The sequence below is a fragment of the Coregonus clupeaformis genome, unplaced genomic scaffold (assembly GCF_020615455.1).
Source record: "Coregonus clupeaformis isolate EN_2021a unplaced genomic scaffold, ASM2061545v1 scaf0516, whole genome shotgun sequence".
Taxonomy (NCBI): domain Eukaryota; kingdom Metazoa; phylum Chordata; class Actinopteri; order Salmoniformes; family Salmonidae; genus Coregonus; species Coregonus clupeaformis.
The window spans coordinates 111556-183644 of NW_025533971.1; the positions used below are offsets into that span (position 1 = coordinate 111556).

The window sequence follows — 72089 nt, forward strand, 5'->3', positions numbered from 1 at the left end:
AGGTTTTAAATTCATACTTATTACGAATCTGCACTAGTTTGAAAATACTATTATTATTTAATGAAAGAAATGAAAAAATATCACTTTTTGTCTGGAAATAAAATAAACGTTTCTCTCAACTGCGATACCCACTCCAGTCAGTAGATGGCGATGTGTGTCTTTCAGGCGATGCTTCTAGTGTGACGTATAATCTAGTGGACGGAACGTTTCTTCAAAAACGACGAGTCAGCCACCTCGGTAGTTTGCTAGCCAACATGGTCGAAACGTTCAAGCTGATCAGACTGTTTCAGTGTATATTTGCCTCTGAATTTTAAACATACTAATGTCTTATAACTAGTTTCGGCATTTAATGTCATATTTACGTTTAGTCAGGTAACGGTAGCTGGCTTCATAAATTAGCCTATCACTAGTCTAGTCGCTAACTTGCTAGCTAGCTAACATCGCCGACCATGAGCTCGCCAAGCTACTCTCCTCCTGCTAAAGAAGAGGAGGTCTGCTGGACGGAGAAAGAGGGTCTGTGGCTGAACGTTGTCGTGAAAGAGGAGGAGGAAGAGGAGGATGTCACAGTAACAAAAGAAGAGGAGGGTGGTGAGACTGTTACAGTGAAAGATGAAGAGAATAAAGACGAGGCTTTTTTTGGAGTGAAGGAGGGAGAGGTAACTGTCACGTTGAAGGAGGAGGAGGAGGGGGAAGAAGAAGAGGAGGAGGAGGAGACGGAAGATCTGATTAACAACAGTAAGTAACGTTACTGTATTGGAAGGAGCAGTTGTTGAACTGATGCGTGTTTTTTTTTAAATGATGTTCTGAGCTTAAATATGTCGTTTTTAAATGTAGGAATTGATAAAGCTACTCTGTAAGATGTGTATACCATCAACAAGCTAGCCAACAACAAAACGTTATTTGCATGCAAAATCACAACTTAAATGTCTCACAGACTTGCCCTCATCAATACTGCAAATCATTTGTACTACTCTGGAGGGGGATTCCTAGCCCAATATTGACTGCGGTCAAGTGATGCGACACTCGCAAAACGCGGTCAAGCCATCTGCTCTTCAGTTTCTTCCTGAATTTGCGTGCGCGAATACACTTGACAGAAATTGCGTTTTTCCGGTAGGGAAATTGAGTTGGATGGACTCTAATTCACAGAAAAAGTCGAGACGATAGCTACAAATCATTCCAAACAAACCGTTTGAAACATAATTTATTCAATCTTCCATAATAAAAAATTATACCAAATCATTTATTTTCATATTTCGCGTGATAAAAAATGACTTTGTCATGGGTAGAGTGAGGCTGCAGTAGCCTATCAGGGTGCTGTTTAAGCAAATGTTAAATTGTTAAAGCAAAATGTGTTTACAGTCATGACATACACTATATATACAAAAGTATGTGGACACCCCTTGAAATTAGTGGATTCGGCTATTTCAGCCACACCTGTTGCTGACAGGTGTATAAAATCGAGCACACCGCCATGCAATCTCCATAGACAAAACATTGACAGTAGAGAATGGCCCGTACTGAAGAGCTCAGTGTCTTTCAACGTGGCACCGTCATAGGATGCCACCTTTCCAACAGGTCAGTACGTCAAAGTTCTGCCCCTGCTAGAGCTGCCCCCGGTCAACTGTAAGTGCTGTTATTGTGAAGTGGAAACGTCTCGGAGCAACAACGGCTCAGCCGCGAAGTAGTAGGCCCCACATGCTCACAGAACGCGACCCGCTGAAGCGCGTAGCGAGTGAAAATCCTCGGTCCTCGGTTGCAACACTCACTACCGGGTTCAAAACTGCCTCTTGAAGCAACGTCAGCACGAGCTGTTCGTCGGGATCTTCATGAAATGGGGTTTCCACGGCCGAGCAGCCGCACACACAAGCCTAAGGTCACCATGTGCAATGCCAAGCGTCGGCTGGAGTGGTGTAAACGCTACAGCATACAACGACATTCTAGACATTTTGTGCTTCCAACTTTGTGGCAACAATTTTGGGAAGGCCTTTTCCTGTTTCAGCATGACAACGCCCCCGTGCACAAATCTAGGTCCATACAGAAATGGTTTGACGAGATCGGTGTAGAAGAACTTGACTGGCCTGCACAGAGCCCTGACCTCAACCCCATCGAACACCTTTGGGATGAATTGGAACGGTGACTGCGAGCCAGGCCTAATCGCCCAACATCAGTGCCCCGACCTCACTAATGCTCTTGTGGCTGAAAGGAAGCAAGTCCAACATCTAGTGGAAAGCCTTCCCAGAAGAATGGAGGCTGTTATAGCAGCAAAGGGGGGATCAACTCCATATTAATGCCCATGATTTTGGAGTGAGATGTTGGACGAGCAGGTGTCCACATACTTCTGGTCCTACTACTACTACTACTACTACTACTACTACTACTACTACTACTACTACTACTACTAGCAGGTGTCCACATACTGTTGGTCATGTAGTGTAGCTACTGCTACTACTAGCAGGTGTCCACATACTGTTGGTCATGTAGTGTAGCTACTACTACTACTACTAGCAGGTGTCCACATACTGTTGGTCATGTAGTGTAGCTACTACTACTAGCAGGTGTCCACATACTGTTGGTCATGTAGTGTAGCTACTACTACTACTACTACTAGCAGGTGTCCACATACTGTTGGTCATGTAGTGTAGCTACTACTACTAGCAGGTGTCCACATACTGTTGGTCATGTAGTGTAGCTACTACTACTACTAGCAGGTGTCCACATACTGTTGGTCATGTAGTGTAGCTACTACTACTACTAGCAGGTGTCCACATACTGTTGGTCATGTAGTGTAGCTACTACTACTAGCAGGTGTCCACATACTGTTGGTCATGTAGTGTAGCTACTACTACTACTAGCAGGTGTCCACATACTGTTGGTCATGTAGTGTAGCTACTACTACTACTAGCAGGTGTCCACATACTGTTGGTCATGTAGTGTAGCTACTACTACTAGCAGGTGTCCACATACTGTTGGTCATGTAGTGTAGCTACTACTACTACTAGCAGGTGTCCACATCCTGTTGGTCATGTAGTGTAGCTACTACTACTAGCAGGTGTCCACATACTGTTGGTCATGTAGTGTAGCTACTACTACTACTACTACTACTACTACTACTACTACTACTACTAGCAGGTGTCCACATACTGTTGGTCATGTAGTGTAGCAGCTACTACTACTACTACTAGCAGGTGTCCACATACTGTTGGTCATGTAGTGTAGCTACTACTACTACTACTACTACTACTACTACTACTACTACTACTACTACTACTACTACTACTACTAGCAGGTGTCCACATATTGTTGGTCATGTAGTGTAGCTACTACTACTACTACTAGCAGGTGTCCACATACTGTTGGTCATGTAGTGTAGCTACTACTACTACTAGCAGGTGTCCACATACTGTTGGTCATGTAGTGTAGCTACTACTACTACTAGCAGGTGTCCACATACTGTTGGTCATGTAGTGTAGCTACTACTACTAGCAGGTGTCCACATACTGTTGGTCATGTAGTGTAGCTACTACTACTACTAGCAGGTGTCCACATCCTGTTGGTCATGTAGTGTAGCTACTACTACTAGCAGGTGTCCACATACTGTTGGTCATGTAGTGTAGCTACTACTACTACTACTACTAGCAGGTGTCCACATACTGTTGGTCATGTAGTGTAGCTACTACTACTACTACTACTACTACTACTACTAGCAGGTGTCCACATACTGTTGGTCATGTAGTGTAGCTACTACTACTACTACTACTAGCAGGTGTCCACATACTGTTGGTCATGTAGTGTAGCTACTACTACTACTACTACTACTACTACTACTACTACTACTACTACTACTACTACTACTACTACTACTACTACTACTACTACTACTACTACTACTAGCAGGTGTCCACATACTGTTGGTCATGTAGTGTAGCTACTACTACTACTAGCAGGTGTCCACATACTGTTGGTCATGTAGTGTAGCTACTACTACTACTAGCAGGTGTCCACATACTTTTGGTCATGTAGTGTAGCTACTACTACTACTACTACTAGCAGGTGTCCACATACTGTTGGTCATGTAGTGTAGCTACTACTACTACTACTACTACTACTACTACTACTACGAGCAGGTGTCCACATACAGTGGGGGAAAAAAGTATTTAGTCAGCCACCAATTCTGCAAGTTCTCCACTTAAAAAGATGAGAGAGGCCTGTAATTTTCATCATAGGTACATGAATTTATTTGCAAATTATGGTGGAAAATAAGTATTTGGTCTAACAAAAGTTGCTCAATACTTTGTTATATACCCTTTGTTGGCAATGACACAGGTCAAACGTTTTCTGTAAGTCTTCACAAGGTTTTCACACACTGTTGCTGGTATTTTGGCCCATTCCTCCATGCAGATCTCCTCTAGAGCAGTGATGTTTTGGGGCTGTCACTGGGCAACACGGACTTTCAACTCCCTTCAAAGATTTTCTATGGGGTTGAGATCTGGAGACTGGCTAGGCCACTCCAGGACCTTGAAATGCTTCTTACGAAGCCACTCCTTCGTTGCCCGGGCGGTGTGTTTGGGATCATTGTCATGCTGAAAGACCCAGCCACGTTTCATCTTCAATGCCCTTGCTGATGGAAGGAGGTTTTCACTCAAAATCTCACGATACATGGCCCCATTCATTCTTTCCTTTACACGGATCAGTCGTCCTGGTCCCTTTGCAGAAAAAACAGCCCCAAAGCATGATGTTTCCACCCCCATGCTTCACAGTAGGTATGGTGTTCTTTGGATGCAAATCAGCATTCTTTGTCCTCCAAACACGACGAGTTGAGTTTTTACCAAAAAGTTCTATTTTGGTTTCATCTGACCATATGACATTGTCCCAATCCTCTTCTGGATCATCCAAATGCACTCTAGCAAACTTCAGACGGGCCTGGACATGTACTGGCTTAAGCAGGGGGACACGTCTGGCACTGCAGGATTTGAGTCCCTGGCGGCGTAGTGTGTTACTGATGGAGGCTTTGTTACTTTGGTCCCATCTCTCTGCAGGTCATTCACTTGGTCCCCCTGTGTGGTTCTGGGATTTTTGCTCACCGTTCTTATGATCATTTTGACCCCACGGGGTGAGATCTTGCGTGGAGCCCCAGATCGAGGGAGATTATCAGTGGTCTTGTATGTCTTCCATTTCCTAATAATTGCTCCCACAGTTGATTTCTTCAAACCAAGCTGCTTACCTATTGCAGATTCAGTCTTCCCAGCCTGGTGCAGGTCTACAATTTTGTTTCTGGTGTCCTTTGACAGCTCTTTGGTCTTGGCCATAGTGGAGTTTGGAGTGTGACTGTTTGAGGTTGTGGACAGGTGTCTTTTATACTGATAACAAGTTCAAACAGGTGCCAATAATACAGGCAACGAGTGGAGGACAGAGGAGCCTCTTAAAGAAGAAGTTACAGGTCTGTGAGAGCCAGAAATCTTGCTTGTTTGTAGGTGACCAAGTACTTATTTTCCACCATAATTTGCAAATAAATTCATTAAAAATCCTACAATGTGATTTTCTGGATTTTTTCCCCTCAATTTGTCTGTCATAGTTGACGTGTACCTATGATGAAAATTACAGGCCTCTCTCATCTTTTTAAGTGGGAAAACTTGCACAATTGGTGGCTGACTAAATACTTTTTTTCCCCACTGTAACTGATTGCTTCTAGAAGGAACACCACATGATCAAGATATCCTGAAGACGATACACTAATTTATCACTCAAAAAAAGTGTTATGAGTGAGTGCACCTCAAACATATTTCCAAGGTGTTGATGCATCCTCCTCCCAATACAGCCTCCTCCAACACCAGGGGTAGGGAGAAGGGAATCCATCTGTAAAAGTGAAGTTTTGCTCTGATGTAAAATCAGCTCATATTGTTGCTAACATGCTACTGAACCGTGGTGAAGTTGTTAATGTTCTTAGATTTATCCTTTTGAAAATTGATATGTAAAAGTATTCTGGGGATGAGCGTGCACATCTTCAATATGTACCCACTGTTCCTCTTTAGTGCATTTAACTATATGTCGCAAGTAAAAGCCTTGGGTGGTGAGTTGATACAATTCCAAGTATTTTAGGTTAAAACCACCCTCAGATACTCACGAGTGGCGCAGCGGTCTAAGGCACTGCATCGCAGTGCTTGAGGTGCCACTACAGACCCGGGTTCGATCCCAGGCGGTGTCACAACCGGCCGTGACCAGGAGACCCCACGGGGGTCATGAAAAAAAGTATTTGATCCCCTGCTGATTTTGTACATTTGCCCACTGACAAAGACATGATCAGTCTATAATTTTAATGGTAGGTTTATTTGAACAGTGAGAGACAGAATAACAACAACAAAATCCAGAAAAACGCATGTAAAAAATGTCATAAATTGATTTGCATTTTAATGAGGGAAATAATGATTTGACCCCTCTGCAAAACATGACTTAGTACTTGGTGGCAAAACCCTTGTTGGCAATCACAGAGGTCAGACGTTTCTTGTAGTTGGCCACCAGTTTTGCACACATCTCAGGAGGGATTTTGTCCCACTCCTCTTTGCAGATCTTCTCCAAGTCATTAAGGTTTCGAGCCTGACATTTGGCAACTCGAACCTTCAGCTCCCTCCACAGATTTTCTATAGGATTAAGGTCTGGAGACTGGCTAGGTCACTCCAGGACCTTAATGTGCTACTTCTTGAGCCACTCCTTTGTTGCCTTGGCCATGTGTTTTGGGTCATTGTCATGCTGGAATACCCATCCACGACCCATTTTCAATGCCCTGGCTTAGGGAAGGAGGTTCTCACCCAAGGTTTGACGGTACATGGCCCTCTCCATCGTCCCTTTGATGCGGTGAAGTTGTCCTGTCCCCTTAGCAGAAAAACACCCCCAAAGCATAATGTTTCCACCTCCATGTTTGACGGTGGGGATGGTGTTCTTGGGGTCATAGGCAGCATTCCTCCTCCTCCAAACACGTTGAGTTGATGCCAAAGAGCTCGATTTTGGTCTCATCTGACCACAACACTTTCACTCAGTTCTCCTCTGAATCATTCAGATGTTCATTGGCAAACTTCAGACAGGACTGTATATGTGCTATCTTGAGCAGGGGGACCTTGCGGGCGCTGCAGGATTTCAGTCCTTCACGGCGTAGTGTGTTACCAATTGTTTTCTTGGTGACTATGGTCCCAGCTGCCTTGAGATCATTGACAAGATCCTCCCGTGTAGTTCTGGGCTGATTCCTCACCGTTCTCATGATCATTGCAACTCCACGAGGTGAGATCTTGCATGGAGCCCCAGGCCGAGGGAGATTGACAGTTATTTTGTGTTTCTTCCATTTGCGAATAATCGCACCAACTGTTGTCACCTTCTCACCAAGCTGCTTGGCGATGGTCTTGTAGCCCATTCCAGCCTTGTATAGGTCTACAATCTTGTCCCTGACATCCTTGGAGAGCTCTTTGTTCTTGGCCATGGTGGAGAGTTTGGAATCTGATTGACTGATTGCTTCTGTGGACAGGTGTCTTTTGTACAGGTAACAAGCTGAGATTAGGAGCACTCGCTTTAAGAGTGTGCTCCTAATCTCAGCTCGTTAACTGTATAAAAGACACCTGGGAGCCAGAAATCTTTCTGATTGAGAGGGGGTCAAATACTTATTTTCCTCATTAAACTGGATTTTTGTTTTGTTATTCTGTCTCTCACTGTTCAAATAAACCTACCATTAAAAATATAGACTGATCATTTCTTTGTCAGTGGGCAAACGTACAAAATCAGCAGGGGATCAAATACTTTTTTCCCTCACTGTACTTTGTGCATGACACGAGTAGTTTTTCCAACAATTGTTTACAGACAGATTACTTCACTTATAATTCACTATATCACAATTCCAGTGGGTCAGAAGTTTACATACACTAAGTTGACTGTGCCTTTAAACAGCTTGGAAAATTCCAGAAAATGATGTCACGGCTTTTGAAGCTTGATAGGCTAATTGACATAATTTGAGTCAGTTGGAGGTGTACCTGTGGATGTATTTCAAGGCCTACCTTCAAACTCAGTGCCTCTTTGCTTGACATCATGGGAAAATAAAAATAAATCAGCCAAGACCTCAGAAAAAAATGGTAGATCTCCACAAGTCTGGTTCATCCTTGGGAGCAATTTCCAAACGCCTGAAGGTACCACGTTCATCTGTACAAACAATAGTACACAAGTATAAACAACATGGGACCACGCAGCCGTCATACCGCTCAGGAAGGAGACGCGTTCTGTCTCCTAGAGATGAACGTACTTTGGTGCGAAAAGTGCAAATCAATCCCAGTACAACAGCAAAGGACCTTGTGAAGATGCTGGAGGAAACGGGTACAAAAGTATCTATATCCACAATAAAACGAGTCTTATATCGACATAACCTGAAAGGCTACTCAGCAAGGAAGAAGCCACTACTCCAAAACCGCCATAAAAAAAGCCAGACTATGGTTTGCAACTGCACATGGGGACAAAGATCTTACTTTTTGGAGAAATGTCCTCTGGTCTGATGAAACAAAAATAGAACTGTTCGGCCATAATGACCATCGTTATGTTTGGAGGAAAAAGGGGGACGCTTGCAAGCCGAAGAACACCATCCCAACCGTGAAGCACAGGGGTGGCAGCGTCATGCTGTGGGGGTGCTTTGCTGCAGGAGGGACTGGTGCACATCACAAAATAGATGGCATCATGAAGAAGGAAAATTATGTGGATATATTGAAGCAACATCTCAAGACATCAGTCAGGAAGTTAAAGCTTGGTCACAAATGGGTCTTCCAAATGGACAATGACCCCAAGCATACTTCCAAAATTGTGGCAAAATGGCTTAAGGACAACAAAGTCAAGGTATTGGAGTGGCCATCACAAAGCCCTGACCTCAATCCTATAGAACATTTGAGGGCAGAACTGAAAAAGCTTGTGCAAGCAAGGAGCTCTACAAACCTGACTCAGTTACACCTGCTCTGTCAGGAAGAATGGGCCAAAATTCACCCAATTTATTGTGGGAAGCTTGTGGAAGGCTATCCGAAACGTTTGACCCAAGTTAAACAATTGAAAGGCAATGCTACCAAATACTAATTGAGTGTATGTAAACTTCTGACCCACTGGGAATGTGATGAAAGAAATCAAAGCTGAAATAAATAATTCTCTCTACTATTATTCTGACATTTCACATTCTTAAAATAAAGTGGTGATCCTAACTGACCTAAGACAGGGAATTTTACTAGGATTAAATGTCAGGAATTGTTAAAAATCGGAGTTTACATGTATTTGGCTAAAGTGTATGTAAACTTCCGACTTCAACTGTCTATATATTTATAAATTAAAGGAGATCTAGGCTGTAGATCGTCAGTTATTCTTTCTTTTTCCTATTGCCATTATTTAGTTATTTCTATGTTAATTTTATATCCTGAGATTTTAGAGGATTCTGAAAATATTTTTAGCAGGGGGTCATGTACTGTATATCAGTACATTTAGTTTATTTATGTTTAAAATACTGATACATGTTACGTGCAAACAGGAAGGGGGAGAGGGGATATCCCTGTCTTGTGCCCATTTCTAAAGCAATTTAATCAGATAATGATTGTACGTTGCTTTGGATATAAGTGTCTGTTAAATGGCATATATTATTTTAAATAAAGCATACTCCTTAATGGCAAATAAACCTGGTAAGTGTCTCACAGCTCTCACAAAAGGAATCCATGCTAAACCAGTCAAAAAATTCATCCATGCTAAACCAGTTTAAACCAGTTCTCATTTTAAAAGATAGAAAAGTGGTTATTAGAAACAACACAGGAGAGGAGAGGACCTACTGCTGCCACTGTGGAAGGAGAAACAACAATGATTAATTACAATTTTTAAAGCTTCTATGAACATTTTATATAAATCAGATTAAAACAACAGTTGGATGGATCCTATAGCCTTCTTAGACTCAATAACTCTGAAGCAACTATCAGCAAGAACAAATGTATCTATACCTACAGTACTGCCAGGAATTGGATTTGAGACTTGATTCCCTTTTCCTCAAGTGTCTGTCTGATCGGAATGAATTTCTGGCGTTTTGTTCCTCAGCCTAGCAGACAGGTCCTGGACAAATCAAATGGCCCTGGACCTTGATCTCCTTCCATACCCCCCCCCGGAATGTGGACTTTGGTCTGATAATTACACTTCTTAAAGATGACCATTTAAGGGTATTTAGCATTTTTCTGCTTCACTCCAATTCCATGGCATTGCTCCAGATCCTCCAGTGATACAGCCACGTAGCTCCTCCGATATCAGCTTGATCATGCAGCTGGAAAGGTCTCTGTTGTCCTCATGTTCCGGTAGGGACAAAATTCTCCTGTTGTTTTGTCTCCATCTGTTTTCTAGCTGATCCAGTTCATCTTCTAAAGTTTCCAGAAGGCCAAATTTGTTGTCTTGTTTGTCCACGCATCTGACAGATTCCACATTACTGTCGAGCAAATCCACCCTTTTAACAACAGATTGCAACAGTTTGTTTATTTTGGTGCGCATTGAGAGCATTTTAGCTGTGTTTTCCTGGATATCTTCAGCTGGTGAGCATTGAGAGTATTTTAGGTATGTTTTCCTGGATATCCTTCAGCTGTTTGTTGTGGTGAGCATTGATAGTATTTTAGCTGTGTTTTCCTGGATATCCTTCAGCTGTTTGCTGTGGTGAGCATTGAGAGTATTTTAGCTGTGTTTTCCTGGATATCCTTCAGCTGTTTGTTGTGGTGAGCATTGAGAGTATTTTAGCTGTGTTTTCCTGGATATCCTTCAGCTGTTTGTTGCTCGCATTTGCATCTCCAAGTTGTTCTTTCTCTTCTTCTCTGAGGGAAGCCGTGGCTTGTTGTTGTTTGAGTCACAGCGTCGCTTTACCCACAGATTGGTTTGCTGTTGTAATGTAACTGACCGCTCACTCTCTCCCGGTTGCTTGGAAACATATTGATCTATCAATTTTTAAAGGCTTAATGTAAACTATGTTGTCTGGCTTCTACGTGTAGTCACAGTTTTGATGGTACAAAACGGTACATTCATGCGTCAAGTTTATTTTTAATGTTGAAATGTTGTGAAAATTGGCCTTGGGTTATTGATAATCTGATTGTGATTTAAAACCTCATAGGAAGACAGTTATTTTTTATCATGTGGAGAGTCTCTGTTAAACTAAATACTATCTTTGTCTTTGGCAGGAGACAGACCAGACTCTGAGGATTTAGAGCCAGAGACGTCCAAAGCAGCAAGACGACACCACTGCTCCCAGTGTGGAAAAGTATTTTCTCGTTTAGCTTCCCTGAAAAGACACAAAAGAATACATACAGGAGAGAAGCCTTATCACTGCTCCCAATGTGGAAAGAGTTTTACCCAGTTGGGAACCCTGAACATACATAAGAGAACACACTCTACAGAGAAGCCTTACCATTGCACCAAGTGTGGAGAGGGCTTTTCCCATTTAAGGTTCCTGAAAATACACGGGAAAATACATACAGGAGAGAAGCCTTACCACTGCTCCTACTGTGAAAAGGGTTTTACCAAGTTATGGATTCTAAAAGAGCATGAGAGGTCACACACAGGAGAAAAGCCTTTCCAATGTTCCCAGTGTGGAAAGAGATTTACCCATTCACGGAACCTCAAAGGGCATCAGAGAATACACACAGGAGAGGAGAGGACCTACTACTACTGCTCTCAGTGTGGAAAGCGTTTTGGTTGGTTAAAGGACCTGAAAAGGCATGAGAGAACGCACACTGGAGAGACCCCTTACCAATGCTCCCTGTGTGTAAAGGCTTTTTCTCGTTTAGCGTCCCTGAAGATACATAAAAGAATACATACAGGAGAGAAGCCTTACCACTGCTCCCAATGTGGAAGGAGTTTTAGCCAGTTAGGAAGCCTGAACATACATAAGAGAATACACTCCGGAGAGAAGCCTTACCGTTGCGCTGAGTGTGGAGACTGTTTTTCTCATTTAGGTTCCCTGACAATAGGAGAGAAGCCTTATCACTGCTCCTACTGTGAAAAGTGTTTTACCAGGTTAGGGCACCTAAAAGAGCATGAGAGGACACACACAGGAGAAAAGCCTTTCCAATGTTCCCAGTGTGGAAAGAGTTTTACCCATTCACAGACCCTCAAAGGGCATGAGAGAGTACACACAAGACAGGAGAGGACCTACTGCTGCTCCCAGTGTGGAAAGAGTTTTAGTTGTTTAAAGTACCTGAAAAGGCATGAGAGAACACACACTGGAGAGACCCCTTACCACTGCTCTCAGTGTGGAAAGAGTTTTACCCAGTTAGGGAGTCTTAACAAACATAAGAGAACCCACTCTGGAGAGAAGCCTTAGCGGTATACAATATATACTGTATACAGGGGTATTTGGAAATAGCCACCACGGGATGGTTTTTCAATACCGTTGAAACTATTTCTTTGAAGTTTTTCAGTACATTATAATTTTTGTAGCTACTTTTTAAGTATAGTTAATACCTGCAGTCAACTTGTGATTTTAAGAGATAAAGCAGATTCGTTCTTCATGTCACCTTGTCAACATTATTTTACATTATGAAGCTTACCGTAGTTCCCCAGAACAGTTGAAGCCTGTCACGCGTTTGTTTGTAAATAACACAACCGGAGAAATTGAGAGCAGGCGAGTCCAGCTGTGTATTGACAGGGGTCGCGTTTTATAATGAAAGTCAACAGTGTTTATTTTTCTTTGCTTCAATAGAGTGATCAGGGACCTGCAACTATAGTTTTCCTTCCCAGAAAATACGTTGGTGCAACACATTCGGCAGAAAATAGCTTCATTTTCATCAGATGACAACAGAAGTGCAAAGCTATTTGGCTGGCTGCCACACAAGCAAATGAGCGTACAATGAAACAGCAAGGTATTTTTTTGCTAAAACGACACATGGACATCGTATTTCTAATAATTATCATAAAAGGAAGGTAGCCAGCTACATGTCCTAATGTTTTGCTAAAAGTTAATATTGAGTTCACCTGGAGAACAATCAGGCTGGCTACACCGAGAACAGTCAGGCTGGCTACACCGAGAACAGTCAGGCTGGCTACACCGACAACAGTCAGGCTGGCTACACCGACAACAGTCAGGCTGGCTACACCGACAACAGTCAGGCTGGCTACACCGTCAACAGTCAGGCTGGCTACACCGTCAACAGTCAGGCTGGCTACACCGAGAACAGTCAGGCTGGCTACACCTGGAGAACAGTCAGCTGGCTACACTGAGAACAGTCAGGCTGGCTACACCGAGAACAGTCAGGCTGGCTACACCGAGAACAGTCAGGCTGGCTACACCGAGAACAGTCAGCTGGCTACACCAAGAACAGTCAGGCTGGCTACAGCTGGAGAACAGTCAGCTGGCTACACTGAGAACAGTCAGGCTGGCTACACTGAGAACAGTCAGGCTGGCTACACCGAGAACAGTCAGGCTGGCTACACCGAGAACAGTCAGGCTGGCTACACCGAGAACAGTCAGCTGGCTACACCAAGAACAGTACCAAGTAGCTACACATAGTCTGATGCAGAAATTACAATAAGAAGCATTTTGGTAAACATTTACAAAACGCAGCAAGATATTGCTTATGCGTTTTTATATTTTTTTCCTGCATGAAAAAAACTGAATTCTGCATTTTGTTAACTTGTGGGTTTAACATCCTCAGAATTGAGCATGCATCAGTCCCAACAGCTGTGGTCCTTTGTAGCTCAGTTGGTAGAGCGTGGCGCTTGTAACGCCAGGGTAGTGGGTTCGATTCCCCCACCCATATGTAAAATGTATGCACGCATGACTGTAAGTCGCTTTGGATAAAAGCGTCTGCTAAATGGCATATTACACATATATTACACATGTGGGCTCATATGAAAAAAAAACAACAACAAAAAAAAACATGTATGCACTCACTAACTGTACGTCGCTTTGGATAAGAGCGTCTGCTAAATGACTAAAATGTAAGTGTAATTATGATCAAATAGCCACAGTAGCCTACTTGGCCACTGTAACTTAAAACGAGCCTCAGTGTTCACAGTAAACGCAACGTTGAAGTTTGCGCTCAGCAGACCTGAAATGGAGAAGACAGGAGGAGAAGACCTACCACTGCTCCCTGTGTGGAAAGACGTTTTCCCAGTCAGCGGACCTGAAATCACATGAGAGAATATAATAATAATAATAATAATAATATGCCATTTAGCAGACGCTTTTATCCAAAGCGACTTACAGTCATGCGTGCATACATTTTTGTGTATGGGTGGTCCCGGGGATCGAACCCACTACGTTACAAGCGCCGTGCTCTACCAGCTGAGCTACAGAGGACCAGAGAGAGGCTGTGTTCTGACTTATGTTTTTGACTGAGAATTAGTGTTTTTGTTTCGTGCAACACAAAACTAAATTGTATATATGAAAGTTTCCTCAAAAATAGGCCTACATCTGTTTTTTATTTTTCATCTCAAGACATGGTCATATCTACATTCAGATTACAATTCATAAAATGTGTATTTTTATTTTGATTATGAATTTGGTGATTGGATACAAGGATAAACCCTTAAATGTGTTTTATTATGATTTGGATATTGCAAAAATGTAAGTGGTTAAATGGATATATAAAACGCATGTGCATTTCTTAATGATAAACTTCAAAACCTCTTTGAATTTAGTAGTTTTGTTTTTAATTTAGATAATTCGTGTAGTACTCATCAAGCTAAATGAATATGAAAATGTGACGACGTTGTCCTGATACCAACAAGTGGTTGACATGAAAAAACATTCACTACCAGCGTGAATGTTCCGAGAGGGTGCAAAGCCGTCATCGAGGCAAAGGGTGGAGAATCTCATATATAAAATATATTTTAATTTGTAAAACACTTTTTTTGTTTACCACATGATTTCGCATGTGTTGATGCCTTCTAAAAATAAAGAAAAACCCTTTGAATGAGTAGGTGTGTCCAAACTTTTGACTGGTGCTGTATATGATGTATTGTTACACCATGGAGGAGCAGTATGGAGGTGCGGTACGGAGGAGCGGTGGGAGGAGCGGTATGGAGGAGCGGTATGGAGGTGCGGTATGGAGGAGCGGTATGGAGGTGCAGTATGGAGGAGCGGTATGGAGGTGCAGTATGGAGGAGCAGTATGGAGGTGCGGTATGGAGGTGCGGTATGGAGGAGCGGTATGGAGGAGCGGTATGGAGGAGCAGTATGGAGGTGCAGTATGGAGGTGCGGTATGGAGGAGCGGTATGGAGGAGCGGTATGGAGGTGCAGTATGGAGGTGCGGTACGGAGGAGCGGTATGGAGGAGCGGTATGGAGGAGCAGTATGGAGGTGCAGTATGGAGGTGCGGTATGGAGGAGCAGTATGGAGGAGCGGTATGGAGGTGCGGTATGGAGGAGCAGTATGGAGGTGCGGTATGGAGGTGCGGTATGGAGGTGCAGTATGGAGGAGCGGTATGGAGGAGCGGTACGGAGGAGCGGTACGGAGGAGCAGTACGGAGGTCCAGTGAGAGACAAACTTATTGGCACCCTTGATAAAGATGAGCAAAAACGACTCTATAAAATAAATAATTCAAATACTGAGCTACTGTATATTGTATGCAACAACAAAAGATGAAATTATATTTTATACTAATACAACTGCTCAGAGAAAGAGATTTTGTTCAACACGTAATTCTCAACAGGTAGGGGGTCTAAATTATTCCCACCCATGTTTTCAATACTCCAGCCCTCTCCCCTTGGGAGGAGAGCAACACTCAAATGTTTTATGAGATTGGAGAACACATTGGGAGGGATCTTAGACCATTCCTCCCGTACAGAATCTTTCCAGATCCTTGATATCCTTCGTCTGTTCTTATGGACTGCCCCTCTTCAATTCAAACCACAGGTTTTCAATGGAGTTCAAGTCCGAAGACTGAGATGGCCATTGAAAAATGTTGATTTTGTGCCCAATTAACCATTTCTTTGTGGATTTTGATGTGTGCTTGGGGTTACTGTCTTGCTGGAAGATCCACTTGTGGCCAAGTTTCAGCCTTCTGACAGAGGCAACCAGGTTTTGGGCTAAAATATCCTGGTACTGGGTAAAGTTTATTTATTTTATACAGTACTTTTTGCTCATCTTTATCAAGGGTAACAATAACTAGTCACTTTAATAATGTTTACATATATTGCACTACTCATCTCATATGTATATACTGTATTCTATTCTATAATATTCTATTCAAAATTGAGAAGAAAAAAAACGTTTCTCTAAACTGCGTTACCCCCTCCAGTCAGTAGATGGCGATGTGCATCTTTCAGGTGATGCTGCTTTCGTGACGTTTAATCTAGTGGACGGGACGCTTTTTCAACAACTGCAGCCTCCTCGGTAGCTTGCTAGCTAACATAGTCGAAACGTTCAAGCTCTTTAGACAATTTCGTTGTTTATTGCCAATATGTTTTAAACACAGTTCTGTGGAAACAACTAGCTAGGTTACCACATTTACTTTCATATTTACGTTGTTATTGGTCAGCTAGCTGGCTGGTTAAGTTAGCACTAGCCTAGCTAGCTAACATCCCCGACCATGAGCTCACTAAGCTACTCTCCTCCTGCTAAAGAAGAGGAGGTCTGCTGGACGGAGAAAGAAGCTCTAGTGAAAGAGGAGGAGGAAGAGGAGGATGTTACAATACAAAAACAAGTAGAGGGTGAAGCTGTTACCGTGAAAGAAGAAGAGAAAGACGTTACAGTGAAAGAAGAGGAAGACGCGTTCAGAGTGAAAGAGGAGGAAGATGTTACAGTAAAAGAAGAGGAAGACGCGTTCAGAGTAAAAGAGGAGGATGCCGTTTTTGGAATGAAGGAGGAGGAGGTTACTGTCACAGTGAAAGAAGAGGAAGACGTTTTTGGAGTTAAGGAGGAAGGGGAGATTACTGTCACATTAGAGGAGGACGAAGAAGAACAGAAGACTGGAGATCTGATTAACACCAGTAAATACAGTGAGTACTATCTTAAAAACCGGGGCACATTGAACTAATGTGTGAATTTAAAACGGCATTCTACACTTGAATATGTTTTTGTACTCTAGGAATTGTTCATGGCGTCCTCCAGTGATTTTTGAACTTTTCCTGTTGAAAAGCGATATATAAATACAGTAAAGTATTGCAATGACCCAAGCTGGGTCATAAAGGAACAAAAGACGGACACCAGGTGTGCAGGGCAGAACACAGGTTTATTCCTAAACTGGGCTATTGTTCAGGCCGCAGCCCACGCCGCTAAATTCCGAACGTACACAAATACACAATGTCAAGTTAAGTGGCAGGCTCATCAGAGCGGATCAGGATCCCGAATAGAAAGAGAGAGAGATGACACAGTAACCCCTATTTATGCATTTCAAAACCCCGCGGGATTACCCATCATACACCCCACCCCAACCTTTCCATCTGTCCTGGCATATTTAACCCCTGCTAGCACCCATGAGAACAATGACACACCCACGAACACTGAACACAATACCGGGGCGTTACAGTGTAATATAAATATATATATAAATAAATACAGTAAAGTATTGTAACACACTGAAGGGAACAAAATATGAACTTGAAAGTAGTGTTTAATAGACAAATGCAAACTTCAATGGTCCTCTGTAGCTCAGCTGGTAGAGCACGGCGCTTGTAACGCCAAGGTAGTGGGTTCGATCCCCGGGACCACCCATACACAAAAATGTATGCACGCATGACTGTAAATCGCTTTGGATAAAAGCGTCTGCTAAATGGCATATTATTATTTATTATTATTCAAGGAGTTGGTTTGATTGGAAGTGGTGATGTCATCGACATGAGGTGAAAGGAGACTGGAGAGTCACTCTAAAGCTACAACATGAACGCATGGACAGATTCCAATGGATATTGATGTAAAAAAAAAACACAACAAATGAGTCATCTCTCTCTCCATGCCGCTTTCCACACCCAGACCTAGCCCCGCTCCCGGTCACTCCATGCCGCTTTCCACACCCAGACCTAGCCCCGCTCCCGGTCACTCCATGCCGCTTTCCACACCCAGACCTAGCCCCGCTCCCGGTCACTCCATGCCGCTTTCCACACCCAGACCTAGCCCCGCTCCCGGTCACTCCATGCCGCTTTCCACACCCAGACCTAGCCCCGCTCCCGGTCACTCCATGCCGCTTTCCACACCCAGACCTAGCCCCGCTCCCGGTCACTCCATGCCGCTTTCCACACACAGACCTAGCCCCGCTCCCGGTCACTCCATGCCGCTTTCCACACCCAGACCTAGCCCCGCTCCCGGTCACTCCATGCCGCTTTCCACACACAGACCTAGCCCCGCTCCCGGTCACTCCATGCCGCTTTCCACACCCAGACCTAGCCCCGCTCCCGGTCACTCCATGCCGCTTTCCACACCCAGACCTAGCCCCGCTCCCGGTCACTCCATGCCGCTTTCCACACCCAGACCTAGCCCCGCTCCCTGTCTCTCCATGCCGCTTTCCACACCCAGACCTAGCCCCGCTCCCTGTCTCTCCATGCCGCTTTCCACACCCAGACCTAGCCCCGCTCCCGGTCACTCCATGCCGCTTTCCACACCCAGACCTAGCCCCGCTCCCGGTCACTCCATGCCGCTTTCCACACCCAGACCTAGCCCCGCTCCCGGTCACTCCATGCCGCTTTCCACACCCAGACCTAGCCCCGCTCCCGGTCACTCCATGCCGCTTTCCACACCCAGACCTAGCCCCGCTCCCGGTCACTCCATGCCGCTTTCCACACCCAGACCTAGCCCCGCTCCCGGTCACTCCATGCCACTTTCCACACCCAGACCTAGCCCCGCTCCCGGTCACTCCATGCCGCTTTCCACACCCAGACCTAGCCCCGCTCCCGGTCACTCCATGCCGCTTTCCACACCCAGACCTAGCCCCGCTCCCTGTCACTCCATGCCGCTTTCCACACCCAGACCTAGCCCCGCTCCCTGTCACTCCATGCCGCTTTCCACACCCAGACCTAGCCCCGCTCCCGGTCACTCCATGCCGCTTTCCACACCCAGACCTAGCCCCGCTCCCGGTCACTCCATGCCGCTTTCCACACACAGACCTAGCCCCGCTCCCTGTCACTCCATGCCGCTTTCCACACCCAGACCTAGCCCCGCTCCCGGTCACTCCATGCCGCTTTCCACACCCAGACCTAGCCCCGCTCCCGGTCACTCCATGCCGCTTTCCACACCCAGACCTAGCCCCGCTCCCGGTCACTCCATGCCGCTTTCCACACCCAGACCTAGCCCCGCTCCCGGTCACTCCATGCCGCTTTCCACACCCAGACCTAGCCCCGCTCCCGGTCACTCCATGCCGCTTTCCACACCCAGACCTAGCCCCGCTCCCGGTCACTCCATGCCGCTTTCCACACCCAGACCTAGCCCCGCTCCCGGTCACTCCATGCCGCTTTCCACACCCAGACCTAGCCCCGCTCCCGGTCACTCCATGCCGCTTTCCACACCCAGACCTAGCCCCGCTCCCGGTCACTCCATGCCGCTTTCACACCCAGACCTAGCCCCGCTCCCGGTCACTCCATGCCGCTTTCTACACCCAGACCTAGCCCCGCTCCCGGTCACTCCATGCCGCTTTCCACACCCAGACCTAGCCCCGCTCCCGGTCACTCCATGCCGCTTTCCACACCCAGACCTAGCCCCGCTCCCGGTCACTCCATGCCGCTTTCCACACCCAGACCTAGCCCCGCTCCCGGTCACTCCATGCCGCTTTCCACACACAGACCTAGCCCCGCTCCCGGTCACTCCATGCCGCTTTCCACACCCAGACCTAGCCCCGCTCCCGGTCACTCCATGCCGCTTTCCACACCCAGACCTAGCCCCGCTCCCGGTCACTCCATGCCGCTTTCCACACACAGACCTAGCCCCGCTCCCGGTCACTCCATGCCGCTTTCCACACCCAGACCTAGCCCCGCTCCCGGTCACTCCATGCCGCTTTCCACACCCAGACCTAGCCCCGCTCCCGGTCACTCCATGCCGCTTTCCACACACAGACCTAGCCCCGCTCCCGGTCACTCCATGCCGCTTTCCACACACAGACCTAGCCCCGCTCCCGGTCACTCCATGCCGCTTTCCACACACAGACCTAGCCCCGCTCCCTGTCACTCCATGCCGCTTTCCACACACAGACCTAGCCCCGCTCCCTGTCACTCCATGCCGCTTTCCACACACAGACCTAGCCCCGCTCCCGGTCACTCCATGCCGCTTTCCACACACAGACCTAGCCCCGCTCCCGGTCTCTCCATGCCGCTTTCCACACACAGACCTAGCCCCGCTCCCGGTCACTCCATGCCCCTTTCCACACACAGACCTAGCCCCGCTCCCGGTCACTCAAGGAGCGCATGTGTTGTTGCTCGACCAGGAGGCACTTGCGTTCAGTCTGCGTGGTCCAATGCAGCACATGCAACAATGTTGATGACTATGATGCTGTTTTCACTTTGCTTCTTAATAGAAAATCCACCAGCGTTCTATAATTACACAATATTACTTTACGTTTCTTACATCTGCAAACAGCCAGTTTGTCTTTTCTTAGCAAGTTGTGGCTATGTCGTGTTAGCCACTTATGCTAATCGCTAGTTAGCAAAGCTAGCTAGCTAGCTAATCAATATATTGAGTCAAACGTAGCTAGCTATACAGCCTGGTAATACCAGTGATGGTGTAGGCCTAAATCAGCATGTTGTTTGTGCCACAGTATCTTCTAAATCAAAGAGGAATAGTCGAAGTATGAATATGTTATCTACATTAAGTAGCTAAGAGACAATTAAATGTAGCCAAAGATTATAGGGTCTCCTAGGAAACACTGACCAACACTTTGGTTCCTACCCTGTCACAATAACCCCTCCCTGGCATTTTCATTTGTTGTCATGTCAAACAACACTGCATTCAAAGTATCCACTATTATATTCTAACTATAGAATTAGACAAATCATTGTTTTTACCTCGATTCCAACAGTTCACCCAAGTGTTTTGCTCTAAATCGCAAGTCAAATCGCAATTTCAACATTTGGTAAAAGCATAAGGCATATATTGGTTGCCCATATCGTGCAGCCCTATGCGGTAGTGTAGAAATGATCTCAAATGAGTGAAGGAAATGCAGAAATTGATGAAAAAATGATTTTTGAATTTAAAACAATCAGAGTGGAGAGAGAATCATTGAACACATTTATAATGTATGTGTTGCTACCCTAGGGGGCCACACACTACTCATCACCACATTTAGAACTTGTATTATTCTACAACATCAAATACCGTGAAAAATACCGTGATATGATATTTTGGCCATGTTGCCCAGCCCTAAACCCAACTCCTCTGAATGAATCAGCATCCAAGTCATCGGCGCCCGGGGCGCAGTACTTGTTAGGGGTGAAATGCCTTGCAGAACGACAGATTTGTACCTTGTTGGCTCGGGGATTCGCTCCTACCCGCCAGGCCACTCCCTCTATGGACATTTCTCCCCCACCCCCTCAACGGACTCTGCTCTGCCCCCCAAGGGTCATTCATCACTGCTACAGTTATTATGTATGGAAAAACTATTTCTCTTTAAAAAACAACAATTATAACTAGTCCAGCATGCTGGAGCTCAGAGCCTAAGATGTTCACCCTGCAATAACACCTGCAACCCTGTACATGTGACTATTGAACACAATAATTAGAACATATCTTAAAGATATGTGAGTTAATGGTAACCAAATTAATATTTCTTAAACTAAATATGAGTGTTGATATTAGTTGTCGGGGGTCTTCAACATGATTGTGTTTCTACCTTTTGAGACTTTTTCTGGTAGATGTTTTCTAAGTCCCTTTTTCCGTCTGTTTATCTACAAGGATGTAAAAAGTACTGACTGATCTAATTCAAATATCTATGATACCACATCATATAGTCTATTATTATTACAACCAACTGATGTCTGATACCACATCATATAGTCTATTATTATTATTATTACAACCAACTGATGTCTGATGCCACATCATAGTCTATTATTATTATTACAACCAACTGATGTCTGATACCACATCATATAGTCTATTATTATTATTACAACCAACTGATGTCTGATACCACATCATATAGTCTATTATTATTACAACCAATTGATGTCTGATACCACATCATAGTATATTATTATTACAACCAACTGATGTCTGATACCACATCATATAGTCTATTATTATTATTACAACCAACTGATGTCTGATACCACATCATATAGTCTACTATTATTATTACAACCAACTGATGTCTGATACCACATCATATAGTCTACTATTATTATTACAACCAACTGATGTCTGATACCACATCATATAGTCTATTATTATTATTACAACCAACTGATGTCTGATACCACATCATATAGTCTATTATTATTATTACAACCAACTGATGTCTGATACCACATCATATAGTCTATTATTATTACAACCAACTGATGTCTGATACCACATCATATAGTCTATTATTATTATTACAACCAACTGATGTCTGATACCACATCATATAGTCTATTATTATTACAACCAACTGATGTCTGATACCACATCATATAGTCTATTATTACTACAACCAACTGATGTCTGATACCACATCATATAGTCTATTATTATTATTACAACCAACTGATGTCTGATACCACATCATATAGTATATTATTATTATAACCAACTGATGTCTGATACCACATCATATAGTATATTATTATTATTACAACCAACTGATGTCTGATACCACATCATATAGTCTATTATTATTATTACAACCAACTGATGTCTGATACCACATCATATAGTCTATTATTATTACAACCAACTGATGTCTGATACCACATCATATAGTCTATTATTATTACAACCAACTGATGTCTGATACCACATCATATAGTCTATTATTATTACAACCAACTGATGTCTGATACCACATCATATAGTCTTATTATTATTATTATTATTATTATTATTATTACAACCAACTGATGTCTGATACCACATCATATAGTCTATTATTATTATTACAACCAACTGATGTCTGATACCACATCATATAGTCTTATTATTATTACAACCAACTGATGTCTGATACCACATCATATAGTCTATTATTATTATTACAACCAACTGATGTCTGATACCACATCATATAGTCTATTATTATTATTACAACCAACTGATGTCTGATACCACATCATATAGTCTATTATTATTACAACCAACTGATGTCTGATACCACATCATATAGTCTATTATTATTATTACAACCAACTGATGTCTGATACCACATCATATAGTCTATTATTATTACAACCAACTGATGTCTGATACCACATCATATAGTCTATTATTATTACAACCAACTGATGTCTGATACCACATCATATAGTCTATTATTATTATTAAACCAACTGATGTCTGATACCACATCATATAGTCTATTATTATTATTACAACCAACTGATGTCTGATACCACATCATATAGTATATTATTATTAACAACCAACTGATGTCTGATACCACATCATATAGTCATATTATTATTACAACCAACTGATGTCTGATACCACATCATATAGTCTATTATTATTATTACAACCAACTGATGTCTGATACCACATCATATAGTCTATTATTATTACAACCAACTGATGTCTGATACCACATCATATAGTCTTTTATTATTTATTATTATTACAACCAACTGATGTCTGATACCACATCATATAGTCTTATTATTATTATTACATAACCAACTGATGTCTGATACCACATCATATAGTCTTATTATTATTATTACTAACCAACTGATGTCTGATACCACATCATATAGTATATTATTATTATACAACCAACTGATGTCTGATACCACATCATATAGTCTATTATTATTACAACCAACTGATGTCTGATACCACATCATATAGTCTATTATTATTATTACAACCAACTGATGTCTGATACCACATCATATAGTCTATTATTATTACAACCAACTGATGTCTGATACCACATCATATAGTCTATTATTATTACAACCAACTGATGTCTGATACCACATCATATAGTCTATTATTATTACAACCAACTGATGTCTGATACCACATCATATAGTCTATTATTATTATTACAACCAACTGATGTCTGATACCACATCATATAGTCTATTATTATTACAACCAACTGATGTCTGATACCACATCATATAGTATATTATTATTACAACCAACTGATGTCTGATACCACATCATATAGTCTATTATTATTACAACCAACTGATGTCTGATACCACATCATATAGTCTAATAATTATTATTATTATTATTACAACCAACTGATGTCTGATACCACATCATATAGTCTATTATTATTACAACCAACTGATGTCTGATACCACATCATATAGTCTATTATTATTACAACCAACTGATGTCTGATACCACATCATATAGTATATTATTATTATTACAACCAACTGATGTCTGATACCACATCATATAGTCTATTATTATTATAACCAACCAACTGATGTCTGATAACACATCATATAGTATATTATTGTTATTACAACCAACTGATGTCTGATACCACATCATATAGTCTATTATTATTATTACAACCAACTGATGTCTGATACCACATCATATAGTCTATTATTATTATTACAACCAACTGATGTCTGATACCACATCATATAGTCTTATTATTATTATTATTACAACCAACTGATGTCTGATACCACATCATATAGTCTATTATTATTATTACAACCAACTGATGTCTGATACCACATCATATAGTCTATTATTATTACAACCAACTGATGTCTGATACCACATCATATAGTATATTATTATTACAACCAACTGATGTCTGATACCACATCATATAGTCTATTATTATTATTACAACCAACTGATGTCTGATACCACATCATATAGTATATTATTATTATTACAACCAACTGATGTCTGATACCACATCATATAGTCTATTATTATTACAACCAACTGATGTCTGATACCACATCATATAGTCTATTATTATTACAACCAACTGATGTCTGATACCACATCATATAGTCATATTATTATTACAACCAACTGATGTCTGATACCACATCATATAGTCTTTATTATTATTATTATTATTATTATTATAACCAACTGATGTCTGATACCACATCATATAGTCTATTATTATTACAACCAACTGATGTCTGATACCACATCATATAGTCTTATTATTATTACAACCAACTGATGTCTGATACCACATCATATAGTCTATTATTATTATTACAACCAACTGATGTCTGATACCACATCATATAGTATATTATTATTATTACAACCAACTGATGTCTGATACCACATCATATAGTATATTATTATTACAACCAACTGATGTCTGATACCACATCATATAGTCTATTATTATTATTACAACCAACTGATGTCTGATACCACATCATATAGTCTATTATTATTATTACAACCAACTGATGTCTGATACCACATCATATAGTCATTATTATTATTATTACAACCAACTGATGTCTGATACCACATCATATAGTCTTATTATTATTATTACAACCAACTGATGTCTGATACCACATCATATAGTCATTATTATTATTACAACCAACTGATGTCTGATACCACATCATATAGTCTATATATTATTATTATTACAACCAACTGATGTCTGATACCACATCATATAGTCTATTATTATTATTACAACCAACTGATGTCTGATACCACATCATATAGTCTATTATTATTACAACCAACTGATGTCTGATACCACATCATATAGTCTATTATTATTACAACCAACTGATGTCTGATACCACATCATATAGTCTTATTATTATTATTATTACTAAACCAACTGATGTCTGATACCACATCATATAGTCTATTATTATTACAACCAACTGATGTCTGATACCACATCATATAGTCATTATTATTATTACAACCAACTGATGTCTGATACCACATCATATAGTATATTATTATTATTACAACCAACTGATGTCTGATACCACATCATATAGTATATTATTATTATTACAACCAACTGATGTCTGATACCACATCATATAGTCTATTATTATTATTACAACCAACTGATGTCTGATACCACATCATATAGTCTATTATTATTACAACCAACTGATGTCTGATACCACATCATATAGTCTTTATTATTATTACAACCAACTGATGTCTGATACCACATCATATAGTCTATTATTATTATTACAACCAACTGATGTCTGATACCACATCATATAGTCATATTATTATTATTACAACCAACTGATGTCTGATACCACATCATATAGTCTATTATTATTATAACAACCAACTGATGTCTGATACCACATCATATAGTATATTATTATTATTACAACCAACTGATGTCTGATACCACATCATATAGTCTATTATTATTTAACAACCAACTGATGTCTGATACCACATCATATAGTATATTATTATTATTACAACCAACTGATGTCTGATACCACATCATATAGTCTATTATTATTACAACCAACTGATGTCTGATACCACATCATATAGTCTATTATTATTATATACAACCAACTGATGTCTGATACCACATCATATAGTCTATTATTATTATTACAACCAACTGATGTCTGATACCACATCATATAGTCTATTATTATTATTACAACTGATGTATTATATATTATTATTATTATTATTACAACCAACTGATGTCTGATACCACATCATATAGTCTATTATTATTACAACCAACTGATGTCTGATACCACATCATATAGTCTTATTATTATTACAACCAACTGATGTCTGATACCACATCATATAGTCTATATTATTATTACAACCAACTGATGTCTGATACCACATCATATAGTCTATTATTATTATACAACCAACTGATGTCTGATACCACATCATATAGTATATATTATTATTATTACAACCAACTGATGTCTGATACCACATCATATAGTCTATTATTATTATTACAACCAACTGATGTCTGATACCACATCATATAGTCTATTATTATTATTACAACCAACTGATGTCTGATACCACATCATATAGTCTATTATTATTATTACAACCAACTGATGTCTGATACCACATCATATAGTCTTATTATTATTATTATTATTATTATTATTATTATTATTATTATTATTATTATTATAACCAACTGATGTCTGATACCACATCATATAGTCTATTATTATTACAACCAACTGATGTCTGATACCACATCATATAGTATTATTATTATTAAACCAACTGATGTCTGATACCACATCATATAGTCTATATTATTATTACAACCAACTGATGTCTGATACCACATCATATAGTCTTATTATTATTACAACCAACTGATGTCTGATACCACATCATATAGTCTATTATTATTATTACAACCAACTGATGTCTGATACCACATCATATAGTCTATTATTATTTACAACCAACTGATGTCTGATACCACATCATATAGTCTATTATTATTACAACCAACTGATGTCTGATACCACATCATATAGTATATTATTATTATAACCAACTGATGTCTGATACCACATCATATAGTCTATTATTATTATTACAACCAACTGATGTCTGATACCACATCATATAGTCTATTATTATTACAACCAACTGATGTCTGATACCACATCATATAGTCTATTATTATTACAACCAACTGATGTCTGATACCACATCATATAGTCTATTATTATTACAACCAACTGATGTCTGATACCACATCATATAGTCTATTATTATTATTACAACCAACTGATGTCTGATACCACATCATATAGTCTATTATTATTATTACAACCAACTGATGTCTGATACCACATCATATAGTCTATTATTATTACAACCAACTGATGTCTGATACCACATCATATAGTATATTATTATTATAACCAACTGATGTCTGATACCACATCATATAGTCTATTATTATTACAACCAACTGATGTCTGATACCACATCATATAGTCTTATTATTATTATTATTATTATTATTATTATTGTTATTATAACCAACTGATGTCTGATACCACATCATATAGTCTATTATTATTACAACCAACTGATGTCTGATAACACATCATATAGTCTATTATTATTATAACCAACCAACTGATGTCTGATACCACATCATATAGTATATTATTATTATTATTATTATTATTATTATAACCAACTGATGTCTGATACCACATCATATAGTCTATTATTATTACAACCAACTGATGTCTGATACCACATCATATAGTCTATATTATTATTACAACCAACTGATGTCTGATACCACATCATATAGTCTATTATTATTATTACAACCAACTGATGTCTGATGCCACATCATATAGTCTTATTATTATTATTACAACCAACTGATGTCTGATACCACATCATATAGTCTATTATTATTATAACAACCAACTGATGTCTGATACCACATCATATAGTATATTATTATTATAACAACCAACTGATGTCTGATAACACATCATATAGTCTATTATTATTATAACAACCAACTGATGTCTGATACCACATCATATAGTATATTATTATTATTACAACCAACTGATGTCTGATACCACATCATATAGTCTATTATTATTACAACCAACTGATGTCTGATACCACATCATATAGTCTATTATTATTATTACAACCAACTGATGTCTGATACCACATCATATAGTCTATTATTATTATTACAACCAACTGATGTCTGATACCACATCATATAGTCTATTATTATTATTACAACCAACTGATGTCTGATACCACATCATATAGTCTATTATTATTATTACAACCAACTGATGTCTGATACCACATCATATAGTCTATTATTATTATAACTAACCAACTGATGTCTGATAACACATCATATAGTATATTATTGTTATTACAACCAACTGATGTCTGATACCACATCATATAGTCTATTATTATTACAACCAACTGATGTCTGATACCACATCATATAGTCTATTATTATTACAACCAACTGATGTCTGATACCACATCATATAGTCTATTATTATTACAACCAACTGATGTCTGATACCACATCATATAGTCATTTATTATTATTATTACAACCAACTGATGTCTGATACCACATCATATAGTCTTATTATTATTACAACCAACTGATGTCTGATACCACATCATATAGTCTATTATTATTATTACAACCAACTGATGTCTGATACCACATCATATAGTCTATTATTATTATAACCAACTGATGTCTGATACCACATCATATAGTCTATTATTATTACAACCAACTGATGTCTGATACCACATCATATAGTCTATTATTATTATTATATTAAATTATTATAACCAACTGATGTCTGATACCACATCATATAGTCTATTATTATTACAACCAACTGATGTCTGATACCACATCATATAGTCTATTATTATTACAACCAACTGATGTCTGATACCACATCATATAGTCTTATTATTATTATTATTATTATTATTATTATTATTATTATTATTATTATAACCAACTGATGTCTGATACCACATCATATAGTCTATTATTATTACAACCAACTGATGTCTGATACCACATCATATAGTCTTATTATTATTACAACCAACTGATGTCTGATACCACATCATATAGTCTATTATTATTATTACAACCAACTGATGTCTGATACCACATCATATAGTCTATTATTATTATTATTACAACCAACTGATGTCTGATACCACATCATATAGTCTATTATTATTATAACCAACCAACTGATGTCTGATAACACATCATATAGTATATTATTATTATAACCAACCAACTGATGTCTGATAACACATCATATAGTCTATTATTATTATAACCAACCAACTGATGTCTGATACCACATCATATAGTATATTATTATTATTACAACCAACTGATGTCTGATACCACATCATATAGTCTATTATTATTACAACCAACTGATGTCTGATACCACATCATATAGTCTTATTATTATTACAACCAACTGATGTCTGATACCACATCATATAGTCTTATTATTATTACAACCAACTGATGTCTGATACCACATCATATAGTCTATTATTATTATTACAACCAACTGATGTCTGATACCACATCATATAGTCTATTATTATTATTATTACAACCAACTGATGTCTGATACCACATCATATAGTCTATTATTATTATTACAACCAACTGATGTCTGATACCACATCATATAGTCTATTATTATTATTACAACCAACTGATGTCTGATACCATATCATATAGTCTATTATTATTAACAACCAACTGATGTCTGATACCACATCATATAGTATTTATTATTATTACAACCAACTGATGTCTGATACCACATCATATAGTCTATTATTATTACAACCAACTGATGTCTGATACCACATCATATAGTCTATTATTATTATTACAACCAACTGATGTCTGATACCACATCATATAGTCATTATTATTATTACAACCAACTGATGTCTGATACCACATCATATAGTCATATTATTATTACAACCAACTGATGTCTGATACCACATCATATAGTCTTATTATTATTATTAACAACCAACTGATGTCTGATACCACATCATATAGTCTTTTATTATTATTATTACAACCAACTGATGTCTGATACCACATCATATAGTCTATTATTATTATAACCAACCAACTGATGTCTGATAACACATCATATAGTATATTATTATTATAACCAACCAACTGATGTCTGATAACACATCATATAGTCTATTATTATTATAACCAACCAACTGATGTCTGATACCACATCATATAGTATATTATTATTATTACAACCAACTGATGTCTGATACCACATCATATAGTCTACTATTATTACAACCAACTGATGTCTGATACCACATCATATAGTATATTATTATTATAACCAACTGATGTCTGATACCACATCATATAGTCTATTATTATTACAACCAACTGATGTCTGATACCACATCATATAGTCTTATTATTATTATTATTATTATTATTATTATTATAACCAACTGATGTCTGATACCACATCATATAGTCTATTATTATTACAACGAACTGATGTCTGATACCACATCATATAGTCTTATTATTATTACAACCAACTGATGTCTGATACCACATCATATAGTCTATTATTATTATTACAACCAACTGATGTCTGATACCACATCATATAGTATATTATTATTATAACCAACCAATTGATGTCTGATGCCACATCATATAGTATATTATTATTATTATTATTACAACCAACTGATGTCTGATACCACATCATATAGTCTATTATTATTATTACAACCAACTGATGTCTGATACCACATCATATAGTCTATTATTATTATTGCAACCAACTGATGTCTGATGCCACATCATATAGTCTTATTATTATTATTATTACAACCAACTGATGTCTGATACCACATCATATAGTCTTATTATTATTATTATTATTATTATTATTATTATTATTATTATTATCATAACCAACTGATGTCTGATACCACATCATATAGTCTATTATTATTACAACCAACTGATGTCTGATACCACATCATATAGTATATTATTATTATACAACCAACTGATGTCTGATACCACATCATATAGTCTATTATTATTATTACAACCAACTGATGTCTGATACCACATCATATAGTCTATATTATTATTACAACCAACTGATGTCTGATACCACATCATATAGTCTATTATTATTATTACAACCAACTGATGTCTGATACCACATCATATAGTCTATTATTATTACAACCAACTGATGTCGGATACCACATCATATAGTCTATTATTATTACAACCAACTGATGTCTGATACCACATCATATAGTATATTATCATTATAACCAACTGATGTCTGATACCACATCATATAGTCTATTATTATTATTACAACCAACTGATGTCTGATACCACATCATATAGTCTATTATTATTACAACCAACTGATGTCTGATACCACATCATATAGTCTATTATTATTACAACCAACTGATGTCTGATACCACATCATATAGTCTATTATTATTACAACCAACTGATGTCTGATACCACATCATATAGTCTTATTATTATTATTATTATTATTATAACCAACTGATGTCTGATACCACATCATATAGTCTATTATTATTATTACAACCAACTGATGTCTGATACCACATCATATAGTCTATTATTATTACAACCAACTGATGTCTGATACCACATCATATAGTATATTATTATTACAACCAACTGATGTCTGATACCACATCATATAGTCTATTATTATTACAACCAACTGATGTCTGATACCACATCATATAGTCTTATTATTATTATTATTATTATTATTATTGTTATTATAACAAACTGATGTCTGATACCACATCATATAGTCTATTATTATTACAACCAACTGATGTCTGATACCACATCATATAGTCTTATTATTATTACAACCAACTGATGTCTGATACCACATCATATAGTATTATTATTATTATTATTATTATTATTATTATTATTATTATAACCAACTGATGTCTGATACCACATCATATAGTCTATTATTATTACAACGAACTGATGTCTGATACCACATCATATAGTCGTATTATTATTACAACCAACTGATGTCTGATACCACATCATATAGTCTATTATTATTATTACAACCAACTAATGTCTGATGCCACATCATATAGTCTATTATTATTATTATTACAACCAACTGATGTCTGATACCACATCATATAGTCTATTATTATTATAACCAACCAACTGATGTCTGATAACACATCATATAGTATATTATTATTATAACCAACCAACTGATGTCTGATAACACATCATATAGTCTATTATTATTATAACCAACCAACTGATGTCTGATACCACATCATATAGTATATTATTATTATAACCAACTGATGTCTGATACCACATCATATAGTCTATTATTATTACAACCAACTGATGTCTGATACCACATCATATAGTCTTATTATTATTACAACCAACTGATGTCTGATACCACATCATATAGTCTATTATTATTATTACAACCAACTGATGTCTGATGCCACATCATATAGTCTACTATTATTATTACAACCAACTGATGTCTGATACCACATCATATAGTATATTATTATTATTACAACCAACTGATGTCTGATACCACATCATATAGTCTATTATTATTATAACCAACCAACTGATGTCTGATAACACATCATATAGTATATTATTATTATAACCAACCAACTGATGTCTGATACCACATCATATAGTCTATTATTATTACAACCAACTGATGTCTGATACCACATCATATAGTCTATTATTATTACAACCAACTGATGTCTGATACCACATCATATAGTCTATTATTATTACAACCAACTGATGTCTGATACCACATCATATAGTCTTAATTATTATTATTATAACCAACTGATGTCTGATACCACATCATATAGTCTATTATTATTATTACAACCAACTGATGTCTGATACCACATCATATAGTCTATTATTATTACAACCAACTGATGTCTGATACCACATCATATAGTCTATTATTATTATAACCAACTGATGTCTGATACCACATCATATAGTCTATTATTATTACAACCAACTGATGTCTGATACCACATCATATAGTCTTATTATTATTATTATTATTATTATTATTATTATTATTGTTATTATAACAAACTGATGTCTGATACCACATCATATAGTCTATTATTATTACAACCAACTGATGTCTGATACCACATCATATAGTCTTATTATTATTACAACCAACTGATGTCTGATACCACATCATATAGTATATTATTATTATTATTATTATTATTATTATTATTATTATTATTATTATTATAACCAACTGATGTCTGATACCACATCATATAGTCTATTATTATTACAACCAACTGATGTCTGATACCACATCATATAGTCATATTATTATTACAACCAACTGATGTCTGATACCACATCATATAGTCTATTATTATTATTACAACCAACTGATGTCTGATGCCACATCATATAGTCTTATTATTATTATTATTACAACCAACTGATGTCTGATACCACATCATATAGTCTATTATTATTATAACCAACCAACTGATGTCTGATAACACATCATATAGTATATTATTATTATAACCAACCAACTGATGTCTGATAACACATCATATAGTCTATTATTATTATAACCAACCAACTGATGTCTGATACCACATCATATAGTATATTATTATTATTACAACCAACTGATGTCTGATACCACATCATATAGTCTACTATTATTACAACCAACTGATGTCTGATACCACATCATATAGTCTATTATTATTACAACCAACTGATGTCTGATACCACATCATATAGTCTTATTATTATTACAACCAACTGATGTCTGATACCACATCATATAGTCTATTATTATTATTACAACCAACTGATGTCTGATACCACATCATATAGTCTATTATTATTATTATTACAACCAACTGATGTCTGATACCACATCATATAGTCTATTATTATTAACAACCAACTGATGTCTGATAACACATCATATAGTATATTATTATTATAACAACCAACTGATGTCTGATACCACATCATATAGTCTATTATTATTATACAACCAACTGATGTCTGATACCACATCATATAGTATATTATTATTACAACCAACTGATGTCTGATACCACATCATATAGTCTATTATTATTACAACCAACTGATGTCTGATACCACATCATATAGTCTATTATTATTACAACCAACTGATGTCTGATACCACATCATATAGTCTTATTATTATTATTATTATAACCAACTGATGTCTGATACCACATCATATAGTCTATTATTATTACAACCAACTGATGTCTGATACCACATCATATAGTCTATATTATTATTAAATTATTATTATTATTATAACCAACTGATGTCTGATACCACATCATATAGTCTATATTATTATTACAACCAACTGATGTCTGATACCACATCATATAGTCTATTATTATTATTACAACCAACTGATGTCTGATACCACATCATATAGTCATATTATTATTATTACAACCAACTGATGTCTGATACCACATCATATAGTCTATTATTATTATAACCAACCAACTGATGTCTGATGCCACATCATATAGTAATATTATTATTATTACAACCAACTGATGTCTGATACCACATCATATAGTCTATTATTATTATTACAACCAACTGATGTCTGATACCACATCATATAGTCTATTATTATTATTACAACCAACTGATGTCTGATGCCACATCATATAGTCTATTATTATTATTATTACAACCAACTGATGTCTGATACCACATCATATAGTCTATTATTATTATTACAACCAACTGATGTCTGATACCACATCATATAGTCTTATTATTATTACAACCAACTGATGTCTGATACCACATCATATAGTTATATTATTAATATATATTATTATTATAACCAACTGATGTCTGATACCACATCATATAGTCTATTATTATTACAACCAACTGATGTCTGATACCACATCATATAGTCATATTATTATTACAACCAACTGATGTCTGATACCACATCATATAGTCTATTATTATTACAACCAACTGATGTCTGATACCACATCATATAGTCTTATTATTATTATTATTATTATTATTATAACCAACTGATGTCTGATACCACATCATATAGTCTATTATTATTACAACCAACTGATGTCTGATACCACATCATATAGTCTTATTATTATTACAACCAACTGATGTCTGATACCACATCATATAGTCTATTATTATTATTACAACCAACTGATGTCTGATACCACATCATATAGTATATTATTATTATAACCAACCAATTGATGTCTGATGCCACATCATATAGTATATTATTATTATTATTATTACAACCAACTGATGTCTGATACCACATCATATAGTCTATTATTATTATTACAACCAACTGATGTCTGATACCACATCATATAGTCTATTATTATTATTACAACCAACTGATGTCTGATGCCACATCATATAGTCTTATTATTATTATTATTACAACCAACTGATGTCTGATACCACATCATATAGTCTTATTATTATTATTATTACAACCAACTGATGTCTGATACCACATCATATAGTCTATTATTATTATAACCAACCAACTGATGTCTGATAACACATCATATAGTATATTATTATTATAACCAACCAACTGATGTCTGATAACACATCATATAGTCTATTATTATTATAACCAACCAACTGATGTCTGATACCACATCATATAGTATATTATTATTATTACAACCAACTGATGTCTGATACCACATCATATAGTCTACTATTATTACAACCAACTGATGTCTGATACCACATCATATAGTATATTATTATTATAACCAACTGATGTCTGATACCACATCATATAGTCTATTATTATTACAACCAACTGATGTCTGATACCACATCATATAGTCAAATATTATTATTATTATTATTATTATTATTATTATAACCAACTGATGTCTGATACCACATCATATAGTCTATTATTATTACAACGAACTGATGTCTGATACCACATCATATAGTCTTATTATTATTACAACCAACTGATGTCTGATACCACATCATATAGTCTATTATTATTATTACAACCAACTGATGTCTGATACCACATCATATAGTATATTATTATTATAACCAACCAATTGATGTCTGATGCCACATCATATAGTATATTATTATTATTATTATTACAACCAACTGATGTCTGATACCACATCATATAGTCTATTATTATTATTACAACCAACTGATGTCTGATACCACATCATATAGTCTATTATTATTATACAACCAACTGATGTCTGATGCCACATCATATAGTCATTTATTATTATTACAACCAACTGATGTCTGATACCACATCATATAGTCTTATTATTATTATTATTATTATTATAATTATTATTAAACATAACCAACTGATGTCTGATACCACATCATATAGTCTATTATTATTACAACCAACTGATGTCTGATACCACATCATATAGTATATTATTATTATAAAACCAACTGATGTCTGATACCACATCATATAGTCTATTATTATTATTACAACCAACTGATGTCTGATACCACATCATATAGTCTATTATTATTATTACAACCAACTGATGTCTGATACCACATCATATAGTCTATTATTATTACAACCAACTGATGTCTGATACCACATCATATAGTCTATTATTATTACAACCAACTGATGTCTGATACCACATCATATAGTCTATTATTATTACAACCAACTGATGTCTGATACCACATCATATAGTATATTATTATTATAACCAACTGATGTCTGATACCACATCATATAGTCTATTATTATTATTACAACCAACTGATGTCTGATACCACATCATATAGTCTATTATTATTACAACCAACTGATGTCTGATACCACATCATATAGTCTTATTATTATTATTATTATTATCATAACCAACTGATGTCTGATGCCACATCATATAGTCTATTATTATTACAACCAACTGATGTCTGATACCACATCATATAGTCTTATTATTATTACAACCAACTGATGTCTGATACCACATCATATAGTCATTATTATTATTACAACCAACTGATGTCTGATACCACATCATATAGTATATTATTATTATAACCAACCAATTGATGTCTGATGCCACATCATATAGTATATTATTATTATTATTACAACCAACTGATGTCTGATACCACATCATATAGTCATTATTATTATTACAACCAACTGATGTCTGATACCACATCATATAGTCTATTATTATTATTACAACCAACTGATGTCTGATGCCACATCATATAGTCTTATTATTATTATTACAACCAACTGATGTCTGATACCACATCATATAGTCTTATTATTATTACAACCAACTGATGTCTGATACCACATCATATAGTCTTATTATTATTACAACCAACTGATGTCTGATACCACATCATATAGTATTATTATTATTATTATTATTATTATTATTATTATAACCAACTGATGTCTGATACCACATCATATAGTCTATTATTATTACAACCAACTGATGTCTGATACCACATCATATAGTATATTATTATTATAACCAACTGATGTCTGATACCACATCATATAGTCTATTATTATTATTACAACCAACTGATGTCTGATACCACATCATATAGTCTTATTATTATTATTATTATTATTATAACCAACTGATGTCTGATACCACATCATATAGTCTATTATTATTACAACGAACTGATGTCTGATACCACATCATATAGTCTTATTATTATTACAACCAACTGATGTCTGATACCACATCATATAGTCTATTATTATTATTACAACCAACTGATGTCTGATACCACATCATATAGTATATTATTATTATAACCAACCAATTGATGTCTGATGCCACATCATATAGTTATTATTATTATTATTATTACAACCAACTGATGTCTGATACCACATCATATAGTCTTTATTATTATTACAACCAACTGATGTCTGATACCACATCATATAGTCTATTATTATTATTACAACCAACTGATGTCTGATGCCACATCATATAGTCTTATTATTATTATTATTACAACCAACTGATGTCTGATACCACATCATATAGTCTTATTATTATTATTATTACAACCAACTGATGTCTGATACCACATCATATAGTCTATTATTATTATAACCAACCAACTGATGTCTGATAACACATCATATAGTATATTATTATTATAACCAACCAACTGATGTCTGATAACACATCATATAGTCTATTATTATTATAACCAACCAACTGATGTCTGATACCACATCATATAGTATATTATTATTATTACAACCAACTGATGTCTGATACCACATCATATAGTCTACTATTATTACAACCAACTGATGTCTGATACCACATCATATAGTATATTATTATTATAACCAACTGATGTCTGATACCACATCATATAGTCTATTATTATTACAACCAACTGATGTCTGATACCACATCATATAGTCTTATTATTATTATTATTATTATTATTATTATTATTATTATAACCAACTGATGTCTGATACCACATCATATAGTCTATTATTATTACAACGAACTGATGTCTGATACCACATCATATAGTCTTATTATTATTACAACCAACTGATGTCTGATACCACATCATATAGTCTATTATTATTATTACAACCAACTGATGTCTGATACCACATCATATAGTATATTATTATTATAACCAACCAATTGATGTCTGATGCCACATCATATAGTATATTATTATTATTATTACAACCAACTGATGTCTGATACCACATCATATAGTCTATTATTATTATTACAACCAACTGATGTCTGATACCACATCATATAGTCTATTATTATTATTACAACCAACTGATGTCTGATGCCACATCATATAGTCTTATTATTATTATTATTACAACCAACTGATGTCTGATACCACATCATATAGTCTTATTATATTATTATTATTATTATTATTACATAACCAACTGATGTCTGATACCACATCATATAGTCTATTATTATTACAACCAACTGATGTCTGATACCACATCATATAGTCTATTATTATTATAACCAACTGATGTCTGATACCACATCATATAGTCTATTATTATTATTACAACCAACTGATGTCTGATACCACATCATATAGTATATTATTATTACAACCAACTGATGTCTGATACCACATCATATAGTCTATTATTATTATTACAACCAACTGATGTCTGATACCACATCATATAGTCTATTATTATTACAACCAACTGATGTCGGATACCACATCATATAGTCTATTATTATTACAACCAACTGATGTCTGATACCACATCATATAGTATATTATCATTATAACCAACTGATGTCTGATACCACATCATATAGTCTATTATTATTATTACAACCAACTGATGTCTGATACCACATCATATAGTCTATTATTATTACAACCAACTGATGTCTGATACCACATCATATAGTATATTATTATTATAACCAACTGATGTCTGATACCACATCATATAGTCTATTATTATTACAACCAACTGATGTCTGATACCACATCATATAGTCTTATATTATTATTATTATTATTATAACCAACTGATGTCTGATACCACATCATATAGTCTATTATTATTACAACCAACTGATGTCTGATACCACATCATATAGTCTTATTATTATTACAACCAACTGATGTCTGATACCACATCATATAGTATTATTATTATTATTATAATTACTGATTCATATATTATTATTATTATTATTATTATAACCAACTGATGTCTGATACCACATCATATAGTCTATTATTATTACAACCAACTGATGTCTGATACCACATCATATAGTCATATTATTATTACAACCAACTGATGTCTGATACCACATCATATAGTCTATTATTATTATTACAACCAACTGATGTCTGATGCCACATCATATAGTCTATTATTATTATTATTACAACCAACTGATGTCTGATACCACATCATATAGTCTATTATTATTATACCAACCAACTGATGTCTGATAACACATCATATAGTATATTATTATTATAACAACCAACTGATGTCTGATACCACATCATATAGTCTATTATTATTATAACCAACCAACTGATGTCTGATACCACATCATATAGTATATTATTATTATTACAACCAACTGATGTCTGATACCACATCATATAGTCTATTATTATTACAACCAACTGATGTCTGATACCACATCATATAGTCTATTATTATTATTATATTATTTTATTATTATATTATTATTATTATTATTATAACCAACTGATGTCTGATACCACATCATATAGTCTATTATTATTACAACCAACTGATGTCTGATACCACATCATATAGTCTTATTATTATTACAACCAACTGATGTCTGATACCACATCATATAGTCTATTATTATTATTACAACCAACTGATGTCTGATACCACATCATATAGTATATTATTATTATAACCAACCAATTGATGTCTGATGCCACATCATATAGTATATTATTATTATTATTATTACAACCAACTGATGTCTGATACCACATCATATAGTCTATTATTATTATTACAACCAACTGATGTCTGATACCACATCATATAGTCTATTATTATTATACAACCAACTGATGTCTGATGCCACATCATATAGTCTTTATTATTATTATTACAACCAACTGATGTCTGATACCACATCATATAGTCTTATTATTATATTATTAATATTATATATATTATTATTATTATTATTACAACCAACTGATGTCTGATACCACATCATATAGTCTATTATTATTACAACCAACTGATGTCTGATACCACATCATATAGTATATTATCATTATAACCAACTGATGTCTGATACCACATCATATAGTCTATTATTATTATTACAACCAACTGATGTCTGATACCACATCATATAGTATATTATTATTACAACCAACTGATGTCTGATACCACATCATATAGTCTATTATTATTATTACAACCAACTGATGTCTGATACCACATCATATAGTCTATTATTATTACAACCAACTGATGTCTGATACCACATCATATAGTCTATTATTATTACAACCAACTGATGTCTGATACCACATCATATAGTATATTATTATTATAACCAACTGATGTCTGATACCACATCATATAGTATATTATTATTATTACAACCAACTGATGTCTGATACCACATCATATAGTCTATTATTATTACAACCAACTGATGTCTGATACCACATCATATAGTCTATTATTATTATATATATTACAACCAACTGATGTCTGATACCACATCATATAGTCTATTATTATTACAACGAACTGATGTCTGATACCACATCATATAGTCTTATTATTATTACAACCAACTGATGTCTGATACCACATCATATAGTCTATTATTATTATTACAACCAACTGATGTCTGATACCACATCATATAGTATATTATTATTATACAACCAATTGATGTCTGATACCACATCATATAGTATATTATTATTATTATTATTACAACCAACTGATGTCTGATACCACATCATATAGTCTATTATTATTACAACCAACTGATGTCTGATACCACATCATATAGTCTATTATTATTATTACAACCAACTGATGTCTGATACCACATCATATAGTCTTATTATTATTATTATTACAACCAACTGATGTCTGATACCACATCATATAGTCTTATTATTATTATTATTACAACCAACTGATGTCTGATACCACATCATATAGTCTTATTATTATTACAACCAACTGATGTCTGATACCACATCATATAGTATTATTATTATTATTATTATTATTATTATTATTACAACCAACTGATGTCTGATACCACATCATATAGTCTATTATTATTACAACGAACTGATGTCTGATACCACATCATATAGTCATATTATTATTACAACCAACTGATGTCTGATACCACATCATATAGTCTATTATTATTATTACAACCAACTAATGTCTGATGCCACATCATATAGTCTTATTATTATTATTATTATTATTATTATTATTATAACCAACTGATGTCTGATACCACATCATATAGTCTATTATTATTACAACGAACTGATGTCTGATACCACATCATATAGTCTTATTATTATTACAACCAACTGATGTCTGATACCACATCATATAGTCTATTATTATTATTACAACCAACTGATGTCTGATACCACATCATATAGTATATTATTATTATAACCAACCAATTGATGTCTGATGCCACATCATATAGTATATTATTATTATTATTATTACAACCAACTGATGTCTGATACCACATCATATAGTCTATTATTATTATTACAACCAACTGATGTCTGATACCACATCATATAGTCTATTATTATTATTACAACCAACTGATGTCTGATGCCACATCATATAGTCTATTATTATTATTATTACAACCAACTGATGTCTGATACCACATCATATAGTCTTATTATTATTATTATTACAACCAACTGATGTCTGATACCACATCATATAGTCTATTATTATTATAACCAACCAACTGATGTCTGATAACACATCATATAGTATATTATTATTATAACCAACCAACTGATGTCTGATAACACATCATATAGTCTATTATTATTATAACCAACCAACTGATGTCTGATACCACATCATATAGTATATTATTATTATTACAACCAACTGATGTCTGATACCACATCATATAGTCTACTATTATTACAACCAACTGATGTCTGATACCACATCATATAGTTATATTATTATTATAACCAACTGATGTCTGATACCACATCATATAGTCTATTATTATTACAACCAACTGATGTCTGATACCACATCATATAGTCTTATTATTATTATTATTATTATTATTATTATTATTATTATAACCAACTGATGTCTGATACCACATCATATAGTCTATTATTATTACAACCAACTGATGTCTGATACCACATCATATAGTCTTATTATTATTACAACCAACTGATGTCTGATACCACATCATATAGTCTATTATTATTATTACAACCAACTGATGTCTGATACCACATCATATAGTATATTATTATTATAACCAACTGATGTCTGATACCACATCATATAGTATATTATTATTATTACAACCAACTGATGTCTGATACCACATCATATAGTCTATTATTATTACAACCAACTGATGTCTGATACCACATCATATAGTTTATTATTATTATTATAACCAACTGATGTCTGATACCACATCATATAGTCTATTATTATTACAACCAACTGATGTCTGATACCACATCATATAGTCTTATTATTATTACAACCAACTGATGTCTGATACCACACATATAGTCTATTATTATTATTACAACCAACTGATGTCTGATACCACATCATATAGTATATTATTATTATAACCAACCAATTGATGTCTGATGCCACATCATATAGTATATTATTATTATTATTACAACCAACTGATGTCTGATACCACATCATATAGTCTATTATTATTATTACAACCAACTGATGTCTGATACCACATCATATAGTCTATTATTATTATTACAACCAACTGATGTCTGATACCACATCATATAGTCTTATTATTATTATTACAACCAACTGATGTCTGATACCACATCATATAGTCTTATTATTATTATTATTACAACCAACTGATGTCTGATACCACATCATATAGTCTTATTATTATTACAACCAACTGATGTCTGATACCACATCATATAGTATTATTATTATTATTATTATTATTATTATTATTATTATTATTATAACCAACTGATGTCTGATACCACATCATATAGTCTATTATTATTACAACCAACTGATGTCTGATACCACATCATATAGTCTATTATTATTACAACCAACTGATGTCTGATACCACATCATATAGTCTATTATTATTACAACCAACTGATGTCTGATACCACATCATATAGTCTTATTATTATTATTATTATTATTATTATTATAACCAACTGATGTCTGATACCACATCATATAGTCTATTATTATTACAACCAACTGATGTCTGATACCACATCATATAGTCTTATTATTATTACAACCAACTGATGTCTGATACCACATCATATAGTCTATTATTATTATTACAACCAACTGATGTCTGATACCACATCATATAGTATATTATTATTATAACCAACCAATTGATGTCTGATGCCACATCATATAGTATATTATTATTATTATTACAACCAACTGATGTCTGATACCACATCATATAGTCTATTATTATATTACAACCAACTGATGTCTGATACCACATCATATAGTCTATTATTATTATTACAACCAACTGATGTCTGATGCCACATCATATAGTCTTATTATTATTATTATTACAACCAACTGATGTCTGATACCACATCATATAGTCTTATTATTATTATTATTACAACCAACTGATGTCTGATACCACATCATATAGTCTATTATTATTATAACCAACCAACTGATGTCTGATAACACATCATATAGTATATTATTATTATAACCAACCAACTGATGTCTGATAACACATCATATAGTCTATTATTATTATAACCAACCAACTGATGTCTGATACCACATCATATAGTATATTATTATTATTACAACCAACTGATGTCTGATACCACATCATATAGTCTACTATTATTACAACCAACTGATGTCTGATACCACATCATATAGTATATTATTATTATAACCAACTGATGTCTGATACCACATCATATAGTCTATTATTATTATTATTATTATTATTATTATTATTATTATTATTATTATTATTATAACCAACTGATGTCTGATACCACATCATATAGTCTATTATTATTACAACGAACTGATGTCTGATACCACATCATATAGTCTTATTATTATTACAACCAACTGATGTCTGATACCACATCATATAGTCTATTATTATTATTACAACCAACTGATGTCTGATACCACATCATATAGTATATTATTATTATAACCAACCAATTGATGTCTGATGCCACATCATATAGTAATTATTATTATTATTATTACAACCAACTGATGTCTGATACCACATCATATAGTCTATTATTATTATTACAACCAACTGATGTCTGATACCACATCATATAGTCTATTATTATTATTACAACCAACTGATGTCTGATACCACATCATATAGTCTATTATTATTATTATTACAACCAACTGATGTCTGATACCACATCATATAGTCTTATTATTATTATTATTATTATTATTATTATTATTATTATTATTATCATAACCAACTGATGTCTGATACCACATCATATAGTCTATTATTATTACAACCAACTGATGTCTGATACCACATCATATAGTATATTATTATTATAACCAACTGATGTCTGATACCACATCATATAGTCTATTATTATTATTACAACCAACTGATGTCTGATACCACATCATATAGTCTATATTATTATTACAACCAACTGATGTCTGATACCACATCATATAGTCTATTATTATTATTACAACCAACTGATGTCTGATACCACATCATATAGTCTATTATTATTACAACCAACTGATGTCTGATACCACATCATATAGTCTATTATTATTACAACCAACTGATGTCTGATACCACATCATATAGTATATTATCATTATAACCAACTGATGTCTGATACCACATCATATAGTCTATTATTATTATTACAACCAACTGATGTCTGATACCACATCATATAGTCTATTATTATTACAACCAACTGATGTCTGATACCACATCATATAGTATATTATTATTATAACCAACTGATGTCTGATACCACATCATATAGTCTATTATTATTACAACCAACTGATGTCTGATACCACATCATATAGTCTTATTATTATTATTATTATTATTATATTATTATAACAAACTGATGTCTGATACCACATCATATAGTCTATTATTATTACAACCAACTGATGTCTGATACCACATCATATAGTCTTATTATTATTACAACCAACTGATGTCTGATACCACATCATATAGTATTATTATTATTATTATTATTATTATTATTATTATTATAACCAACTGATGTCTGATACCACATCATATAGTCTATTATTATTACAACGAACTGATGTCTGATACCACATCATATAGTCATATTATTATTACAACCAACTGATGTCTGATACCACATCATATAGTCTATTATTATTATTACAACCAACTAATGTCTGATGCCACATCATATAGTCTATTATTATTATTATTACAACCAACTGATGTCTGATACCACATCATATAGTCTATTATTATTATAACCAACCAACTGATGTCTGATAACACATCATATAGTATATTATTATTATAACCAACCAACTGATGTCTGATAACACATCATATAGTCTATTATTATTATAACCAACCAACTGATGTCTGATACCACATCATATAGTATATTATTATTATTACAACCAACTGATGTCTGATACCACATCATATAGTCTACTATTATTACAACCAACTGATGTCTGATACCACATCATATAGTCTATTATTATTACAACCAACTGATGTCTGATACCACATCATATAGTCTTATTATTATTACAACCAACTGATGTCTGATACCACATCATATAGTCTATTATTATTATTACAACCAACTGATGTCTGATGCCACATCATATAGTCTATTATTATTATTACAACCAACTGATGTCTGATACCACATCATATAGTCTATTATTATTATAACCAACCAACTGATGTCTGATAACACATCATATAGTATATTATTATTATAACCAACCAACTGATGTCTGATAACACATCATATAGTCTATTATTATTATAACCAACCAACTGATGTCTGATACCACATCATATAGTATATTATTATTATTACAACCAACTGATGTCTGATACCACATCATATAGTCTACTATTATTACAACCAACTGATGTCTGATACCACATCATATAGTATATTATTATTATAACCAACTGATGTCTGATACCACATCATATAGTCTATTATTATTACAACCAACTGATGTCTGATACCACATCATATAGTCTATTATTATTACAACCAACTGATGTCTGATACCACATCATATAGTCTTATTATTATTATTATTATTATAACCAACTGATGTCTGATACCACATCATATAGTCTATTATTATTACAACCAACTGATGTCTGATACCACATCATATAGTCTATTATTATTACAACCAACTGATGTCTGATACCACATCATATAGTATATTATTATTATAACCAACCAATTGATGTCTGATGCCACATCATATAGTATATTATTATTATTATTATTACAACCAACTGATGTCTGATACCACATCATATAGTCTATTATTATTATTACAACCAACTGATGTCTGATACCACATCATATAGTCTATTATTATTATTACAACCAACTGATGTCTGATGCCACATCATATAGTCTTATTATTATTATTATTACAACCAACTGATGTCTGATACCACATCATATAGTCTTATTATTATTATTATTACAACCAACTGATGTCTGATACCACATCATATAGTCTATTATTATTATAACCAACCAACTGATGTCTGATACCACATCATATAGTCTATTATTATTACAACCAACTGATGTCTGATAACACATCATATAGTCTATTATTATTATAACCAACCAACTGATGTCTGATACCACATCATATAGTATATTATTATTATTATTACAACCAACTGATGTCTGATACAACATCATATAGTCTACTATTATTACAACCAACTGATGTCTGATACCACATCATATAGTATATTATTATTATAACCAACTGATGTCTGATACCACATCATATAGTCTATTATTATTACAACCAACTGATGTCTGATACCACATCATATAGTCATATTATTATTACAACCAACTGATGTCTGATACCACATCATATAGTCTACTATTATTACAACCAACTGATGTCTGATACCACATCATATAGTATATTATTATTACAACCAACTGATGTCTGATACCACATCATATAGTCTATTATTATTACAACCAACTGATGTCTGATACCACATCATATAGTCTAAATTATTATTATTATTATAACCAACTGATGTCTGATACCACATCATATAGTCTATTATTATTACAACGAACTGATGTCTGATACCACATCATATAGTCTTATTATTATTACAACCAACTGATGTCTGATACCACATCATATAGTCTATTATTATTATTACAACCAACTGATGTCTGATACCACATCATATAGTATATTATTATTATTACAACCAACTGATGTCTGATACCACATCATATAGTATATTATTATTATTATTACAACCAACTGATGTCTGATACCACATCATATAGTCTATTATTATTATTACAACCAACTGATGTCTGATACCACATCATATAGTCTATTATTATTATTACAACCAACTGATGTCTGATACCACATCATATAGTCTATTATTATTATTATTACAACCAACTGATGTCTGATACCACATCATATAGTCTATTATTATTATTATTACAACCAACTGATGTCTGATACCACATCATATAGTCTATTATTATTATACAACCAACTGATGTCTGATAACACATCATATAGTATATTATTATTATAACAACCAACTGATGTCTGATACCACATCATATAGTCTATTATTATTACAACCAACTGATGTCTGATACCACATCATATAGTATATTATTATTATTACAACCAACTGATGTCTGATACCACATCATATAGTCTACTATTATTACAACGAACTGATGTCTGATACCACATCATATAGTCATTTATTATTACAACCAACTGATGTCTGATACCACATCATATAGTCTATTATTATTACAACCAACTGATGTCTGATACCACATCATATAGTCTTATTATTATTATTATTATTATTATTATTATTATAACCAACTGATGTCTGATACCACATCATATAGTCTATTATTATTACAACGAACTGATGTCTGATACCACATCATATAGTCTTATTATTATTACAACCAACTGATGTCTGATACCACATCATATAGTCTATTATTATTATTACAACCAACTGATGTCTGATACCACATCATATAGTATATTATTATTATAACCAACCAATTGATGTCTGATGCCACATCATATAGTATATTATTATTATTATTACAACCAACTGATGTCTGATACCACATCATATAGTCTATTATTATTATTACAACCAACTGATGTCTGATACCACATCATATAGTCTATTATTATTATTACAACCAACTGATGTCTGATGCCACATCATATAGTCTTATTATTATTATTATTACAACCAACTGATGTCTGATACCACATCATATAGTCTTATTATTATTATTATTACAACCAACTGATGTCTGATACCACATCATATAGTCTATTATTATTATAACCAACCAACTGATGTCTGATAACACATCATATAGTATATTATTATTATAACTAACCAACTGATGTCTGATAACACATCATATAGTCTATTATTATTATAACTAACCAACTGATGTCTGATACCACATCATATAGTATATTATTATTATTACAACCAACTGATGTCTGATACCACATCATATAGTCTACTATTATTACAACCAACTGATGTCTGATACCACATCATATAGTCATATTATTATTATAACCAACTGATGTCTGATACCACATCATATAGTCTATTATTATTACAACCAACTGATGTCTGATACCACATCATATAGTCATTATTATTATTATTATTATTATTATTATTATTATTATAACCAACTGATGTCTGATACCACATCATATAGTCTATTATTATTACAACGAACTGATGTCTGATACCACATCATATAGTCTTATTATTATTACAACCAACTGATGTCTGATACCACATCATATAGTCTATTATTATTATTACAACCAACTGATGTCTGATACCACATCATATAGTATATTATTATTATAACCAACCAATTGATGTCTGATGCCACATCATATAGTATATTATTATTATTATTATTACAACCAACTGATGTCTGATACCACATCATATAGTCTATTATTATTATTACAACCAACTGATGTCTGATACCACATCATATAGTCTATTATTATTATTACAACCAACTGATGTCTGATGCCACATCATATAGTCTATTATTATTATTATTACAACCAACTGATGTCTGATACCACATCATATAGTCTTATTATTATTATTATTAAACCAACTGATGTCTGATACCACATCATATAGTCTATTATTATTACAACCAACTGATGTCTGATACCACATCATATAGTATATTATTATTATAACCAACTGATGTCTGATACCACATCATATAGTCTATTATTATTATTACAACCAACTGATGTCTGATACCACATCATATAGTATTATTATTATTACAACCAACTGATGTCTGATACCACATCATATAGTCTATTATTATTATTACAACCAACTGATGTCTGATACCACATCATATAGTCTATTATTATTACAACCAACTGATGTCTGATACCACATCATATAGTCTATTATTATTACAACCAACTGATGTCTGATACCACATCATATAGTCTATTATTATTATAACCAACTGATGTCTGATACCACATCATATAGTATATATTATTATTACAACCAACTGATGTCTGATACCACATCATATAGTCTTATTATTATTACAACCAACTGATGTCTGATACCACATCATATAGTCTTATTATTATTATTACAACCAACTGATGTCTGATGCCACATCATATAGTCTTATTATATTATTATTACAACCAACTGATGTCTGATACCACATCATATAGTCTTATTATTATTATTACAACCAACTGATGTCTGATACCACATCATATAGTCTTATTATTATTACAACCAACTGATGTCTGATACCACATCATATAGTCTATTATTATTATTACAACCAACTGATGTCTGATGCCACATCATATAGTCTACTATTATTATTACAACCAACTGATGTCTGATACCACATCATATAGTCTATTATTATTATTACAACCAACTGATGTCTGATACCACATCATATAGTCTATTATTATTACAACCAACTGATGTCTGATACCACATCATATAGTATATTATTATTATAACCAACTGATGTCTGATACCACATCATATAGTCTATTATTATTACAACCAACTGATGTCTGATACCACATCATATAGTATACATTATTATTATTACAACCAACTGATGTCTGATACCACATCATATAGTCTATTATTATTACAACCAACTGATGTCTGATACCACATCATATAGTCTATTATTATTACAACCAACTGATGTCGGATACCACATCATATAGTCTATTATTATTACAACCAACTGATGTCTGATACCACATCATATAGTCTTATTATTATTATTATAACCAACTGATGTCTGATACCACATCATATAGTCTATTATTATTATTACAACCAACTGATGTCTGATACCACATCATATAGTCTATTATTATTACAACCAACTGATGTCTGATACCACATCATATAGTATATTATTATTATAACCAACTGATGTCTGATACCACATCATATAGTCTATTATTATTACAACCAACTGATGTCTGATACCACATCATATAGTCTTATTATTATTATTATTATTATTATTGTTATTATAACCAACTGATGTCTGATACCACATCATATAGTCTATTATTATTACAACCAACTGATGTCTGATACCACATCATATAGTCTTATTATTATTACAACCAACTGATGTCTGATACCACATCATATAGTATTATTATTATTATTATTATTATTATTATTATTATTATTATTATTATAACCAACTGATGTCTGATACCACATCATATAGTCTATTATTATTACAACGAACTGATGTCTGATACCACATCATATAGTCATATTATTATTACAACCAACTGATGTCTGATACCACATCATATAGTCTATTATTATTATTACAACCAACTAATGTCTGATGCCACATCATATAGTCTATTATTATTATTATTACAACCAACTGATGTCTGATACCACATCATATAGTCTATTATTATTATAACCAACCAACTGATGTCTGATAACACATCATATAGTATATTATTATTATAACCAACCAACTGATGTCTGATAACACATCATATAGTCTATTATTATTATAACCAACCAACTGATGTCTGATACCACATCATATAGTATATTATTATTATTACAACCAACTGATGTCTGATACCACATCATATAGTCTACTATTATTACAACCAACTGATGTCTGATACCACATCATATAGTCTTATTATTATTACAACCAACTGATGTCTGATACCACATCATATAGTCTTATTATTATTACAACCAACTGATGTCTGATACCACATCATATAGTCTATTATTATTATTACAACCAACTGATGTCTGATGCCACATCATATAGTCTATTATTATTATTATTACAACCAACTGATGTCTGATACCACATCATATAGTCTATTATTATTATAACCAACCAACTGATGTCTGATAACACATCATATAGTATATTATTATTATAACCAACCAACTGATGTCTGATAACACATCATATAGTCATTATTATTATAACCAACCAACTGATGTCTGATACCACATCATATAGTATATTATTATTATTACAACCAACTGATGTCTGATACCACATCATATAGTCTACTATTATTACAACCAACTGATGTCTGATACCACATCATATAGTATATTATTATTATAACCAACTGATGTCTGATACCACATCATATAGTCTATTATTATTACAACCAACTGATGTCTGATACCACATCATATAGTCTATTATTATTACAACCAACTGATGTCTGATACCACATCATATAGTCTTATTATTATTATTATTATTATTATTATAACCAACTGATGTCTGATACCACATCATATAGTCTATTATTATTACAACGAACTGATGTCTGATACCACATCATATAGTCTTATTATTATTACAACCAACTGATGTCTGATACCACATCATATAGTATATTATTATTATAACCAACCAATTGATGTCTGATGCCACATCATATAGTATATTATTATTATTATTACAACCAACTGATGTCTGATACCACATCATATAGTCTATTATTATTATTACAACCAACTGATGTCTGATACCACATCATATAGTCTATTATTATTATTACAACCAACTGATGTCTGATGCCACATCATATAGTCTTATTATTATTATTATTACAACCAACTGATGTCTGATACCACATCATATAGTCTTATTATTATTATTATTATTACAACCAACTGATGTCTGATACCACATCATATAGTCTATTATTATTATAACCAACCAACTGATGTCTGATAACACATCATATAGTATATTATTATTATAACCAACCAACTGATGTCTGATAACACATCATATAGTCTATTATTATTATAACCAACCAACTGATGTCTGATACCACATCATATAGTATATTATTATTATTACAACCAACTGATGTCTGATACCACATCATATAGTCTACTATTATTACAACCAACTGATGTCTGATACCACATCATATAGTATATTATTATTATAACCAACTGATGTCTGATACCACATCATATAGTCTATTATTATTACAACCAACTGATGTCTGATACCACATCATATAGTATATTATTATTACAACCAACTGATGTCTGATACCACATCATATAGTCTACTATTATTACAACCAACTGATGTCTGATACCACATCATATAGTATATTATTATTATAACCAACTGATGTCTGATACCACATCATATAGTCTATTATTATTACAACCAACTGATGTCTGATACCACATCATATAGTCTTATTATTATTATTATTATTATTATTATTATTATTATTATTATAACCAACTGATGTCTGATACCACATCATATAGTCTATTATTATTACAACGAACTGATGTCTGATACCACATCATATAGTCTTATTATTATTACAACCAACTGATGTCTGATACCACATCATATAGTCTATTATTATTATTACAACCAACTGATGTCTGATACCACATCATATAGTATATTATTATTATAACCAACCAATTGATGTCTGATGCCACATCATATAGTATATTATTATTATTATTACAACCAACTGATGTCTGATACCACATCATATAGTCTATTATTATTATTACAACCAACTGATGTCTGATACCACATCATATAGTCTTATTATTATTACAACCAACTGATGTCTGATGCCACATCATATAGTCTTATTATTATTATTATTACAACCAACTGATGTCTGATACCACATCATATAGTCTTATTATTATTATTATTACAACCAACTGATGTCTGATACCACATCATATAGTCTATTATTATTATAACCAACCAACTGATGTCTGATAACACATCATATAGTATATTATTATTATAACCAACCAACTGATGTCTGATAACACATCATATAGTCTATTATTATTATAACCAACCAACTGATGTCTGATACCACATCATATAGTATATTATTATTATTACAACCAACTGATGTCTGATACCACATCATATAGTCTACTATTATTACAACCAACTGATGTCTGATACCACATCATATAGTATATTATTATTATAACCAACTGATGTCTGATACCACATCATATAGTCTATTATTATTACAACCAACTGATGTCTGATACCACATCATATAGTCTTATTATTATTATTATTATTATTATTATTATAACCAACTGATGTCTGATACCACATCATATAGTCTATTATTATTACAACGAACTGATGTCTGATACCACATCATATAGTCTTATTATTATTACAACCAACTGATGTCTGATACCACATATAGTCTATTATTATTATTACAACCAACTGATGTCTGATACCACATCATATAGTATATTATTATTATAACCAACCAATTGATGTCTGATGCCACATCATATAGTTATATTATATAATTAAACAACTGATGTCTGATACCACATCATATAGTCTATTATTATTATTACAACCAACTGATGTCTGATACCACATCATATAGTCTATTATTATTATTACAACCAACTGATGTCTGATGCCACATCATATAGTCTTATTATTATTATTATTACAACCAACTGATGTCTGATACCACATCATATAGTCTTATTATTATTATTATTACAACCAACTGATGTCTGATACCACATCATATAGTCTTATTATTATTATTATTATTATTATTATTATCATAACCAACTGATGTCTGATACCACATCTTATAGTCTTATTATTACAACCAACTGATGTCTGATGCCACATCATATAGTATATTATTATTATTACAACCAACTGATGTCTGATACCACATCATATAGTATATTATTATTATAACCAACCAACTGATGTCTGATAACACATCATATAGTCTATTATTATTATTACAACCAACTGATGTCTGATGCCACATCATATAGTATATTATTATTATTACAACCAACTGATGTCTGATGCCACATCATATAGTATATTATTATTATTACTACAACCAACTGATGTCTGATACCACATCATATAGTCTATTATTATTATAACCAACCAACTGATGTCTGATAACACATCATATAGTCTATTATTATTATTACAACCAACTGATGTCTGATGCCACATCATATAGTATATTATTATTATTACAACCAACTGATGTCTGATGCCACATCATATAGTCTGTTATTATTATTACAACCAACTTTGATGTCCGATACCACATCATATAGTCTATATTATTATTATTACAACCAACTGATGTCTGATGCCACATCATATAGTATATTATTATTATTACAACCAACTGATGTCTGATGCCACATCATATAGTATATTATTGTTATTACAACCAACTGATGTCTGATACCACATCATATAGTCTATTATTATTATTACAACCAACTGATGTCTGATACCACATCATATAGTCTATTATTATTATTACAACCAACTGATGTCTGATACCACATCATATAGTCTATTATTATTACAACCAACTGATGTCTTATAACACAGTCACTATATACACACAAGTATGTGGACTCCCCTTCAAATTAACTGGACGGGTGTGGCCGGAATAAACCCACTGGCTTTATTTAGATTACAATGTGTGGATATATAGCAGTCTGCATGATTACCAGTTACATTGTGCCTTGTCAGGATTATTACATGACTAAATATATAGATAAATGAAGTGTTGTCTCTGTAGACTAGTATCCCTTTATCATATAGGCCACATCATCAGACGGAATAGTATGTCTGGAATTAGGATAACCACAGCAAAGTTGGGCTATATAGCCCAGTGGCAGTTTTTTTGCATAATGGCCGTTAGAGTATCTCCAAAAGAAAAATGTCTTTATCGTTTTCAGTCTTTTTGTGTCATAAACCGTTTTAAGGCAACAAGCGCAAACGCTTTACCCACAGGTTTAGCCAACTGTTCTACATATACCCTGATCCTCAGCGTGTAGGTCCCTCTTCCAGTTATCAAAACTCTCCGCTACAGGTGACACCTCGCCCGTCTCCGGTGACAAGGAGTAGCCTGGCCTCAGAAAAAAAGAGGGAGGGTAATGCAACCTTTAACCTGTTAAGGATCGGACCAGTTTTCTAAATATTTTGCCTAAAATCTCAACTGCCTGTAGCTCAGGACCTGAAGCAAGGATATGCATATTCTTGATACCATTTGAAAGGAAACACTTTGAAGTTTGTGGAAATGTGAAATTAATGTAGGAGAAAATAACACATTAGATCTGGTAAAAGATAATACAAACAAAAAAACATGTGTTTGCTATTATTATTTTCAAAAAATGTATGATCTTTGAAATGCAAGAGAAAAGCCACAATATAATATTGCAGTTTAGGCGCGATTTCGATTTTGGCCACTAGATGGCAGCAGTGTGTGTGCAAAGTTTCAGATTGATCCAGTGAAGCATTGCAATACTGGTCTTGTATCAAGTCAAAATGCAAAATGTGCCGAATTGGTCAACTGATACATTTTCAAGTACATAACTGTAGAGAACATTCCAAAATGATATGGTAATTCAAAATGTAAGTTTACACACTCACAGGAATGTGATAAATAATGGATCATTAGCTTCTACACTAACTTTCACACATGTAGAAGGCCGGGCGGGGGGTGGGTGTGGAGCCAGAGACAGCAGGGGTTCAAACTAATGGATAATTAGCTTATACACTAACTTTCACACATGTAGATGGCCGGGCGGGGTGGGTGTGGAGCCAGAGACAGCAGGGGTTCAAACTGTAGAACCCAGTTCCTACATTTGAATATAAAAATTGATTTTATCAAACAAAACTATGCTGCATTTTATCTATGGGACCCTTAGGATGACATCAGAGCAAGATTACTGAATGTAAGTACTTTATGTACCTTCAGAGGTGAATGTATCAAACCAGTTGTCGCGATACGTTTTTTGTTGTTGTGCACTCTCCTCAAACAATAGCATGGTATTTTTTCACTGTAATAGCTACTGTAAATTGGACAGTGCAGTTAGATTAACGAGAATGTAAGCTTTCTGCCCATATAAAACAAGTTTGCTGTTACTTACAACAGTCATGCTAATCACATTAGCGCACGTTAGCTCAACCGTCCCGTATACGGGTCACCGATCCCGTAGAGGTTAACTCATGAGTTCTAGAATATCCATTGTCCTATTTTCCATCAAGTTATTTACAACTATCATCATATCAATCCATCATGACCCCAAGTTGTTCTGTGTTGGGGCTTAGTTCAGCTTCATTTCCATGAACCGATTCGCTGAACCGATTCCATGAACCGATTCGCTTCTTTTTCCCATTCCAGCAACATTTCCCAACATTTTCTTTCCAAGTGAACTTGAGTCTCACTGTAAATAGGAGGACCGGTTCTCCTAGTTTCATTTGAATTGTTTTGAAGCCTCTGTGTTTTTCTTCTACTTCAGAGGTGTCGGTCCGGATATATGGAAATCTTTCATTTTTTTCTCACCAGCGTCAGAATGTCCTTTTTTTTGTCTGAAGCTTAGGATTCTAGCTAATATACCTCTTGGCGGAGCTCTCGTATCTGGGCCCAGTCGATGGCCGATTTCAATGGCAAACGGAACAATGTTTTTCCTTCCCCAACATCTGGGCGATGGATTTTTCTAGAATCATTTCAGCGTCATCTGCTGTTTCACAGCCCTCTACAAACTTGAAGAAGAGCTAATGATTTCGCCCACTTCTCCGTTCTGCATTTGTTCCTTGTCTTTCAGTTTTGAGATGGTTCTTTTGGTCATTTTAATCGTATCAAGTAGTGAAACCATATCACCTCATTCTTGCCCACTCTTGCTTCTTCTTCTTCTAGCCTTGTGTTGATGGCAGCCATATCTTCTAGCCTTGTGTTGATGGCAGCCATATCGTCTAGCCTTGTGTTGATGGCAGCCATATCTTCTAGCCTTGTGTTGATGGCAGCCATATCTTTTTGGATTGGAGTGACATCACTGCCAATCTTTTCATCTTTAGCAGTTAGAGCCTTATTTCCTTGACAAACCTCCTTCAGAATTCAACAGGGTTCCTATATCAACAGGTTGTGTTCCTTTATCAACGGGTTGTGTTCCTTTATCAACAGATTGTGGTCCTTTATCAACATGTTGTGGTCCTTTATCAACAGGTTGGGTTCCTTTATCAACAGGTTGGGTTCCTTTATCAACAGGTTGTTTTCCTATATCAACAGGTTGTGTTAATTTATCAACAGGTTGGGTTCCTTTATCAACAGGTTGGGTTCCTTTATCAACAGGTTGTGTTTCATTCAGGTCGCTGTTTAACTAAATACTTTGTTTGTCTTTGGCAGGAGAGAGACCAGACTCTCATTCTGACACCAGTAAGAGTCCTTCAGGGGAACCAGACCCAGAGACGCCCAAACCAGTGAGACGCCACCACTGCTCCCAGTGTAATAAGAGTTTTAAGTTGTCATGGAACCTAAAAGAGCATGAGAGGAAACACACAGGAGAAAAGCCTTTCCAATGCTCCCAGTGTGGAAAGAGTTTTTCACGAACTCATGAACTAATATTACATGAAAGGACACACACAGGGGAAAAACCACACAATTGCTCCCAGTGTGGAAAGAGTTTTGCCCAGTTAGGGAACCTGAAAAAACATAAGAGAATACACTCTGGAGAGAAGCCTTACCCATGTTCCCATTGTGGAAAATATTTTAGGTTGTCAGAACACTTAAAATCACATGAGAGGACACACACAGGGGAAAAAACACACAGTTGCTCCCAGTGTGGAAAGAGTTTTTCCCATTTAGGGAACCTAAAAAAACATAAGAGAATACACTCGGGAGAGAAGCCTTACCCCTGTTCCCATTGTGGAAAGAATTTTAGGTTATTACAAAACTTAAAATCACATGAGAGGACACACACAGGGGAAAAACCACACAATTGCATCCAGTGTGGAAAGAGTTTTTCCCATTTAGGGAACTTGAACAAACATAAGAAAATACACTCTGGAGAGAAGCCTTACTGCTGTTCCCAATGTGGAAAGAATTTTGCTTTGTCAGAAAGCTTAAAATCACATGAGAGGACACACACAGGGGAAAAACCACACAATTGCTCCCAGTGTGGAAAGAGTTTTTCCCATTCAGCGACCCTCAATCAACATAAGAGAATACACTCAGGAGAGAAGCCTTACCACTGTTCCCAATGTGGAAAGAATTTCGCGTTGTCAGATAACCTGAAGGAGCATGAGAGGACACACACAGGAGAAAAGCCTTACCAATGCTCCCAGTGCGGAAAGAGATTTTCAAGATCATCAGACCTTAAAAAGCATGAGAGGACACACTCAGGAGAAAATCCTTACCACTGCTCCCAGTGTGGAAAGAGTTTTACTGACTTAGTTAGCCTGAACATACATAAGATAATACACTCTAAAGAGAAACCGTACCATTGTTCCCAATGTGGAAAGCGTTTTAGCAAGCTAGGGAACCTGAAAAGGCATGTGGACATACACACACAGGGGAGGATAAGCTCACAGTTTGGAAAGAGTTTTAGTTAGGGAACCTAATTGTGGAAAGACATTTTCCCGGACAGGGGATCTGAAATCACATGACAGAATAGACAGGCTGTGCTCTGACTGATGTTTGACTGACTGTGTTTTATTTTGATTATGGATTTTGATTCATTGAATACAAGTATGAACCCTTATTATTCCACCAGGTGCTGATTTGTTAAAATTTTTTTGATTAATGCAACATTATCTGAATAAAAATGTATATAACTATGTTTGGTTTCATTGAGTTAATTTGTGTACTAGTCTCCAAGCTAAAGGTGTAATGCTCATGTGATGATGATCTGATAAGTTGTTGACATGAAAAACATTCACTACCTCATGAATGTTCTCATCAGTATTATTCCACCATGTCGGAGAAAACACCGGTGCGGATTTGTAAAACACATTTGATTTAATGCAACATTTTTATCTGAATAAAAATAAAATGAGTATTTTTTAAACTGTGTTAGCCACTAGTGGACATTCATTATATACATTGTGATGTCACGAGAGGCTGTGTCCTGGAGGGACGTTACATCCCCCTGAGGTGGCTGCAAACCCAGACAGCTATGGCTCCATCTGCTGGTATGGTCGGGAACTCCAACCCTCTATGGCCAATCTTCCCACGCAGCTGAAACCAATCAGGAGCTGATGGGCTGAAGGTTTGTTGAAGGGAAGAGACACGGTCTCCAAGCTGGGCTCTCTGGAGGACAAGAGTGCTGCACGTCCACTTCCATGAGGAATATAAGGATTTGGAGATACTTACCTTTGGGAAATACTCACCTTTGGATATATGCACCTGTGGAAATACGTGTGGGACATTTGGAAGGACGTTTTGCTGGGTTGGCCACTAGCTGCAACGTGGAATACAGTAAGACTGGGGAAAAGTTATTTGAGCGAGGGAGAGTTATGATGTTGGATGTGGAAGAGACATCCCTGAACTGTTAACCCTTAAGAGCCACCAGAGAACAGAATTGTGCTATACTTTCGTTAGTTTCCCAAGACCTTTAATAAAATCCTTGTTTTGGTTGAACCTGGTCTCCTTGCACTACTTGAGCAATCCCGCTGAAAGCTGTGTAGCCTCTCGTGACATCACAGATGGTGGAGAATACAGGCACGCTCAAGCGTTAATAGTGCATGTCAGAGGAGGATACCGAAGGTTTGATCACCCAGTTTTCCAAGCTGGCCGTAGGCTCCCCGCCGACTGAAATGGAGGACATATTGAAAGCCCTTGTTGCTGGCCAGCAAGCCCAGATGCAAGCAAATGTGGCTCTCTTGGAGGAGCAAAAGAAAGCCAACCTTCTGAAGGCAGAGGAATTGCAGTTGCAGAGACAGAGGGTGGTCCAAAATACCCGCCCAATAAAGGCAAGTGACTTTATATCTAAGATGGGAGCTACCGATGACATTGAGGCATACCTGCATGCATTTGAGGCCACGGCCACTAGGGAAGCCTGGCCCAAGCAACAGTGGGTTGGTCTGTTAGCCCCCTTTCTAACCGGGGAAGCGCTGAATGCTGTCCGGGACCTGGGCCCTGACCAGGTTACTGACTATGATGCCCTGAAGTCTGAGATCCTCAGCAGATATGGACTCACAAAATTTGGTATGGCCCAGCGCTTTCACAGTTGGACCTTCCAACCAGACCAACCTCCTCGGGCGCAGATGCATGAACTTGTCCGAATCGCAAGGAAATGGCTGGATCCGCAGAGGAATACAGCAGCGGCGGTGGTGGAGGCCGTTGTGGTGGATCGTTACCTACGCGCCCTGCCTTATGAGGCAAAACGGTTCATCAGTCAACAGGCCTTGACCACGGCTGATCTGACCGTGGAAGCTGTGGAAAAGTACCAGGCCACAGCGGAGATGCTGAATGCTTCCCGAAAAAGACCCCAGGAGTGCGGCCCCACCACAAATGGGAAAGCCCGTCCAAAGGACCCCAAGGTCTCGAACCCAGCCACGTCAGGACTTATCCCGGCTCCAGGGGGGAGCCAGAAACCAGGCGGGTCCAAGAAGAGTACACCAGGAGGGGGGAAACTCGACAGTGTTACCGGTGTGGGGAGATGGGACATATCTCCTGGCAGTGTGGGAAACCAGCCGATGAACCTATGCCCACTGCGGAGTCCTCCAGCTCAGCACCCACACACCGTTTTGCCTCGCTCTTGGGAGTCGTAGATGGCGGCCCAGATCGACCCCCACCTGCCCGGTAACTGTGAATCACCATGATGTGGAGGCCTTACTGGATTCTGGTAGCCGGGCCACCCTGGTGCGTAAGGATTTGGTGGGCCCAACGTGTCTGACCCCGGGGAAAGTCCTCCCAGTTTCCTGTGTCCATGGGGACACCAGAGAATACCCCATTACTGAACTTACAATGACCAGCACACGGGGAACCATACACACGACGGCGGGGGTGGTTGATTCCCTCCCCGTCCCTGTCCTAATTGGACGAGACTGCCCAGCCTTTTACCCACTCTGGAGAGAGTCTCAGGAGAGGATAACCCGAGTACCTCGGAAACGGAGAGGCAAGACTCATCCTGGGAAGGCTCCGGTGCAATCCTCCGAGTTACTCACTCCCGCCCGGGCTCTGATAGGGATGGCAGGTGCCCAGACCGACACAGAGACGGAGCTACAGAATCTGGACAAAGAACTGTCTGGTCTGAAGGGGACCGCTGAGAGGTATCGTTTGTTAAAGCAACAGTTAGACATGAAGACAGAAGAGTTAGATATCCTCCAGGCTAAACTCCAACAGAGCTCCTTCCCTAAGCAACAGGGGGAGCTGGAGAGGCTGCGCAGGACCATCGAGGAGTGTGAGGAGACCCTGCGCAGTAGTAAGGAGGTCCAGAAGAAGGCAGAGGAGAAGTACAAGGTGTTGGAGAACAAGATGAAGAATGCGGAGGCAGAGAGAGAGAAGGAACTGAAAGCTGCTCAACAGAAGCTAAACTCTGCTAAAACCAAGGCTGATGCGTTCAGTAAGAAACTCAAGGAGAGACAACAGGAGGCTGAGTCCCTGGTCCTAGAGTTGGAGGAGTTGAAGAGAGAGCAGTCTGGCAAGCACCACGGCAATGCGGACGCCCTCTCCCGGCGTGATGCCTTCTTCGCTGCCTTTACCCCGACGAGGACGTCGGTCCCGAGGAGGGGGATGTGTGATGTCACGAGAGGCTGTGTCCTGGAGGGACGTTACATCCCCCTGAGGTGGCTGCAAACCCAGACAGCTATGGCTCCATCTGCTGGTATGGTCGGGAACTCCAACCCTCTATGGCCAATCTTCCCACGCAGCTGAAACCAATCAGGAGCTGATGGGCTGAAGGTTTGTTGAAGGGAAGAGACACGGTCTCCAAGCTGGGCTCTCTGGAGGACAAGAGTGCTGCACGTCCACTTCCATGAGGAATATAAGGATTTGGAGATACTTACCTTTGGGAAATACTCACCTTTGGATATATGCACCTGTGGAAATACGTGTGGGACATTTGGAAGGACGTTTTGCTGGGTTGGCCACTAGCTGCAACGTGGAATACAGTAAGACTGGGGAAAAGTTATTTGAGCGAGGGAGAGTTATGATGTTGGATGTGGAAGAGACATCCCTGAACTGTTAACCCTTAAGAGCCACCAGAGAACAGAATTGTGCTATACTTTCGTTAGTTTCCCAAGACCTTTAATAAAATCCTTGTTTTGGTTGAACCTGGTCTCCTTGCACTACTTGAGCAATCCCGCTGAAAGCTGTGTAGCCTCTCGTGACATCACAACATCTACATGTACAGTGGGGAGAACAAGTATTTGATACACTGCCGATTTTGCAGGTTTTCCTACTTACAAAGCATGTAGAGGTCTGTAATTTTTATCATAGGTACACTTCAACTGTGAGAGACGGAATCTAAAACAAAAATCCAGAAAACCACATTGTATGATTTTAAAGTAATTAATTTGCCTTTTATTGCATGACATAAGTATTTGATACATCAGAAAAGCAGAACTTAATGTTTGGTACAGAAACCTTTGTTTGCAATTACAGAGATCATACGTTTCCTGTAGGTCTTGACCAGGTTTGCACACACTGCAGCAGGGATTTTGGCCCACTCCTCCATACAGACCTTCTTCAGATCCTTCAGGTTTCGGGGCTGTCGCTGGGCAATACGGACTTTCAGCTCCCTCCAAAGATTCTCTATTGGGTTCAGGTCTGGAGACTGGCTAGGCCACTCCAGGACCTTGAGATGCTTCTTACGGAGCCACTCCTTAGTTGCCCTGGCTGTGTGTTTCGGGTCGTTGTCATGCTGGAAGACCCAGCCACGACCCATCTTCAATGCTCTTACTGAGGGAAGGAGGTTGTTGGCCAAGATCTCGCGATACATGGCCCCATCCATCCTCCCCTCAATACGGTGCAGTCGTCCTGTCCCCTTTGCAGAAAAGAATCCCCAAAGAATAATGTTTCCACATCCATGCTTCACGGTTGGGATGGTGTCCTTGGGGTTGTACTCATCCTTCTTCTTCCTCCAAACACGGCGAGTGGAGTTTAGACCAAAAAGCTATTTTTTTGTCTCATCAGACCACATTACCTTCTCCCATTCCTCCTCTGGATCATCCAGATGGTCATTGGCAAACTTCAGACGGGCCTGGACATGCGCTGGCTTGAGCAGGGGGACCTTGCGTGCACTGCAGGATTTTAATCCATGACGGCGTAGTGTGTTACTAATGGTTTTCTTTGAGACTGTGGTCCCAGCTCTCTTCAGGTCATTGACCAGGTCCTGCCGTGTAGTTCTGGGCTGATCCCTCACCTTCCTCATGATCATTGATGCCCCACGAGGTGAGATCTTGCATGGAGCCACAGACCGAGGGTGATTGACCGTCATCTTGAACTTCTTCCATTTTCTAATAATTGCGCCAACAGTTGTTGCCTTCTCACCAAGCTGCTTGCCTATTGTCCTGTAGCCCATCCCAGCCTTGTGCAGGTCTACAATTTTATCCCTGATGTCCTTACACAGCTCTGGTCTTGGCCATTGTGGAGAGGTTGGAGTCTGTTTGATTGAGTGTGTGGACAGGTGTCTTTTATACAGGTAACGAGTTCAAACAGGTGCAGTTAATACAGGTAATGAGTGGAGAACAGGAGGGCTTCTTAAAGAAAAACTAACAGGTCTGTGAGAGACGTATATGTGCTCTTCTGATTGGGTGAATGGATGGCTGGAAGGTTGATAATAAAACATGTCAGTAAGAACACCGAGAGGGTTTTGAGAGCCTTTACGTTTTTATTTAAATTAGTTTGCTTCTTTAGTCTTTTTTCAAAAAGTGCCAAAGGTGCTTCAACAAAGTACTGAGTAAAGGGTCTGAATACCTATGCAAATGTAATTTCAGTTTTTGTATTTATAATACATTTGTCTGAACCTGTTTTTGTTTTGTCATTATGGGGTATTGTGTGTAGATTAAGGGGGGACTGTTTAATCCATTTTAAAATAAGTTTGTAACGTAACAATGTGGAAAAAAGTAAAGAGGTCTGAATACTTTCCAAATGCACTGTAAATAAAGGGGGCATATAAGCAGACAATGAAAGCTCTTACAATATTCAATGATTACATTTCTCTAAAACAGGTTATAGGCTAAATGTGCACCATCAAGTCAGAACAGTAGGCTAAGTTATGAGGGGGGAAAGGGGCCAAATTATTAGGGTGAGGCACATGGGCTACTAACAGATTACTACACAACATACACTTAGTATTACTTTCTTAGCTACAGTGTACATATCTCCCTGGCATATTGCATCAGTAATGCAGCAGCATACAATACATTTTTTGGACTCACCTTGTTGTGCTGTGTTCACTTGAACAGGAAGGTGGCTAGGCGGTCCTTCTTGTGGGCAAATGTTGTCATCAAAGTCTGGTATTCTCTGGATTTATGGTGCTTTCAAGACAACTGGGAACTCAGTTCTTTTATATTAATATACTGTCCATTCTGTCTATACACACCATCCTATATATAACTACTGCTGTACACACCTTTTATATTCATATACTGTCTATACACACCACTAATACACTGAGTGTACAAAACATTAAGGACACCTTCCTAATATTGACTTGCACGCCCCTTTTTCCCTCAGATCAGCCTCAATTCGTCGGGGCGTGGACTCTACAAGGTGTCGAAAGCGTTCCACAGGGATGCTGGCCCAATGTTTACTCCAATGCTTCCCACAGTTGTGTCAAGTTGGCTGAATGTCCTTCGGGTGGTGGACCATTCTTGATACACACGGGAAACTGTTGAGCGTGAAAAACCCAGAGGCGTTGCAGTTCTTGAAACAAACCGGTGCGCCTGGCACCCACTACCGTACCCTGTTCAAATGCACTTAAATATTTTGTCTTGCCCATTCACCCTCTGAATGGCACACATACACAATCCATGTCTCAGTTGTCTCAAGGCTTAAACATCCTTCTTTAACCTGTATCTTCCCCTTCCCACAAGGTGCACCTGTATAATAATCATGCTGTTTAATCAGCTTCTTGATATGCCACACCTGTCAGGTGGACGGATTATCCTGGTAAAGGAGAAATGCTCACTAGCAGGGATGTAAACAAATGTGTGCACAAAATTTGAGCAAAATAAGCTTTTTGTGCGTGTTCTTGATACACACAGGGACCTGTTGAGCATGAAAAACCCAGCAGGGTTGCAGTTCTTGACACACTAAAACCCTGTAGGTAGGCTACATATGATGGCAGAGTTTGCAAAAACAAAGACCACACGATTGATAGGCTACAAATAATTATGATGTCATTCTGCCAAGAAGGCCTACTTTGGAGTCAACATTTAATTGGGAAGGTTTTTTGGGAAAGCCTCAGAGATGTCTTTTAAGGCATCCTATCTGGCTACAGCACACAAACAGACCTCGCTGGGCACACTGGTTGAATTAACGTTCTTTCAACATAATTTGTCAACGTATTGTGGTATGGAATCTAAGGGGAAAATACATTGGATTTGCAAAAAACTCATTAATTTTTTTTTTGTTAATCAACTGTTGTTTTGAGGGTTACATTTTAACCACATGATTATGTCATCATGGTTACCAATTTTCAACATAGGAAAAACCTTCTATAAAATATGTTGAATTTGTACATTTGAAACAACATCAGATCTTCAACATTATATCCACTATCAAAAAACAAAACAATGAGCTGAGCTGCTGCACCTCCTACTGAAGAGGATCTATCTACAGCCATCCATTGGTCTCCCATGCTGCACCTCCTACTGAAGAGAGGATCTATCTACAGCCATCCATTGGTCTCCCATGCTGCACCTCCTACTGAAGAGAGGATCTATCTACAGCCATCCATTGGTCTCCCATGCTGCACCTCCTACTGAAGAGAGGATCTATCTACAGCCATCCATTGGTCTCCCATGCAGCACCTCCTACTGAAGAGAGGATCTATCTACAGCCATCCATTGGTCTCCCATGCTGCACCTCCTACTGAAGAGGATCTATCTACAGCCATCCATTGGTCTCCCATGCAGCACCTCCTACTGAAGAGAGGATCTATCTACAGCCATCCATTGGTCTCCCATGCTGCACCTCCTACTGAAGAGGATCTATCTACAGCCATCCATTGGTCTCCCATGCTGCACCTCCTACTGAAGAGGATCTATCTACAGCCATCCATTGGTCTCCCATGCAGCACCTCCTACTGAAGAGAGGATCTATCTACAGCCATCCATTGGTCTCCCATGCTGCACCTCCTACTGAAGAGGATCTATCTACAGCCATCCATTGGTCTCCCATGCAGCACCTCCTACTGAAGAGAGGATCTATCTACAGCCATCCATTGGTCTCCCATGCTGCACCTCCTACTGAAGAGAGGATCTATCTACAGCCATCCATTGGTCTCCCATGCTGCACCTCCTACTGAAGAGAGGATCTATCTACAGCCATCCATTGGTCTCCCATGCTGCACCTCCTACTGAAGAGGATCTATCTACAGCCATCCATTGGTCTCCCATGCTGCACCTCCTACTGAAGAGGATCTATCTACAGCCATCCATTGGTCTCCCATGCAGCACCTCCTACTGAAGAGAGGATCTATCTACAGCCATCCATTGGTCTCCCATGCTGCACCTCCTACTGAAGAGGATCTATCTACAGCCATCCATTGGTCTCCCATGCTGCACCTCCTACTGAAGAGGATCTATCTACAGCCATCCATTGGTCTCCCATGCAGCACCTCCTACTGAAGAGAGGATCTATCTACAGCCATCCATTGGTCTCCCATGCTGCACCTCCTACTGAAGAGAGGATCTATCTACAGCCATCCATTGGTCTCCCATGCTGCACCTCCTACTGAAGAGAGGATCTATCTACAGCCATCCATTGGTCTCCCATGCTGCACCTCCTACTGAAGAGGAACTATCTACAGCCATCCATTGGTCTCCCATGCAGCACCTCCTACTGAAGAGAGGATCTATCTACAGCCATCCATTGGTCTCCCATCCAGTGTTTTAACAAAGCCTTCTTAGTTTTGATGTTTTTGTCACTGACTACTTACCAACGTGCTATTGTGAGAATGATTATTGAGAGATCTCTTAGTAACTAAATAGATTCACTGCTATTGAAGTAATTCCAAAGGGTAGATTTAACAGAGCAAATGAAATGTAACTATACTTTATAAGTCATCTATCTTCAATGAAACTAGGCCTATATAGCAATTGCGAAGTAATTAACAGCGATTATTTTCAATTCAAACCAGTGTTCAACTAAAAATAGACAATACATATAGGCCTAGGGTTTCAAGCTTTGGTTGATTTCGAATTTAAACTTCAAGTATAAAATTAATATGTTGGATTCACATCTCCATCTCAACCAGAAATCTAAGTTGGATAATGTCATCTTTGCCACTGACTTAGTCTGGCTTTAATTCCAGTTTGTCTACAAATTAATAATTGATATGTCTCCATCTCAACCAAAAATCAAAGTGAAAGAATAGGACTAAATCAAATCAAACTTTAAATGCACTTTTAAATAACGTTCGATTTGATTTAGTCCCTTTCTTTGCATTGTTAACCAAACACAATTCATTATTACTTTTGTAATACAGCAAATAGCCTAAAGTTAAGGCTATCTTGCAAACTAACGTAACGGTATTTATTCAACCTCAAAATGAGTAATGTATTTTGCATCATACGACGGTGCATTTTGCAAAATACGAGGATGATTTCTGTATTTTGAAAGTTACATATCTTGAAAACTTGAGGACTATTGTCAACAATGGACTAATGAAACAAAAATAACCAAAAGATAGTTTTGGGGTGGAATTTTCCTTTAACTACCCTCTACCACTGTAGTTCCTCTGTGAGCTATTGTTTGAGCTGCCTGACCCCTGTGGTATTCTGCTCACTGGGGTGTGTGTGTGTGTGTGTGTGTTGCTAGGCTACTGTTGCTATGGTTGCCCATTCTCTCCCTCCCTCCTCTCCATCAGGGCCGGCTTTCGTTTTGTCTCCGGAGACTCTGCTAAGCATTTTGGAGATTATTATCATTTTTTTTTCTAACAAGGGTTACCCCCCTTGCAACCCCTTAATTCAAGCATGTATAAAGATGCTCTTTATTTCAGATTTGGGAATCTGAAAAATTCATGAAAAGTTTTTACTTTATTAAATGGAGTGGGTAAATGAGGAGTTATCTGGTGGTTGAACTCATTTCTATATAACAGATCATATAATTCTGGGGTTCCCCTCACCATTTGCAATGAGATTGGTATTGTATAACGTGTGTGCGGTGTTCAGTGCCTCTTTGTATGCAGTCTGGTGATATGCCAGGACCTGGGCATGAGCAGTTAGCTTTGTTTTTCCTCTAGCGACTCTCCAGGTTGCTCCCAGCAGCTTTCATAGAACGTAGATCACTGTTAAACTAGGCTGCAGAGCGTTCCTAGTTTGACAGATAATTCAACCAGTGTGTGACCCGTGGGTTTCTTTTAAATGAATGAATGAATATGTAACTGCCTTGAATACAGACGTGAAGGATAGTATGTTTTAAATTCTCACTCAAAATATGCACTGCTCTATTTGAACGTCTCAATATAATATTATTATTTAATGAAAGAAATGAAAAATACATTTTTATTTTTGTCTGCACTTCTCCTAACTGCTTTTCCCACTCCAGTCAGCAGATGACGATGAGCGTCTTTCAGGCGACGCTGCCACTGTGACGTATAATCTAGTGGACGGAACGCTTCAACAACAACAGTTAGTCAGACACCTCGGTAGCCAACATAGCCGAAATATTTAGACTGTTTCGGTGCATATTTGCCTCTGTGTTTTAAGTACACTAATGTCATCTAGTTAGTTGTCCACATTTAAATTGTATATGTACATTGTTAGTCAACTAGCTGGCTTGATAAGTTAGCCTAGCACTAAGGTAGTCGCTCATGCTAACTAGCTAGCTAACATATAAATACAAATACACTGAGCCATTTGCCACGTGTATATTAGCCACTGTGTTTTAAACCCACTTCTGTCGTCCTGTTAGTTATCCCATTTAATTTCATATTTACGGTTTTGTTGTTATTGGTCAGCTAGCTGGCTGGTTAAGTTAGCACTAGCCTAGCTAGCTAACATCCCTGACCATGAGCTCACTAAGCTACTCTCCTCCTGCTAAAGAAGAGGAGGTCTGCTGGACGGAGAAAGAAGCTCTAGTGAAAGAGGAGGAGGAAGAGGAGGATGTTACAATACAAAAACATGTAGAGGGTGAAGCTGTTACCGTGAAAGAAGAAGAGAAAGACGTTACCGTGAAAGAAGAGGAAGACGCGTTCAGAGTGAAAGAGGAGGAGGATGTTACAGTGAAAGAAGAGGAAGACACGTTCAGAGTGAAAGAGGAGGAGGATGTTACAGTGAAAGAAGAGGAAGACGCGTTCAGAGTGAAAGAGGAGGAAGACGCGTTCAGAGTGAAAGAGGAGGAGGATGTTACAGTGAAAGAAGAGGAAGACGCGTTCAGAGTGAAAGAGGAGGAGGATGTTACAGTGAAAGAAGAGGAAGACGCGTTCAGAGTGAAAGAGGAGGAGGATGTTACAGTTTTAGAAGTAAAGAGGGAGGAGGAGATAACTGTCATATTGACAGAGGAGTCAGGAGATCTGATTAC

General features: G+C 36.4%; 1 protein-coding gene across 1 annotated transcript; it reads left to right on the forward strand.

Moving 5' to 3' along the window:
- Positions 1-224: 224 nt before the first annotated feature.
- On the forward strand, positions 225-12383 carry LOC121556413 (zinc finger protein 664). The gene is made up of 2 exons (XM_041870320.2): positions 225-735; positions 11196-12383. The coding sequence occupies exons 1-2, from the start codon at positions 450-452 to the stop codon at positions 12335-12337; spliced, it is 1428 nt and encodes a 475-aa protein (XP_041726254.2). The 5' UTR covers positions 225-449; the 3' UTR covers positions 12338-12383.
- The last annotated feature ends 59706 nt before the right edge of the window (positions 12384-72089 follow it).

Bases quoted from the DNA above. Each gene is read 5' to 3' on its own strand.
- LOC121556413 (XM_041870320.2), top strand. From the start codon at position 450: ATGAGCTCGCCAAGCTACTCTCCTCCTGCTAAAGAAGAGGAGGTCTGC. The intron at 736-11,195 runs GTAAGTAACGTT...TGTCTTTGGCAG, and splicing joins GGAAGATCTGATTAACAACA to GAGACAGACCAGACTCTGAG.